Below are 72089 nucleotides of genomic sequence, written 5' to 3'. Positions count from 1 at the left end.
TTTTTTTTTTTTGGACATACGGTTTTAGGTTATGAGTTATCGTTAGCAAATCAAATCACTTTCCCCTTTAGATGAACTTCACAATTTTACTTCCGAACTCAAGTGATTTGATGACAAGAATACGTGTTATTATTATCATTTTTCATTCCATGACATAAGACGATACTAGATGAAGAGTTCAACATGTTCAGGTCATTGGTAGAATATTGTGAGGATATGCAGTCGAGTGCAGAGTGGTTGCAACGCAATCATTCAAAACTTTAAAATTCCTAATGTTTCTATTCCAGGCTAGAGTTTCTCTTATACTATTCTGTTCATCCGATTTTGCTTCATATCTGAAATTACATAAACTGTGAATTTGACAGGAGACATTTAAAATATCAGATTTTTAATTTTTTAAAATTTTGCAACTTTACTCTTTTCGACTGCAGATTTAGAAGATTTATAGGAATTACATTGTGTCTTGATGACTGAATCTGTTTTTCCAATAACGACATTGTGGTGCTGATGTAGGATCTTAATGAAAATCTTCCGTCTTTGTAATTAAAAAATTAACGGGAATATACTTATATGCGATATATGAATCCTTTTCTAAAATGATACAAAATAATTACGAGCATGTGTCTTCTACGCACTAAATGAAAATAAGAGTTCACCTACATGCTTTTCAAAACAAATATCAAACAAATCTAAGAGTAATAGAAATGCAGGAGACCATTATCGGAAGCACATAAGTGATGAGGATAATAGCCTCACACGTAATATAATACAGTGGACTCCCGTTATAACGAATTCCTCGGTACCGGCAGTTTTCTTAATCATTTGTTTCAAAATTTCGTTATAACCGAACAAATAAGCAATAAAGAACAAAGAATGGAAATTTCCCATCCTGCATTTTTACTTCGTTTTCACCGAAATTACAACCCTGTTCGTTTTAACGGGAGTACACTGCACAATCAAAGATAATCCAGTCACCACTCATTAAGGAGATTCCGAGCTAGGAAACAAAATGATTATGGTAATGATTATGAATAACACTTATATAGCGCTTGATGTTTCTAAGCGCATTAATCCGGGAAAAGAAATATTGAGGTAACAGCATTATGTTCATATAATATAACAACAACAACAACAACAACATTAACAAAATTATGATATAGTAAACAGATTTGTTTATAACAATCATGACAAAGGTTTAAACTTATCAACACTTTCAACATTACGAATATAGAGAGGGATTTTATTCCAAAGAGATGGGTGAAATAACAGAAAAAAGCCCTATCACCATAATGGGTACAGTTGCGGGGACTATATGATAACATTGGAGAGTGGAGGAAGAACGGAGAGAACGGGTTGAAGTGGAGATGCGGAAGGAAATCAAATCTGTAAGATAAGATGGGGCAAGATTATTGCATATCTTGTAAACAATAATAAGGAGTTTAAAGGTGAAACGTTGATGTAAAGCGGAACCAGTGGAGGGATTGGAAAACTAGAGTAATGTTGTCGGAACTTTTGGTAAGGGTCACAAGCCTAGCAGCTGCATTTTGAATTCTTTGAAGTGGTGCAATACTCGAAGCAGAGAGACCAACGAGAAGGGAATTGCAGTAATCAAGATGAGAAGAAACAAATGCGTGAATTAGACGTTCAGTGGAAGACTGATCCAATAACTTGCGGATTTTACCAATTTTACAAATCATACCCCAAGTAGCGAAACGACATGAATTCTTAATGTGTTATTGACAGTTCAACTGCTTATCTACAATATCTCGGGGATCTCTGACGGACGGAGAGATTGGGATAGTACTATCTTTTAGAGAAAATTCTGTGAGAGAACTACCTCGCCTGAACCGATAATATGTATTAACATTTTGATTTGACACAATTCAAGTTTGAATAACTGTTGCGAGACCATTGCCTATTAAATATCATCAACACAACTACTGAGTTTGCAGAGTGGTTCGACTTGGGGCATTTGGTTGTAGGATTATGTCAATTTGAGTATCGTCAGCATACATAAAATGCAGAATGGTGCAGCATGGTGCAAAAGTCTGAAAGTGTACAGAGTTTGAGTAACTGGATAAGTGTTATGTGCATGTGTGTGTGTACACACACACAAACATATGCATATATATATATATATATGTATATATATTATGTATATATATATTATATATGTATATTGCATATATATATTATATGTATGTATATATATATATATATATATATATATATATATATATATATATAGTTGAGACAATGTAGATAACAGAAGATGTCGCATGAAACCGGCAGAGTTGTGAAGCTTTCGACCGTGGTCTTCCTCAGCTTTAATGTCTGTTTGTGAAACGAAATATATGTTTTTGAGCATAACAAATCTGAAGTCATAAACACAATATATTAAATATAAGTTGAGCATGAGTTAATAGTTACATGACATACTTGGCAATATTTTTTGGCACTTTGCAACACATTCAACAATGTATAACTGTAAATGAGTGTATAGTGAGTATATATAGCATACAAACATATCATACAATAAAAATTATCAAACATATATCATAAATAAACTAAATAATATAATTACCTGCTAAGCAGACGTTTGCGTTGCCTGGATGTCTTGTGGCTGTCTTGTGGCGGGATGTGAGTGATCATGTGATATTGGGGGAAGGTTTGTGTGCGGTGGTGCATGTCAGGCAGGAGTGGGGTAGTGTAAAGAATTAGGTTCAGTGTTACAAGTGTGTCAGTCGTGTTAGTGCAGATAAAGAATTGTTAACAATTACGATACAATGAACATTCTCGTGGTCATTAACCCCTACAGCTGATTTACCAACAATCAAAATAGCAGGCATAAAACCCGGGTACAGATGGAGTGTGGATAGAGGGTGGATAGTGTGTTGCCACTTGTCCCTAGGTACATAACACAGAAATATACAATATACACATTATTTTATGTACCAAAATTATTGCTGAAACAATCTTCATACTCTTGCCACATAATATAACAAAATTGTGTCGCACAGTATAATTTTTCTGTGTACAACCTCTATCAATCTATCTATTAATCTATTCATAATTCATATTTATATATATTCATATTGAGATCGTATATATATATTTTGGAGTGATCCTTGACGTCACTCCAAAATGAGTGAAAATGAGCATTTTCACTCAAAATTCACTCCAATTTCACTCGAAATTCACTCTTTTTTGTATTCACTCTTTTTAGAGTGAAAATTTTCACTCGATTTTTTTTAGAGAGTATAACAATACCTATCAGTTAACCAATACAACATCAAAAAATCGCAATCCTTTACAAACATTCTATCTTTTCCGTAAATACAGTCTCATTTTACATAAAACCCGGGTACAGATAAGGAGGGGATGATGTTTTGCCACTTATCCCTAGGTACACAACATAGAAATAAAATATATGCCAAAATTATTGCTGACAAAATCTTCATGCTATTCCCACGTGATATAACAAAGCTGTATCGCACAATATTATATATACTGTTTCTCTGGTGCACAACTCTACCTCTCTCTATCTATAATCATCATTTCTTATACGTATTATATAATATTCATGCACCCATGTTATGATTATATACACATGCATACACTATATATATACATATATATATATAGAAGAGCCTGCTTGCAAAAACCGACAAGTCCATATTTGCCAAATGGAGACACATGCGGCTAAAGGTCAAGAAAAATAAAGAGAACAACAAGGAAATTTCTGCCTCTCCTGACCATAACCTCAAACACATATCTTTACATGTAGTGACCAATATATCATTCAAAAGGTATCACCTTGTACTTCATGACAGACATCGTACTTCAGAATGGACTTGTCGGTTTTTGCAAGCAGGCTCTTCTATGTATATATATGTATATATATAGTGTATGCATGTGTATATTCAATTCAATTCAATTCAATTCAATTCAATTCAATCATAGTTTATTTCCAATCATCGAAAATCAAAAAACATAGTACAAAGTATACATGTGATGAAATATTGTTCAAACGTTTGCATAAGATTCATGTAATATATATACGAGACATATTATAGAACAACATAATTATAACATGTACAATATTTAGGAAAACACTGTATAAATACTTCGTGGGCGAGCGGAAAATAAATTCGATTATGGAAAATAGTGATCCACTAAAAAGCATAGCTTGTCGGACGTGGATCGCTAGACAAATAATGAGTAAATTATATACTATTCTATAACAATATACATGTAATTATTTTGAGATACACCGGTTGGGAAAAAATATAGAATACCAATGCTAGTGCCCGGACACTGCTCACTGAACCACGTGTACCGGGAAAATATGACAAGGACAACACGTTCGTACACACATTCAATTACCCACACGTATACACTGTAAGACGCGAGACAGTACCGAGAGGAGAGAAGACGGTAACAATACAAGTCTACGAAGAACAAGAGACAGGAAAGGAAGAGGAGAGAAGAAAGAAGAGAAGTCTGCACACAGAACACGCCAAGTGCTGCGACATCAGGACAAGTGAAGGCTCAAGCATAAATCAAAACAGTTTAAATTATCTAAGATTATAAGTAGAAAGTAAATATTTTCTGAGTTTGTATTTAAATGTAACAAATTTGGGGGAATCTTTTAAACTATTATCTAAATTATTCCAAAGTCTGGGTCCGGTATAAAGAAATGTATTTTGGGCATGTGCGGTTCTCATTAATGGAAGATGAAATTCGTCGGATCGTCGCGTGGGATAGTTATGAACATGACTATTTCGATGAAATGAATCATGGAATATTTTAGGTAAAAAGTTACTGTTGTAATTAAACATAAACTGGCCAAGTTGAAACACATACAAATCATTTACTTTTAATATTTTATGGTCAGAAAACAAAGCATCTGTATGTTCTCGGGTATGTAAATTAAAAACAATTCTAAGCGCTTTCTTTTGCAGTAAAAGAAGTTTATCAAGTAACATCTGACATGTATTACCCCAAGCAAGAATCCCGTAGTTTAAATAAGGTAGTATCAAACTAGAATAAAGAGTTAATAATGCAGATGAAGGAAGATAATATTTTAATCTATTCATTACACCAATGTTACGTGATATAATTTTACATATGTTATCAATATGATTCCTCCATGAAAGCTTGTTATCGACACAAACACCAAGAAATTTAAAGGAAGACACTTCTTCTAAAGGAGTAGTATCAAATGTTATATTGCCTGGGAGGCTATTTAAAGAATTACTAAAAAGCATAACTTTTGTTTTTTTAATATTTAATGACAATTTATTTGCGTATATCCATTGTATAACCTTTTTCAGTTCTTCATTGACTGTTCTTATTAAAATGTTTGGGTCAGGGTGAGAAAAGAAAAGGTTAGAGTCATCCGCGAATAATATGAATGATAGTTTCTCCGAGGATCTATGAAAATCATTAATATAAATAATGAATAACAATGGGCCTAATAAACTCCCTTGTGGAACACCAGATGCAATTGTTTTACTTTGAGAGTCAAAGCCGTTGACATGTACAAATTGGGATCTTTCTGATAGGTAACTCGTGAACCACTCCAAGGCCTTTCCACGTATTCCATAATGAGACAGTTTGGCGAGAAGTATTCCGTGGTTAATCGTGTCAAAGGCCTTGGAGAAGTCCAAGAAGATACCTATTGTGTGTGAAAGTGTGTCGAGTGCGTGTGTGACTTTGTCGATGAGGGCAAGTAGTGCGTGTGTTGTGCTGTGATTTTCCCTGAATCCAAATTGAAAGTTTGAGAATATGTCGCAGGTTTTAAGAAAACGTACTGTCCTGATATAAACTATTCTTTCAAGAATCTTAGAAATAGAAGATAATAGAGATATGGGTCTATAGTTATTGACATCATCCTTCTCCCCTTTCTTGTAAATAGGAATTACTTTCGCAATTTTCATGCTATTTGGCACATGGCCAGTTGTAAGCGATGAATTGATAATGTGTACTAAGGGATCCACTATTTGAGGAATTATGTTTTTTATCAAATAGTTGTCAGTTCCGTCATGGCCAGGACTTTTTCCTTCTTTCAAATTAGCAACAATCTTTATTATTTCTTCTTTATATGTTGGGTCAAAAAATATAGTTTTGGAGTTAGGTGTATCTAAAAAATCATTAAAAGATTTACTAGAAAGAGGAATATTTTGAGAAAAATTTTTCCCAATTGAAGAGAAAAAGTCATTGAAAATTTCCGCCATGCCAGCGGGAGTGTTGCTGGAGGCATTGCCCCACCGAATTTCAGAAATATTAGATGAATTGTTAGATGTATTCATAGCATTCTTTAATGTTTTCCATGTGTTTTTAATATCATTTTTGTATTTGCTTATCTGATTCACATAAAACATTTTCTTCTGCGTACGTAATAATTTGGTGAGTGTGTTTTTATATGAAACATATTTTTTCTTATTTTTTTCAGTGGGATTACATCTATATTTATAAAACAAATTGTTTTTCCTGTTTATAGATCGTAATATAGACTGGGTTATCCACGGGAGTCTTGGAATTTGCTTATATCTATTTTTTATGTTACGCAGGGGAATATGGTTATCGATTTCGGAGGTAAGAGTAGATATGAAATAGTCATAAGACAAGTTGACATCGGTAGTGTTGTATACAGAAGACCAGTCGATTTCTTTTAAACTGTTTTGAAGACTTATAAGATTATCTGCAGTAATCTTACGACGCTTATAATAATTATTTTGTTTAATCAGTTTAATTGTTACCTGAGTAAATATAGGAAAATGGTCAGTGATGTCTGAGAGGACGATACCAGACTCAGGAAGTGGAAAAACATTACAAAAAATGTTGTCTATGAGGGTAGCCGATTGGCTGGCGACACGGGTAGGCTTGGAGATTAATGGTAAAAACGAAGCAGACATTAATGTTTCTATAAATTCTTTTGAAGTGTTTTGGGAGTTACATTTCATGAGATCGATATTAAAATCGCCCATCAAAAATGTATCTTTATTAAGTATCATGGGATTTTGTACTAAATCCTGCAAAACAGTCAAAAAATCATTTAAATTCGAACGAGGGGGCCTGTAAATTACGCCAATCATAATGTTTTTTCCATGTGGATTTATCAATTCAACAAAAAGGGATTCAAGTACATCGCTCATAACACTAATCTCCTCATGTATAATATATTTAAATTTTTTTGAGATGTATAAACCAACTCCACCACCAACTCTCTCGCTTCTATTTCTAAATACAAATTCGAATCCGGGTAAAGAAAATAAATGACTGATATTAGAGTTCAGCCATGTTTCTGTTAACCCTATGATGGAGCAAGATTTATGATCTGGGTTTTCTAAGAGTAAGCGCAACTTATCAAAATTTTTGTTAATACTGCGTATGTTAAAGTGAGCTAACAAAAATTTTTCACCAACTGTATTCATGATCCGATTTTTATACTGATTTTCGGTCAAATAAACACACGATGGACTCTGGACTGGATCATCCATTGAGTCAAAGTTATATTCAAATTCTTGTGTTGAGGTATTGTATTTATCGGATATGTAATCTTCATATGCACTGGAAGTAATATTTACATGACCAGATTCAGAGTGCCTTACTGTGTTATAGAATTCATCACTATTCAAAGAATTAAAAGCAAAATCTGTTGCGTTAGCCATGGGTTAAAATATAAAACATTCGGGAATTAATAGCTGGCTTCCCGTCTGGTCCTAGCTCAGCAGCTACGTGGGGGTATGCAGACCTAAAAGAAGAAAGGAAACCGAAATTCGTACAGAGAAACATGAAACACACACAGAACAGGGAAACGAACATGAACACGAACACAGATGACACAGAATCAACATCGTTGCGGATGGTACACAAGGCCATGGCCTCGTGTACAATGCCTAACATGAACTTATTTAACAAGCAAGGACGTGTGCTACACGTACTAGGCAGTGGAGAGTGGAAGTGGACAGAGCTCCCACTGACAAGAAAAAAATGTAAACAATCAGCTATTTACCGATATACATTTGCTTGGCAGGAAAAGAAATCATCCATATCACTGAATTATTCTTCAAACATATCAAACATTTACATGTATATGCATATATAATTATCTCGGAATCAATAATCACTAGACACCTCCGGTCTCCTACGTCACAGAAATCCCAAAGGGGGGGGGGGGGGGGGGGGCGGCAGTAGCCCAATAGTCATTTCATACGTTTCGGAAAGTACAACAATCTCTGCTTTGTAATTTCCCTCATGGAAAACAAGAGCAAAGAGACAAACTAAGATACAGCTAACTGAGACGCGACTTGGTATATTAAAATTAACCTAGGGATAAATACCAGTCGAACACCTCATAAGAGGTGAGCACCCTCTGAAAGGGTGAAACTTTGCAGCCCCATGTGCAAAAGATTGAACTGAGCAGCTTTGAATAGTAAGGCAACGACCAGCCAACCATAAATGAATAACAATGATGTGTTTTACGTAAGACTTCGTTGCCAAAATATATACCGTATGAAATATGTTGGGCACGTTGACTCTCACTTTTCGAATAGATTTGTAAATGGCGAGAGTCATTGATTTGAGCTTTTCTATGGAATCCAGGATGTTACGTACATAAAGCCCCAAACGAAAACTGACCTGTTACACGTGATATGACAAAGATGAAAAATGTTTCGTGTCGACGACCGTGTGTTCGGAGTAGCAAAAGAATAATAAAACAGCTAAAACCAGGGAGCTGGCCAAACAACTTGTTAGCTATCAAACAACAATGCTTTGTTACGTAATATTACGATGACACGTGTCCCCATTTGAGCACACAATAGTAATGTTACAATAAACGAAATTCACGTTTGAATCGCAAACGTTTCGCTCTTGGATCCGGGGTAGCAAAGCTCAAAAGATTATTACGTAAAAGACTCTTCGTGGTGTTCAAGCCAGTTTTTACACATTTTAGAACGAATAAACAGCATTGAAATTGACTAGGGAAGTGGAGCAATAACCCGTCAACTCTAAGTCATTGAGTCTATTTTTACGTAAATTACAGTGAGCGTCTTTATAATGTTTGTGGAAGAATAGCCAACAGCTTTTACAGCGTAGAGGCTATTATTTATGAGTGGCGGGAAATGAAAATAAAGGGATCAGATGAAAACAAAACAAAACAAAACAACGACTTCAAGGAACGTGACCGTCGGAAGAAGCAATAGTCTATGGAGGACGGTTGGGGCGAAGACCATTAACTTCTATAATAGCTATGCTATATATCGTGATTCATTAGCAAGTTTTAGAATAACCCACATAGAATTACTTAATAAAATGACTGAAATAAAATGATTTTGAGTGGCTAATAAAAAATAATTGTTTCTTTTATAAAACAAACATTCAATTGTTTAACAGGAGTAACATTGGAAAAAAAATGTTCTACTGTAAAATTTCCTTATCATAGTTCATTTCGCTATATATATATATATGAAAAAAATAGAATTCATTCACAAAATCAAAGACTTTATACTATAAGTAATAGTAGCTATATGGCAACGATCAACCTGACTGTGAGCAACGATGGTGTCTTACGTAAGACTTTATTGCCAAAAGATACTATGAGGTATTGTTGTACACATTGACTCTCACTTTCCAAATAGATAGATAAATAGATAAATAACGAGAGTCCTTGGTTTAAGCTTTTCTATCGAGGCCAAGATATTGTGCGTACATAATGCCCCAAAAGAAAACAGACCTGTAGCACGTGACATGACAAAGATGATAAAATGGTTCGTATCAACGACCATGTGTTATGCAGAGTAACAAAAGAACAAAATAGTGTAACAGCAGAAGCCAGGGAGCAGGCAAAAGAACCTGTTAGCTATCATACAACAATAATGCGTTACATAATATTACGATGACACGTGTCCCCATTTCAACACACAATAGTAATGTTCCAAAGAATAAAATTCACCTTTGAATTACAAATTTTTCACTCTTGGAGCCGGGGTGGCAAAACTCAAAAGATTGTGACGTAAGGGATTCTTCAGTGCTCACGCCAGTTGTTACTTCAGGTTTCGGAACAAATAAACAGCATTGAAATTAACGAGGGGAGTAGAGCAATGACCCGCGAGCTCTGAATCATTGAGTCTATTTTTACGCAAATTACAATGAGCGTCTTTATAATGTCTGTGGATGTAGCCAACAGTTTAAACGGCTTGGAGGCTATCATCCGTGGGTGGCGGGAAGAGAAAAGAAAAGAAAATAAAGCAATTGGATGTACAAACAATAACGAAAAAAAAAAAGAATTTAATATAATCATAACATGGGTGCATAACATAACATGGGTGTATTTACGGAAAAGATAGAATGTTTGTAAAGGATTGCGATTTTTTGATGTTGTATTGGTTAACTGATAGGTATTGTTATATACTCAGTTATTATATAATGTGGATAGAAGAAATTATGTAATCATATATGTATGTATGTGTGTATATGATAATTTATGTGTATGTATGCATGCATATGTATATGGATATATATGCACTGCAAAAAGTCCGGTGTTAAATAGTGAACACCGAGCTGGTGTTAAATTTTCGGTGCTTATTTATGGTGTTAAATTAACACCTACGGGTGTCATTTCCAAATTTTAAACTGTTTTTTGAAGAGTTTCTTAGTAACTGCACTTCTTGTTGATTTTCAATTGAAACAAGACGATCAAGAATTTTACATTAAAATACTAGATTTTTGAAAAAATGTGAAAATAAATTTACACCAAAGTAACACCAGCTGGTGTGGTCCCTTATTGAAGCTGGACGGGTGTTAAACCATTGATATTAACACCAGCAAATATCAAATCAACACCATGTGGTGTCATTTTTTAATTAACACCAGTACAGTGTCAAAATAACACCAGGTACAGTGTCAAATCAACACCACGAAGTGTCAGGTGAACACTTTTCAACACCATCACAGTGCATTTTTAACACCTGTGGGTGTGGTCCTTTATTGAAGTTTGATCGGTGTTAGATTTAACACCCGTGGTGTTAAATCTAACACCGATGTTTTTACAGTGTGTGTATATATATATATACATATATATATATATATATATATACGATCTCAATATGAATATATATAAATATGAATTATGAATAGATTAATAGATAGATTGATAGAGGTGTACACAGAAAAATTATACTGTGCGACACAATTTTGTTATATTATGTGGCAAGAGTATGAAGATTGTTTCAGCAATAATTTTGGTACATAAAATAATGTGTATATTGTATATTTCTGTGTTATGTACCTAGGGACAAGTGGCAACACACTATCCACTCTCTATCCACACTATATCTGTACCCGGGTTTTATGCCTGCTATTTTGATTGTTGGTAAATCAGCTGTAGGGGTTAATGACCACGAGAATGTTCATTGTATCGTAATTGTTAACAATTCTTTATCTGCACTAACACGACTGACACACTTGTAACACTGAACCTAATTCTTTACACTACCCCACTCCTGCCTGACATGCACCACCGCACACAAACCTTCCCCCAATATCACATGATCACTCACATCCCGCCACAAGACAGCCACAAGACATCCAGGCAACGCAAACGTCTGCTTAGCAGGTAATTATATTATTTAGTTTATTTATGATATATGTTTGATAATTTTTATTGTATGATATGTTTGTATGCTATATATACTCACTATACACTCATTTACAGTTATACATTGTTGAATGTGTTGCAAAGTGCCAAAAAATATTGCCAAGTATGTCATGTAACTATTAACTCATGCTCAACTTATATTTAATATATTGTGTTTATGACTTCAGATTTGTTATGCTCAAAAACATATATTTCGTTTCACAAACAGACATTAAAGCTGAGGAAGACCACGGTCGAAAGCTTCACAACTCTGCCGGTTTCATGCGACATCTTCTGTTATCTACATTGTCTCAACTATAATTTCACTTAAGATGACAGAGGCGTGCGGTAGGAATATCAGCATCATCACACTATATATATATATATATCTATATATATATATATATCTATATATATATATATATATATATATATATATATATACATACATATCCAAACACGTTGAGAATACACGTATGGGCTCCACGAAGAAATGAAGAAATAAACCGGTAATGCACTTTTTTTTCCAATAAAGAATTAGTTAATTCGACTCAAATCTTCAGCAGGCTGAAGAAGGCGGAGGCCGCTGAAAATTTGAGTCGAATAAACTCATTCTTTATTGGCAAAAAAGAAAATGCATTACCAGTTTATATCTTCATTTATATATATATATATATATATATATATATATATATATATGTTTGTAAAGAGAATGTAAGTTTTATGATTGTTCTTAATACGCAAAACTCGAAACCCTTTCTTGATTTATGAGAAAGAATTAAAAAGGCAATCAAATAGATAACAACATACTCTAATCATTAAAGCATAATATTGATTTAACATTATATCCCTAAACTGCTTTTTAAACATGCGTGTATGAATAGATTTGCATCGTTTAATGTCATCAGTTAAGGAGCACCACACGTCAGGTCAACGATATCTTAAATCGTCGGATTTGCTAAATGACAGTCGATGTCGCGCGTCCGGTTGTTGAATCTTCGAGGCGTTCAATTTCTTCTTCCACTGCGGCGTGAATCCAGCTTCCAGAGCGAGCGTGAGTCCTAGCAGTGCGGCGTGAACCCTTCTTTCAGAGCGGGCCTGAGTCCGTCTTCTCATGTGACGTGAATTCTTCTTCCAGCGCAGTGCGCGAACTTCCTTCCCAGCATTCAGCTCCAACGAGAGACCCCCTCCAAGTGGCAATGCTCACCTTTTCGTCGTCCCGTGGTCGAGCAATCCAGACGTGCACGCAGCTCGCCGAGATCCGCGATGACGACCGCGAAAGATAGCTAGGTGGCCACCCCTACTAACTTCATCTCCCTCCTAACTTATTTTTCCCTCCCTTCCTCGTTATTAAGATACTGGAGTGCGTTAAGCATGATGTGGTCTCTCTCTAACGTCGTTTTAGTAATGTTTATACGAGAAAATGACATGTACTACTTAGGCAGGAATACTGAGTTTAAAGCAGAGCTGAGAGAAGAATAAATATGTAATAGACTGAGTAACGATATATGAAAAAAAATCGTAATCTCTTAACAGTGTTCTGTCGAGTCAAAGGAAAGATGATTGTACGAGGAAACTGGCTGCGGGAAGGCAAACCGATGCATAATCGTGCCCTATCATAGCTGCACTGTATAATACCGCCGCTGGTGTTATAAAAACATTTCCCACTTTTGATCCTGAATAGTTAAAAAACTATACATCAGAAAACACTGTCGACTGACTGTGTAACTAAATAGTGTACAATTCAGCTGGAGGTGATTTCGTTATGAGAGTGCGAATGAGTACCGTTAAATCAATGATTGAAATAAAGTCAAGTTCCAGACTTTGGTCAAATTTGAGCCCTCTGCACAAAATTGAACTTTGCACAAATGCCAATGATGTGTGTGCTTACAATAACCCTGAACAATATACACGAATACCACCTTTTCAGAGATCTGCTGACTAGGCTTCTGGACTCTTGCTCCAAGGCACACGAATGCCTTATTAATAATTCATGATGGATTCCCCAGGGCACTACTAGCCTGAATTCAAAGTAAAGGGTAAAACGCATGCACATGGAAAAAAGAAGCACACGTTCACATGTTCTTGCAAACATTACATTTTAGGATGAATAAAGACTAGATAGTGGAATTTATCATGAATACGTAATAGAGCATTCAAACCCTGGCCATTGTAAAGATCATTGCCTGGGTGTTAACCACACACTCCCATACACACCAATTACCCCCTGTGCAAAATGAAGATTTTGTACTGAGGGTTAAATCCTGAATTTAATGAAACTGATTTATGATTTCATTTCTAAATTACCTGCAACAATATTGTACACTTTTAAGCTTTTGCTCATATCAATGTTACTGTCATCGCATATGTATAGTTTTTGAATTATTAAAGATTTAAAGTGGGATTTTTTTTTGTAACACCTAGTAGCTCTAGTGCTCGAATTTCAAGATCCAATGTTTCCAAATTAGTTTGGTATTGTCTTATTTGTCCTGCTGAAGCTGTAAGCTTGATGGGCTGGTGTATGTAAAGTGTTAACTAACCCTCGACCAGGGCATGGAGTATAGCTTACAGACCAGTTAATTTCCATCCGTCCCTGTTTCTGGTCGCCCCGCCCATATTTGAGGGGTTGAAGGAGTTAGATTGGCGTCACGCCAATCTAACGCCAATTTGACTGTGTCAAGTAGCCATCAAGTAGAAGCGACAATGCAGGATCGCTAATAGAAGTGGTCTCCGCTGTACATTAACGGGTACAAACATCCTGTTTACCCGAACCATGTCTATCCTTAGTCAATCCATCACTATATATATATTTTTTTTTTGATTATATACACATATAATTACTTATATTTATGTGATTATTTTGAATGATGATGATTACAATGAATAATGTAATGATAATAGTTATCATAACAATAATAACAAAAGTCACAATACAGGCTTGCATAGTCAATCATATCCTCTTCGTTGAGAAATACTGTCTGGTTAATGCTGATCCTCCAACGAATCCTTCCAGTTTTTGTAAGTTCAGGAAGCTGTTCTTTAATCATTTTACACAAACTTGAACATGCGACCGCACGGTTCAAAATTTGCAAAAAGAAAGCCAAAGCAACTTTCTACGTTTCTACATAGTTTAAAAGAGTAAGCTCTAAGCATTAAAATGATGTACTTTTTAGAATTGGACATCCTTGCCTATTCAAAGGTGATTGAGGGAAGAGAGATTTAGAAGGTGCAGGTTCATATACTCCGAAAGGGAGAAAAGATGATTTAAACACTAGGGTCACTAAGGCGTGCTGTACAGAATACAAATAGTATCAAGTTATCAAAATTGTGATCAATTTGATTGACCTTCATCATCATTCGTCAAGCATGAAATACAGCATGCTATAGTCAATGTCGCCGTATCTATAGAGTTAGTAATAGTCATTTTTTTTCTGGGGAGGGGGATGTAGTCGACGATCGGGCTACATGCACCAGCATTATTTTTAGGTTTAATGTCTCTCTTTTTTTTACTCTTTTTGCTCGTATAAAACTCGTAGACAAAGTACTTCGACGCGTCAGTTGATCATGTTTCTTTATAATGCACATTAATCTCAGAATAACAAACTGCCTGCATAGAATTGAAAAGGGCTACTTGAAAATGAGGTGAAGATCGGTGGTGAAAATGATGATGGAAACTTGATGCTCTTAAAAAGTATCGAAATTGAAAAGAAATAAAAGAAAAACATTCGTCGTATAGGGTTTGATAGATCATAGATCATGCTAATAAAATCAGACCGTTGTCTACACATCTATATACCCATAGTGCTCCTCAGTAGTGCTTTGGAAAGGCCTCGACTGTCAGACTGTTGATCCAGCCCTCGATCACCATACTTTCTTTACCGCGAGATAGGTTGGTAAGTTCAGGAAGCTGTTCTTTAATCATTTTACACAAACTTGAATATGCGACCGCACTGTTCAAAACTTACAAAAGGTAGTCCAAGATAAATTTCTGCTTTTCTATATAGATATAATATTAAAAGAGTAGACTCTAAACATAAGAATGATAGATAAACTTTAACAATTGGACCACCCTTGCCTATTCAAAGGTTATTGAGGGAAGACAAATTTAGAAGGTGAACGTTCATAAACTCCGAAAGGGAAAATGATGATATAAGCACTAGGGTCATTCAGGCGTGCTGTGCAGAATACAAATAGTACATGTATAAACCTATTTTGTAGGTTTTAAGCCGGGCGGTCACATAATGTAGATACATTGTATTTTCAACTATTTTACCATAGCTTTCGAACTAGTCAGACAGATCTGCATTTCGTCCAGTCTCTTTTTCTTCCTTCTTTCTTTCTCTGTCGCTGAAGAGTTTGGTTTAAAATGGAAGGGAGCTCAACCACGAGCACTGACGTTTCACTCCCCTTTTACCTTTTTTTAAAACCGTGCTCATCCACATAATATTGCCCCTGTTATCCTCATTCATTTGTACTCCATCATGATACTTCATTCTTCTTATGAGTACATCTCATTTTCTCATTATTTTGTCTTTTGATCGTGATCATGATTTAACTTTGAACATGAATGTAAGATACTGAGTGGCAAGCGATCCTCGCTTTCTGTGCATTTCGTGTGCTGTGTGCATTTCAATCAATTACAACTCACATCAAGTCATTTAAGATTGACATTTACCGAAAGAATTAAAAAATATAAAAAATGATTCAGTTTCATAAGAATCAAACACAAAAAATATGACCCTAATCCTAACTCCCTCATTAGCCTAAACCTGAAACCCTATCACAACCTTAACTCAAGCAGTTAAGTCCTTGGAGAGAATAAGCCCGGAGGATTTGTCGCAGGAGTAAAATATGTCCTGCCACCAAATTACTAAATTGGTCTCTTACAACAAAATAAAATGCATGAATTTAGTCAATCATTTTTTATCTGCACTCTCTCTCCCCTGAAAGTCATTGTTGCTATTTAGGTTTGTAAGGCTGCAGTCATATTGATGGGAAGGACATCCTTCTTTATTCTTTTCGTGTCAAATGATGAACATGTGTAATTAGTGAGGACATCTACATGTATAGTCTACACGACAGTTCAATGCGAGACTTGATTGTGAGTGGTTACATCATCCCCTTTGCCATCTTGAGTATTATAAGACTCATTTGTGAAACATGGGACATAATGTCCTATTCCATAACTTCCTTATAAAATCACATCCATTCTCTTCGTCCAATTTTACTCTTTGCATTAAATGCAACTTGGAATGGAATTAGTTTCTAATGTATTGTATGACAAACATTAACGAAACAATGATTTTAAAGCACAGATTTTACGCCAGGCATCGCATTAACTGCTTGGATATCATGTTTGCACATGAGCGTAAAATAACACTTCATGATTATGTCCTGGGGACCGTTTCATGAAACTTCTTGTCAGTGATTTACACTGACAACTGTTAAAAGCTACTGAAATCCTTGCGTCTGATTGGCTGATAGTAAATTTGTCGGTGAAAACCTCCGACGAACTCGTAGATGAAACGCCCCCCTGGTTGTCAGGCAGAAAGATCACGTGTAGGCCTATCATGATTCTGAGCAAACAAAAAAGCAGATGCACAAAGTTCACAACGATCGTAGCATTTATGACATAAATGTATATGTTTTTGTCTGTGTGTGACCATGGGCGTCACCAGGGGGGGTGCGTTGGGTGCGAACGCACCCCCTTCAGATCCTTAAAAAAAAAAAAAAATCAGTCTGCGAGCGACCTCAACGCCGGACGCTAAATAATTATTCTTTTCTATTTTAAAAAAAAAAATATTTTGCACCAGGGACACACACACACACACACACACACACACACACACACACACACACACACAAAATCGTCGGCAAAAACAATTCGCACCCCTGGTTCTGGCAGCACTGATTTTATACAATATATATTAGTATTCTACAGTGTTTACTATTTATCGACCGTACTGTACATCCGTACGATACGGAGCACTTATACACGTTTGCATGTACGTATGCTACTTACAAGTATGTAGGGTCTATGTACGTTACTTCTGACCAATCCATATTGCCAGCCCAAGAGCAAGCCTTAGCCTCATTAAAAAAAAAGAAAAAAACATGGAGGGGCAAGCATATTTTAGTTCCCCCCCCCCATAATTGATAATTACCGAAATGAGAAGATTTTCTTGCTTTTGAAAGAAAACAAATGTTGCCCCCATAAAAATATTGGAAGGCAAGCGCACCATTTGCCCCACCCCACATAATCATAATTGCCGCGATGAAAAGACTTTCTTGCTTTTTGTTAGAATTCAAGAAATCTGTCCAATTATTTCACCCAAAAGCAGTGGCGTAACTACGGAGGGGGGGGGGGGGGGGGGGTGCGCCCCCTCCCAATCCGCTGGTAAAAAAAAAAAAAGATTTACCGAAATAGTAGTTCAAGTGTTAGTAAACTGCTTTTGAATGAAAGGGTGATCCAGAAATAAGATATTTTTCTATGATTTCTTTTAACCATAATTAAATAGGTATATAGTGTGAAACATTGTTCAAAAAGCCCGGACCCGACAAAAGATTGTGATTCCTGGTTGGCATTCTGCATAATATAAGCAGGATGTGCGCAGTGTACTCAGTACATCCGAACGAAGAGTCGCTACAATGTTGCGCAATGTGATGTAGAATGTACACCTTTGTACCTTACGCTTCGTTATATCAAAGCTAGATCATTGATTTTGCAGTGTTGCTTTACATACTAGTCTATATGAAAATGTCTTGCATTGCCAATAAAAAGACTTGACATGGGCTAATTCCTAACTTTTCCATGTACACAATACACACACACAAACAAACACGCACAATTAGTTTAGGAGATGCTCTAAAGTGCAGATTTTGGACATCCTTTCCCCGCTTGGTCACTTCGACGCCACCTCGCTGGTCATACCTCCCCCAGTCATGAACATAAACCCACACCCTTGACTACCAGTGGCGGATCCAGGGGGAGGGGCGCACCGGGCGTTCCCCCCCCCCCCTCTAATTTCCAAAGCGAAAAAAAAATAATATAGCTGCAAACGGCAGTTTTTGGAAGGTAAAATGTCAAAATTTTCAAGCTCGCTCGCTCCTCTCGCTTGCATTTAGTCATAATGCCATTCTCCCTGAAGTTGCCGCCAGTAATTGCCGGCAGTTGCGCCTGCTGCGCCCCCCCCCCCTTAATTTCCAAAGCGAAAAAATATAGCTACAAACGGCAGTTTGGGGACTGTAAAATGTCAAAATTTTCAAGCTCGCTCGCTCCGTTCGCTCGCATTTAATCTTTATGCCATTCTTCTGATGTTGCTGCCAGTAATTGCCTGCAGTTGCGCCCGGTGCGCCCTCCCCCTCCCCCCCCCCCCTTAATTTCCAAAGCGGAAAAATATGGCTAAGAACGGCAGTTTTTGGACTGTAAAATGTAAAATTTTCAAGCTCGCTCTCTTCGCTCGCTCGCATTTAATTGTTATGCAATTCACCTGATGTTGCTGCCAGTAATTGCCAGCAGTTCCGCCCGGTGCCCCTCCCCCCTTAATTTCCAAAGCGAAAAAATATGGCTAAGAACGGCAGTTTTTGGACTGTAAAATGTAAAATTTTCAAGCTCGCTCGTTCCGCTCGCTCGAATGTAATCATTATGCTCTCCTGATATTGCTGCCAGTATTTGCCAGCAGTTGCGCCCGATGCGCCCCCTTAACTTCTAAAGCGAAGAAATATAGCTACAAACGGCAGTTTGTTTGTTTTTTACTGTAAAATGTCAAAATTTTCAAGCTCGCTCGTTCGCTCGCTCGCATTTAATTGTTACGCAATTCTCCTGATGTTGCTGCCAGTAATTGCCGGCAGTTGCGCCCGGTGCGCCCCCCCCCCCCTCCTTTATTTCCAAAGCGAAAAAATATGGCTCCAAATGGCAGTTTCTGGACTGTAAAATGTCAAAATTTTCAAGCTCGCTCTCTTCGCTCGCTCGCATTTAATTGCTATGCCATTCACCTGATGTCGCTGCCAGTAATTGCCAGCAGTTGCGCCCGGTGCGCCCCCCCCCCTTAATTTCCAAAGCAAATAAATATGGCTAAGAACGGCAGTTTTTGGACTGTAAAATGTAAAATTTTCAAGCTCGCTCGCTCGCTCGCTCGCATTTAATTGTTATGCAATTCTCCTGATGTTGCTGCCAGTAATTACCGGCAGTTGCGCCCGTTGCGCCCCCCACCCCTCCTTTATTTCCAAAGCGAAAAAATATGGCTCCAAATGGCAGTTTTTGGACTGTAAAATGTCAAAATTTTCAAGCTGCCAGTAATTTGTCGTTTCACACCGTCATTCCATAATCCATTTATAGGGGGTACAACCCCCTCCGGCACTTCCACACCCTCCCCCCACCCTTGCTCGCTCCCTCGCATACTAACCCACCCCCCCCCCCCCCAAGATGAAATCCTAGCTACGCCGGTGCCCTTTCCCCGGTTGGTTTCCCTCAAAAAACAGTAAAAGTCTAGGGATTGAGAGCTTCCTATATTCCAAATTTCTGTCCAAAAAATCTCGTAAACATTTAGTGTCAAAACGCACCCCCCTTGAAAAAAAGCTGGTGACGCCCCTGGTGTGTGTGTGTATGTGTGTGTGTTTGTGTGCGTCACGTGAATACTGTATGGCAAATATCGAAACAATAATATTTATCGAAAGAATATATCTTAAACTAATATTGTATCTATATGATCGAAATATATCAATAATATAACATGGTACTCAACCGCTTAACGTAATCATGCCAAAAGGGCCTTAACACCATAGACTTTGTACACTATTAGTGCCCTTTTGGCATGAGGCCGACGGTATCATCAAGCAAAATATATAAGTACAAGGTATACAGCTGAATTAATTCTGGAATCGAAAGCGTAATGATTAAGAAGCCCTTAGTAATTAAGATTTTGTGAAAAAAAGAAAACATAAGGTATTTTCTTTGGGATAAAACTCCTAAGATGGTTATATCTAAACGGTGATGAAGCCCTCACAATGCCTGAAACAGGCTGATTCACAGTGATATTCACTCAATAATAATAGTTCAGTTTTCCTGAATTCTGGACATTATCAATTGTAAGATGTTAAGAAATCGTTGGACATAGAGATGATTCTATATTAAAGTTGACGAAATTTGCAGATGCCAAGTATGATACTGTTTGAATATGCATTTTAAAGAATATGCTGTCAGTATATCCACGGTGTTCTACAATGTTCTATGAACAGTTATAGACCGTTTAGCAAGGGGGTTATTCTATAATTACTGTCTAACGGAGAATAATAAAGATCACTCACGGTGGTTAAATTTTTGGAGCAGTAAATTCTATAGCTTCGTATTACAATGTGCCGAAGCTAACTGTAGCACAGTACCTTACAACACCTAAGCATAGTGTTCACATATTTTCAAAATGTTATATCTCGTTCCAGAGTGAAAGCAGCATCTCAACATGACCGGTTTGACAGGGATTTCTCTGTTCTGCTTTGTGGCAGCCACCGTCGCCGTGTGTGCCGACGCAGAACTGCAATGTAAGTGAAAGTTTCTTTTATTGCCAAAAGAGACAATACAAGCCATCTTCATTTCTGTTTTGGCCTTCCAAATGATGACATTCGAAGATTTTAGTAGCCCGAACCTGCTGCCAATAAGAGAGAGAGAGAGAGAGAGAGAGAGAGAGAGAGAGAGAGAGAGGTCGAGAGAGAGAGAGGTCGTGTCGAGACCCGATACTAGGGAGCTTTAGATCTTAGACGCGCGGACGTTCAATGGGAAAAAAAAATACAAAAACAAAAACATGATCTGAGCGTGCGCAGTAGCGCGGGTCAAGTTGACGCACGCTTCTGCGCACGCTCAGATCATTCCCCCCCCCCCCCCCAGGCCTTTGAACGTCCGCGCGTCTAAAATCTAAAGCTCCCTATTGTAATATGTAGACCCTACGTTTACAGTCTTTAAAAAAACAAACAAATTTCCATCATTCCTGAGTGCCCCTTTCTTAAAATCAAATGTATGATTGGCTAATGTGTGATGTGGGCCCCTATGCTCTTTTAACCACACTATAAGGAAAATGTCGATGTCTTTATTCAGATTATGCTTTTTTTTCTGGATGTGATCATTGTCTGTCTATAAATATGTTGACCCAAACGTATGAGACACGTGATCATTTGGTAGAATATTATGGAGTTGGAAAATTCTTCAACTATAACAATGTGTGGCGTGTGGTGAGCTGTAACTATCTGTCGCGGATTTCAAATTTTCTTCTTCCAAGAGGAATATCCTGAAAAGATACTAGTACACACATGTACCAGGAAAAAAAAAAAAAAAAAAAAAAAAAAAAAAAAAAAAAAAAAAAAAAAAACCTCTCACTTTTTATATCTCTCTTTCTCTCTTTTGGTACCGAATGATATCACTCTAATAATAAATATTTGCTTAACCTCCTTTGTGGAGTTATTTTGTATGAGCTCCACTGCGGAGAGTTCCATTATGAGCTCCTTCGTGGAGACTTTATAAGCTCGCTTGCGGAAACTTTCAATATGAGCTCCCTCGTGGAGACTTTATGAGCTCCTTCGTGGAAACTTTGTTATGGTATATTCTTGTTTGATACTCTTTTAAGATTTATTATATTTCATTTATGTCAGTATTGTCTGGGGCAAATTATTTGTTGTATAGGGTCCCATTTCCCCCTCTCTCTTCTTTCTTTAAAACACAACTTTCTCTCACAATTTCTTCCCACAGGGGGAGACAAAAGCTCATACCTCTTTAGTTGTTGTTGTTGTTTAAGTCCAATAGTATACAAAAGTATGAATGATAGACTGAAACTCCAACACAGTGACAAAAAAAGACAATTGTTTCATTACACCCGCAATATTATGTCTGAGTAATTTCTTTTTGGTTTGGGTCAAATTGTAAGATATCATATTCTATGTTCAACAGACGAAATATGGGTAGGGCTTGCAGTTGCGAAAATATACTTATACCCGTTCCGACTACAGTTTCTTCACATGGTTTGCTATGCAATTGAAAAACCTGTTTGTTTTGTTGGGAATTTGGACAGTCATTTAATATCCATAAATCATAATCAAAGTACCTTAATTGGTGTCGATACAAAAAAACTTTTCAAAAGCCCCGCCCCATACCGATGGAATAACCCTTACAAGGCCTTGTCTAACTGATGGACATAATTTATTGTCTGTGACGAATTATTTTTTTAATCCTATCCCTTTATCATGCATAACAAACATTAACAAACAAACACACAAATAAAAAATTGACAGTAGTAACGTTTGTAAAATGCATAACAAATAAAGTAAGCCATATATATGATAACAGACGAGAAGAAAACAAAAACCCCTCCTTGATTATTGGTACAGACGTGATTATCTAAGATTGTATTATGAAAACACCATCAGCATTAGAAAGTCAACACTAGTCATTAACAGTGCTCGTTTGCTTTGGCCCCTCCCACTGACTGGTGAAGACGTGTTTTTCCCCTTGTCTCCTGTAATAACAATAGACCTATGTTTTTTCTTACTCACCCTCCAAGACAGACCAACTTGGGTAACTTTTTCGATGAATATATAACAAAACGGAGTACACGAATATTGACCGAACAGGTATACTCTTGACCACTTTCAATATGACCTTGGGTCTCTAAACGACTCTGTAGATGAATGAGCGAGATGAATAGCTGACATCCATACCCGCAAAGTGAGTGACCAATTAAAGATAGTGCTTGTCTTCTGAATATAGTTAATCGAGACCGATTGACCATTACGCTCTCTAATCATATGTCATTTCAGATGAAATGGTGTGCGAGCATCGCACTATGTCTCTCGGCTGTCCCTCCGGAGAACAGGTTTACACCATGAGTGCAAGCTACGGTCGTCGTAGCAACCGCTTGTGTACGACTGGACCGATACATACCACCAACTGCCACAGCGGGAGTTCCCTGTCTCGGGTCTCGAGTGCCTGCGATCGGCAGTCATCGTGCAGCGTTGCTGCATCCAACTCTGTCTTTGGCGACCCCTGCGTTGGTACCTTCAAGTATTTGGAGGTCGTGTACGTCTGCGCCTCATGGACGCAGAGGCGTGTTTGCGAGCGCTCCACTCTCAACCTGTCCTGCCCAACTGGGCAGACGATCATCATCGGGGACGCCCTCTACGGCAGGACTACAGGAGCAAGCGTCTGTCCTGCCTCGAGCAGGTACGTGCAAGAGCAAAACTGCAGAGCATCCTCATCATTGTCTACAGTGAGGAGCAGGTGCGAAGGGCGAAACTCCTGCTCAGTGCCTGCAACAAACGACGTGTTTGGCGACCCGTGCGTAGGTACTTACAAGTACCTGGAAGTGCAGTTCGACTGCGTGTAATAGCATTCGGTAAGTTAACTCCATTGATACACTGTAAAATTTACCTGGGCATCTATACTGTTCATCCTATTTGAACTTGTAACACGTCAGCATCAATTTCGGTAGTAAAGTGTGTGTATTTGCCTGCTGAGAAAAGGGAGAGCGTCAGTTGAAGTCGATTACAAATCTTGTTATTTTGATTCTTGAAAGCACTGCAGAGGGTTATTCACTCTCTCCCTGCGCTTTAAGAAAGAAGAAGATCCGACACTGATTTCGAGCAACGCATCTGCAGCATGTACGCTTGTTAACAAACATAATGGATCAAGTTCAAAAGACTCGCAGCCCCCCCCCCCCCCCAAAAAAAAAAAGAATGCATGAATCATCATTGAGAAAATCTTATCAAGGAATTAGACCGGTGTTGTTGGTCGGGACTACTAAAACCCCTTTATAACGAGGTATATAGGGAGTGTCGATATTTTCTTGCAGTGCCTGGTAATGTACACTCGGCCAAAAAAGGAAGTAAACACTTTTTCCAGTTAATATTTTTCATAGAAGATTTGGATGAAAATCATTGTGTCATATATCATATCAAATATTATCATTTCATTGCCTATTAACCTGGTAGTTTTATACAAAGGGAAAGTTTGCGCATGAGTGAACACATTCATTTTTTGTCCTCCAAGGCAGAAAAGTAAAAATTGCAAAAATTGACATATTGAAAGTCATTCGCAAATGCCCTCCAAGATAGAAATGATAACAAAATACCAACTCAACCCAATGAGAGACATGCATGAAATAGGAGAAATAAGTTTTCGTCCCCTTGTTTTTCTTCATATTCTAAAACAAGGTCACAGTTGGAATACTAAAGGTGGAACATGAAAATTTCTGTCAATTCTAACTTTAAATGGCTTGGGGAGTATTACAAAGCCGAAAAGGTGATAAAATCGACGGAATTTCTTCATTATTCTCCTTTTAATTAGGGAATTTAATCATGCATGAAACAAATTTAGGAACCAAATATTATTTCAAATTATCTTAATTTGGAATAACGCTTCATATCAAACCTTCTTTGTTACCATAACTTTTTTTCTTATGTCTTTTGACTATAGATTTGACATATGATTCTTCAATTTCTTCCATTATTTTTCGTCTTTCTTAATATTTTGAATGTTACAGAGACATAGAGATCATAGGTTGATTTTTGCAAATTTATTTGCATTTCTATTGTGTTGAATTTGTCTTTTGTTCTCATTATCATATGTAAGAGCATACACGCCTGAATAACAACTTGTCAATTTTTGCAATTTTTACTTTTGTGCCTTGGAAGAGTAAAACGAATGTGTTCACTCATGCATAAAGTTTTCCTTTTCATTGACCTACTGACTTTATATCCGCCTGAATTACCTTTAACATGGTATATAAAACACCACTATTAGCCAAATAGTCTATGAGAAAGATGAACGTGATGAAAGTATTTACTTTTTTTTTTTTTGCTGAGTGTCAATTGTCAAATTATGCAGTAGGGATGAAAACAGACATTCTAGAGTAGGCCTATAAACTTGGTATTGTGACATTGCGAGCACTGGTGAGTGTCATACAACTGCCTTACGTCTTGACATACTCAATTGTTGTATCTGCAAGTGTGTACAAAAAAAAATATGCTGCATGGACAATTATTAATTTTAGAAACGTATACAGGATCCATTTTTAATAGTATTTTCCCCTAGAGACAATATTTGAGCGGTTTGATTTTAAAACGAGTTACCTGGCATCATGTTCATCTGAGATATTTGCGATTAAAGGCCCCCCACCCCCCCCCCCAAAAAAAAAAAGAAAGAAAGGAAAACAAAACAAAACAAAAACAAAGAAAATGATGATATACATTTGTATATCATAAAATCAACGTCAAGGGTATTCCTCATTTATTGTTATGTAGCAAGTGATCTCCCAATAGAAAGGTTTGATTTTGTTCTAACTGATGACGGACGTACTTTAAAATGTTGAAAAATAACGCTTTACCCGTTTTGCGGGTAAATTCTTCTTTTAGTTGCGAGCGGGGCAAATAACTCTGATGGGGTGTCAATATAAACCAATATCTACAATACTCTTATATGTGCCAGACCATCGCGCGATGATTGCGACCATGAGCATCCAGAGGCCGGCTATTATGTGTCACTGTTTATTACTTCGATTGCACCGAGTGAGGTATGTCTAGCTGTGTGAAGTATGGCGCCAAAATCGGCAAGACATCGCACAAGTGTCGTCCCTTAGAGGAGTTGGTAGATATTCCATGAAGATAGTTGAGACCGTGTTCATGAGAGACGTATTTGCCAGATAGTAATCAATTTCTTTCCCTGGCGTGTGCCTTTCAATCAAAATCTTACCAAAAAGCCCAATGGGATGGTACAGTATTGGTAAAGGTGAGGATGTATAGTTTTTAACATTTTGCGAGATACCCATTAACTACTGTACGAAATGTTAAAGGGCATACAATTCTAGAGGAATTCAAAGTTTTTTTTGATGAAATTTGTTTTTGGAATGGCTGAGACATCCAAAATACAAAATAAAACAAAGCTATTAAAGGCGTGTCCCACCTTTTATCAGAATCGCTCATTTTTGGATATCTCAGCCATTTCAAAATCAACTTTCATCAAATAAACAATGAATTCCTTTTGGAATTGCTTGCTCTCTCATATCTCATAAGAAGTTTTTCATTATTTCACCGAATATGAAAAGAGAAAGTTATTTCTCGAACAAGACTGCACGATCCCTTGAAACCATGACCATACCAACACTATTCAAATTTTCTCCTTTGTCTTTCTGCAGGCTTCCAGTTGATGTCTATACCAAATGATAGAGGACTTGAACAACAAAATAATCTTGAACTTTATGGAGGAATGTTACTTCCCGCCATTTTTCTGGTTCTAGTCAGATATTGTGTAATGCCATTCTTTACTTCTACATCCTGGGAAATTGGTGAACTTTGTAGAGTTTGGGACCACAATTAATTTACAGTTATTCCCGGCTCTTGCTCTGACGTCATTTCATACTAGAACTCAACGGACATTTTGACAAAAGTATCCGTACTTCCGTCGACATAACAACTACATGTAGATCTGAAAATTCAAACGCAAGTGCTTGTAGTACAGATGCGTATCATTATTTTTTCATTATTTTTTTTACACGAAATCGTTTGAGCAACATAGACCAGAACACAGGATTATCAAGACTCTGACAAACGAGACCAGATGATTTTTATCCATGTTATTCAAACTTTGACTGATTACCGTATGAAATGGTATTGAATGATGAAAGCAGTTGTCCAGCATAGATTCCGATAAAAAAGCTAAAAATATCGAAGGGTTTGACATCCTGGTTTTACTTCAATTATTGTACTTCGTTTCTGAAAAAAAGAAGAAATCATCATGATTGTGTGCGCTGTCTGCGATTTCTCTTCCATATAACATGCATGAAAATAAAACTTTCAAGTCTGTCAACACATACTAAAAACGGCTCCGATTGTTTATGTATGAGTGAATTCGTTCTTTCAATGTTTTAGGTTATGTGAGTACAGTGGTTAGTACATCAAAACACCTTCCCGTGTGTTCCCCTGTAGATGATCTTTAGAATTTCACTTCGGACTTGAAGTGATATGATGTCAACGGTAGGTACTATTATTATATTGTACTATTTTTCATTTCATGTCATAAAACGAGATTATAGACGAAGAGTATAAACGACATTGTCAGATTGTGGTGTAGGATCTTGACGAAAATTTTCCATCTTTGTAATTTTTCATTTGGTTGATTTGATCTTATTTTTGCATTTTTTCACCTAAAATATAACAGAAAATCAATTAAACATAGTTATTGAGTAATATTTTAACAGTGAATTAATGGATACATGTTCATGGTAAGCATCAATAAACAACATTGCTTTTCTTTAATAATGCTAAATAATTACGAATAGGTGTGTTTTACGCACTAAATGAAAATAAGATTACACCTACCTGCTTTTCAGAAGACAAATTAAAGAGGAAACCATTATCGGAAGCACATGTTTGATATGGACAATAGCCTTACACGTAATGCAATACAGTGGACTTCCGTTCGAATGAAATCCTCGGTACAGGCAGTTTTCTTTCATTATGTTGAAATTTCGTTATAACCGAACAAATAAACAATAAAAAACAAAGAGCGGGAGATTTCCCGGCCTGAATTTTTACTTCGTTTTCACCGGAATTAGAACCGTGTTCTTTATAACGGGAGTGCACTGCAAAATCAAAGATAATCCAGTCACCACTCATCGAAGAGATTCCGAGCTAGGAAACAAAATGATCATGGTAATGATTATGAATAATACTTATATAGCGCTTGATGTTTCTAAACGCATTACTCCGGGAAAAGAAATATTGAGGTAACAGCATTATGTACATATAATATAACAACAACAACAACAACAACAACATTAACAAAATTATGATATAGTAAACAGATTTGTTTATAACAATCGTGACAAAGTTTCAACTTATCAACACTTTCAGCATTACGAATATAGAGAGGGAGTTTATTCCAAAGAGATGGGTAAAATGACAGAAAAAAGCCCTATCACCATAATGGGTACAGTTGCGGGGACTATATGCTAATATTGGAGAGTGGAGGAAGAACGGAGAGAACGGGTTGAAGTGGAGATGCGGAAGGAAATCAAATCTGTAAGATAAGATGGGGCAAGATTATTGCATATCTTGTAAACAATAATAAGGAGTTTAAAGGTGAAATGTTGATGTAAGCGGAACCAGTGGAGGGATTGGAAAACTAGAGTAATGTTGTCAGAACTTTTGGTAAGGGTCACAAGCCTAGCAGCTGCATTTTGAATTCTTTGAAGTGGTGCAATACTCGAAGCAGAGAGACCAACGAGAAGGGAATTGCAGTAATCAAGATGAGAAGAAACAAACGCGTGAATTAGACGTTCAGTGGACGTGAAAGACTGATCCAATAACTTTATTTTACCAATTTTACAAATTATACCCCAAGCAGCAAAACGATATGAATTCTTAATGTGTTGTTGACAGTTCAACTGCTTATCTACAATATCTCGGAGATCTCTGACGGACTGAGAGATTGGGATAGTACTATCTTTAAGAGAAGATTAATGAGATATGAATTAAAATGTGATTTCATATAATGACGTCATAGTGACGTCACGGTCGAAAAATCACAATGATACATTAGATCTGTCATCTTTGGACATGATACATATGTGACCCTGAATCACAAAACCAACAAAAAGTCGCCACACATGGATTTTTAGTTAAGGGTAGATTCTGAAAGAACAGCCTCTAAGCTTTAAAATGATATATAGCTCAATTGAAATGGACTCTCCTAACCTTTCTAAATATTGGAAAGAAAACACACACTCTGGAAAAGTGTGAACCAAGAAAAGAGGCTTTAAAGTGCAGAGTCTATCTATCTGTTCAAGCGTTTAATCTTAACCAAACCGTGCTCGCTGTGTCATGAATGGGACAAAAAGCAGGATGTAAACCACTGGAGTAACAACAATGAAGGGATTATCAGATTAAGTTTTTTTCATGGAACCTGCGTTTACAAGCTTTGCTTTTGCGGTTCCATCATATTTCACAAGTTATAGAGAATAGTCTTATGTACATTATGTATGCTGACACACTTTTTCTGTTCATGTCCCGACGTATGACATATTTTGTATCTTACTTGGTTTGTATTCTTTTTTTGGATGTATTTTGATGTCAAGTGAAATATGAAAATAAACGTGCTGGAACTGTTCACTGTGTCTCGAGTGCAAGACCAGTGCAGTTTCAGTTATTCAATTCAATTCAAAAAACAAATGTGTTCGCTATTGCGTAAAGTTTCCCTTTATATTGACTTACTATGTCGATACCCGATTAAATTACCTTTAATATGGTATATTATGATACATTGACTTTCATCCAAATCTTCTATGAAAATTTTGAACTCGAAAAAGTGTTTATTTATTTATTACTATTTTTTTTTTTTGGGGGGGGGGCTGAGTGTTTATATATATATATATATATATATATAAACACACATGTGCGTGTGTTGTGTGTGTATTATTATTATTCATGGTTTATTGAAATCGTGACTCGCAGCAATATGGATTGCTGAATTGCTCACAATTGTACATAAAAGACATGATGTATACATATGAATATAACAAACCTATTTGTACTACAGATATAAACATGGAATTGCAATTCTTTATATACATACACGGTAAAATGCATAAAATGTAATTCCGATAATTTGCTACGAGTAAAATGCCTCTTGGTGCATTTCGAACAGCTGCTGAGGTGCCTAAAGGATGTGTCTTTAAACATCACATAATACTAAAGTGTATACGGTTATGTGTGTGTGCATTTAACGTGTGTGCATTTAGCGTGCGTGTATTCAAGCGTACAGTGTATTATGATTTGTTTGTTCAGTACTGAATTGCTCCCATTTGTACTCGACGAACATGCATAGACCTACACAGAACCTAACAAAACCGTCTTTTACTATACAACAAATGCTATCACAAAAAACACAACCTTACATATATAAAATTCAGATTCTTATTACCACAAGGAAATAACCTCTTGCTGTATGTCAAAACATGCGCTTGAGGGGAGTGTCTGTAAACATGTGTGTGTATGATGTGTATTGATGCGGGTGTGTGTATAATGTGTATGTGTATAATGTACTCTATATAATTATGTGTAATGTGCATAAGTGTGTGTGTATTCAAATGTATGGTATTACATGTTTAACAGTGATAAAATCGCTGCAACTTTTCTAATTATACATGACGGACATGCAGTCATAAAAACATAACAAAATCGTCCATTATTCCACCACGAATATATCACCTGAAAACAGCAACAGTTCATTGCACATATAAAACGAAATTGTCAGAAAATATACAAAATTCAAATTCTTACGACGAAAAAGTTACATGTAGGTGTATTACGAGCGTTCTGTTAATGTGCTTGCAAAGGCGTAGAATACTTATACACGTATACAATGATCATGTGCTTGTGGGCGTGTGTATGTGTGTGTGTATGTGTGTGAGTATGTTTGTGTGTGCGTAAGTTGTGTGTGTGTGTTGTGTGTGTTGTGTTCTTATATGAATAAAATTGCTGCTATGAGAGCTGACACAGAAGGTTTGAATAACGAGACAAAAAATTGACCTCTATAATCATACTCCATGAAATTATATCAGTGAAAATGTACGAGTTCCCGGGATAGCAATCGATTCACTAATAATACATAATCACTCGTTGCTTTAAAAATACATAGTGTAAAAGATAAATTAGTAAATTCAACTTTCAATATATATGTATTATTGCCACAACAAATAATCACTGTGAAATATCTTAATATTGCACCTACAAATATTCATATAAAAAAAAACAACATGATCACTAGATTAAATCATGTGATGTGGGTGTGATTGGAAACAGTAAAAACGAAAATGTTCAACAACCACACCAACAACAACAACAATTCTTTGGAAGTATAAAATGGAATTGCCAGAAAATTAATCTATTTCTTACCACGAGGAAATTACCTCTCGGTGTTGTTACAAACGCTCTGTTGAAGTGCGTGCAAAAGCATGGGATACTTGTACACGTATGATTGTGTGTCTGTGTGTCTGTGTGTGCGTGAGTGTGTGTGTGTGTATGTGTGTGCATGCATGCGTTGTGTGTGTATGTGTGTGTGTGTGTGTGTTGTGTTTATGTATGAATGAAATTGCTGCCTAAGAGCTGAGACAGTATAGGCTCAATAACGAGACAAACGATTGACATCTGCACCATAAAATTATACCAGTGAAAAGTATATGAGTTCCCCGGGATAACAATCGATTTGCAAATAATACTACGTGTATTGAAACTGCCTTGAGTATACTGTATGACAAAAAGTTTTGACTTGTATGGAGTAAAAATGAATTCAACTTAAAATGTAATTATTATCACACCAATGAATTACTGTGAAATTTCTTAATATTGCACCATTACAAACATTCATATAAAAAGCAACACCATCAATAAATTAGATCATATAATTATGGGTACTCTTAGAAACAGTGAAAAACAAAAGGATGTAATTCAACCTTCTATATCTTGCCTGATAGCTTCACACACCGTTAGTATTGAGTAGCCTTATGATGTATGGAAGAGCACTTTTCCTGTATCGTTCCGTTTTACAGCGGACTTCTGAGTAAGCTTGACCTTTACGTAAAGATCTAGAAGTTATGGCGGCTCGTGTAGGAGGGAGCCAATGGTGGAAGGGTGACTGTGTTTTGGTCAAGCCTTTACCCAATTTGAGAGCCAGCTTATCACGTCTGCTATCTAGAGTTGGGAGACACAGAGTGTCCAGAGCATGTCTGTAGTGACCATAGAGCGGCCCAAGCATGAGGCGGCAAGCCCTTCGTTGGATTCGCTCAATTTGAGCCTTCTGACTTTCGGTTATACCCGAGTGCCAAACTGGTGCACAATACTCTACTACGGGCCGTATATACGAGCAATAGACTGTCAACAGGTCACGCAGGGGAAGATTGAATCCCTTGAGAATTCGAAGCATGTGTAGCCTCATGCTTGCCCGCTTGACAATATCATTAACAAGACAATTCCATTTGAGGTCATTCTGGATCAAAACTCCCAGTAGTTTTACAACTGTTACTTCCTTTACCTCTTGATTTCCAATGGTTATTTTTGGCGAAATCAATTCTGTACGTACAAAACTGACATTCATTGCAACACATTTCTTGGGGTTCAATTTCATATTGTTACTTGCTGACCAAATATCTAGTTCATGTACAGTGTTCTGAAGAGTTGACGTCTCGTTCACTTTCCTGCATTCCAGTAATGACAGATCGTCGACATATTTCCAACTGGGGTGGGCGCTATCACGACACGCGTCGTTGATCATACACAAAAATATGACCGGACCAAGCAAAGTCCCTTGAGGCGCGCCCGCGGAAACTTCCAGCCAATCAGAGTACGTGGACATGTATCTAACACACTGCTCGCGGCTGGAGAGGAAGCTACATATCCACGCGACTACTGCGGGCGGGGCATTCATCTCGAGCATCTTGGATATCGCGATGTTGTGGTTAATGCGATCAAACGCTTTGCTGAAATCCACGGCTACCAGTGTTGACACGGTTTTGGGTTTGTCAGCATTGCGAAAGATGGTGTTCAGGATGTCGATGAGATAATGCGCCGTTGCATGACCTTTCCTATTTCCAAACTGAGAAGGGTCAATAGAGGAGCTAATGCTGCTCGTAAGCCAGCGGGTTATGAACTTTTCAGCTATTTTTGAGAAGTGGTCCGTTAGCGAGACTGGTCTCAGATCTTCAATGGACGGCTTAGGTTTTTTCGGGATTGGCACAATGATCGCGCGCTTCCATTGTTTGGGCACGGTAGTTTCATTGAAAGATGCATTGATGAGGTGGGTAAGCGGGTTGCTCAGTTCATATGCGAACTCGGTGATGATTTTGGCAGGAATGCCGTCTGGGCCAGAGGCTTTCCGCGGGTTGATAGAACGAAGCTCCCTGTGTACCTCCCATGGTTGAACGAGTGGGATAGGCTGGGCAGTCGGTAGGAACGAGGGGAGGGAAGTGAGGTCGAGTTTGTCGATGTCCTTGGCGACATCGATGAAAGACTCGTTGATCTGCCCAGCTTTCCCTGCAAAGTCACCCTGACGTAATCCCTCAATCACTGCAGGAGTCTGATTAGTCGTTGTTCCAGTCATAGATTTTATATTTCAATGCCACTGGGAGGGGTTTATCTTCTTCATTTTTTGTACACGTTCCACATAAAATGAAGACTTTGCAGAGGCTATACATCTGATTAACTTGTTTTTTATCTGCTTCCAGCGTGCTGTTTTACCAGCGGCAAATGCCCTCTGACGTTGCTTGATTAGAGATTTGATTTTAGGCGTGATCCAAGGTTTGTCATTGTCATGCGTTCTTGTGGTACGTGTGGGGAAGTATGTGTCGATCAGCGGCAGAAGGGTTGAATAAAATGTCTCACATTTAGCGTCAACATCAGTAGCATCATGTACATGAAACCAGTCACAATCACTCAGCTTCTGACCGAATTCACGCATGGCACTGACCGGCATAGGTCGAGTTGTTCGTATGTGAACTCGATTCGGCTTAGGTGTGAATTCCCGTGGAGACCACATGACCGTGGCATGGTCGCTGGCTCCAAGTGGGGGTAGTATGGATGGTGTCACATAAAATTGGTTTATATTACTCACAATTTTGTCCAGTGTTTGATGACCCCTGGTCGGTTTGTCAACAACTTGAGCAAATCCATTACTGGCAGTCAGTGGAGTGATGTCGAGTTCATTGAAGTCCCCCAAAAGGATAAAGCCAGCATTGGGGTGCTTAGACGAAATGAGGTCCATCGATTCAAGAAGATGATCGATCAGGCTGTCGGCTGTAGGCGCATTGGGTGGGTGATAAATGGCCGCTACAACAATGATGGAAACGGATCGTGGGAGTCGTTCTGGGCAAACTTTCAACCATACGACTTCTAATTCATCAGGAACGATGATGTCCGAGACCGGTTGAGAGTTCAGTGATTGCTTTGCATACAAAGCTACTCCCCCTCCCCGGCGGTGCGATCTCGATTTCACAAACACATCGTAATTCTCCAACGTGATGTAATCGTCGGGTAGATCGGAACGAAACCAGGTTTCGGTGACTGCTGTGACGTCAATATCATAAGTTCTAACATAGGCGGAGAACTCATCAAATTTGTTGTTGAGCGACCGCGAGTTCGCCAAAAGAAATGTAGGAAACTCGGGTAGTGTTCTTACCGATTGAGCTGACACGAGCGGGACACATATCAGATTGGTTCTATTTCTTTGTGGCAGTTCGCTTCCTGAGTCGGTCGATGTCATCCGATGTCCGATTACCGTTGGTATCTTCCGTCGAAGTCGTCTGCCCCCTCTTTTACCTCTTTGGTTGCGTTTTTGCCTCTGAGATTGACGGTCGATTCCAAGTTGTCGAATGGTGTCCAACGTTGAGTGTGATAAAGACACAGGGGCGTGATTACGTAACCTGAACAAAGAGTCTACTGGGTATGACAGTCGACGTCTTTGATGTGACCTGTGCACGGGAAGTTCAAGTTTGGCATCCATTTTATCGAGCGGGCTACCTCGCCTGGTGGTATGCACGGTGGGACGCCAGAGTAGGCTGCCAGGACTAGCGGTCTGGCTATCGTTGATGGTCCGCAATAGATATACTGAGACAACAGTGAGAGTCCAGTGAAGAATCAACATGATTGCTCTGTAATTCACAAATGTCCTACCTCACAATACTGCATCCAGATTGATCTTGGTGGGTCCCTATAGACACGAGACAGGTTATAAGAGCAGTCACTCCAACACAAACATGCAAATTGAAACAAATATTAAGGCAAACGAGGTGTGTAGGCGTCTATGTGATAGCGCCATCACGTACGTATGTACGCATGAAAGCGACCTGTACCATATTGTCTTTACTTTTGACCTAATGTGATCATTTTCAATGATGACGATGATAATGTAACAATGCAATGATAATAGTAATTATATCAATACTATAACAACAAAAATAATGCAGGCTTGCATAGCCAATTACCCCGTCGTTAACTATAGGTGAAACACTTTCGGGTTAATGCGGATCCTCCAACGAACCCATCCAGTTTTATTGCCCCAATATTACCCTCAGGCAAAATATGAATCATTAAACAATGTGTCAATGTGTTATGTTAAGGCACCTCAGTAAATACATTCTTTTTTCTCAGTATTCCATATAAACCCCTCACAATGCCTGATAATAACATACTTTTCATAAATGTCATTTGAAAAATATGATCAAAATAAACGTGAGAAACTGTTTTAATTGCGCAGTAGAATCGTTCCTCTATCTTTTATTATCTTGAATTGTCAAGATCTTCTTGAATGCAAGGGATTTGTAATAGGGTATGGTACCCTAATTGTGGGTGGGGGGGGGGGGGGTTGAATCAACAAAAATCCTTGAAAGAAATCGCGTTCACTTGATTGTGATAGTGCTTGATTCTAGTCGACGTTATTTACTGTGCAGCTCCCTGTGACTCTTTTTTGTGCAGAAACAGTTTAACATGATGTGTGTAGATCTGGATGGGATCAAGAACATTAGGCTGTCAAATATTGTCGATGAGAAAGAGTGAGAGGGAGGCAGCAGATATTTTTCATGCGAATTAAAATTTCTTCAAATGTTCAGTCTTTGGATAGAAGTTCCAAGTAACATGTTAAGACAAATCAAAACGGATGCCCTGAGACCCTCACAGAATAGTCACACTTCTACTCATTTTTTTGTCTAGTCAGAAAGCTCTTCACTTTCAAGTTCAAATTAAGTGTGTACGTGTACATGTGTGCGTAATTGCGTGCTGTGCGTCTTGGCTTTGGTAAGAGCGAGTTTAGGTCTAAAGCTTTAGGCTAAAAATGGTGTTCTGCTTCTGTTCTGTTCCAGACAGCTGTTTTCATTGCTCAACCCGGAAAGCTGCGTCGTCTTAGCGTTCGCGTCACAGATCTAAAGCTCGTGAGTATTGTCGAGAAGGCGTTTGGAAAAATGTCTGTCAAACTTAATCATACATGTTCTATTTCCTTTTGTTTAAGTTATTAAAATTGTGATCAATTTGATTGACCTTCGCCATCATTCATCAAGCATGAAATACAGCATGCTATAGTCAATGTCGCCGTATCTATACAGGTAATATTAGTCAGGTGTTTTTTTTTTTTTTGGGGGGGGGGGTATTTTTTTCTGTAGGGGAGGAGTCGACGTTAGGGCAACATGCACCAGCATTATTCTCAAGGTCAATGTTCAATGTCTCTCTTCCTTTTACTCTTTTTTTTTGCTCCCTCATGTACATCAATACCATGTTTTTCCCCCAATGGAAACTTTCCATGAAAGTACTTCGACGCGCCAGCTAATCATGTTTCTTTATAATGCATATTATTCCCAGAATAACAAACTGCCTGCATAGAAGTGACAGGGGCTACTTGAAAATGAGACGAAGATGGCCGGTGAAAATGATGATGGAAACTTGTTGCTCTGAGAAAGTATCGAAATTGAAAAGAAAGAAAAAAAAAAAGATCCGTCATACAAGGGTTTGATAGATCATAGATCATGCTAATAAAATCAGACCGTTGTCTACACATCTACCCATTCTGCTGCTCAGTAGTACTTTGGAACGGTCCCGACTGTTAGACTGTTGATCCAGCCCTCGATCACCATACTTTCCTTACCGCGAGATAGGTTGGTAAGTTCAGGAAGCTGTTCTTTAATCATTTTACACAAACTTGAACATGCGACCGCACGGTTCAAAATTTGCAAAAAGAAAGCCAAAGCAAATTTCTACGTTTCTACATAGTTTAAAAGAGTAAGCTCTAAGCATTAAAATGATGTACTTTTTAGAATTGGACATCCTTGCCTATTCAAAGGTGATTGAGGGAAGAGAGATTTAGAAGGTGCAGGTTCATATACTCCGAAAGGGAGAAAAGATGATTTAAACACTAGGGTCACTAAGGCGTGCTGTACAGAATACAAATAGTATCAAGTTATCAAAATTGTGATCAATTTGATTGACCTTCATCATTATTCGTCAAGCATGAAATACAGCATGCTATAGTCAATGTCGCCGTATCTATAGAGTTAGTAATAGTCATTTTTTTTTCTGGGGAGGGGGATGTAGTCGACGATCGGGCTACATGCACCAGCATTATTTTTAGGTTTAATGTCTCTCTTCTTTTTACTCTTTTTACTCGTATAAAACTCGTAGACAAAGTACTTCGACGCGTCAGTGGTGATCATGTTTCTTTATAATGCACATTAATCTCAGAATAACAAACTGCCTGCATAGAATTGAAAAGGGCTACTTGAAAATGAGGTGAAGATCGGTGGTGAAAATGATGATGGAAACTTGATGCTCTTAAAAAGTATCGAAATTGAAAAGAAATAAAAGAAAAACATTCGTCGTACAAGGGTTTGATAGATCATAGATCATGCTAATAAAATCAGACCGTTGTCTACACATCTACCCATTCTGCTGCTCAGTAGTACTTTGGAACGGTCCCGACTGTTAGACTGTTGATCCAGCCCTCGATCACCATACTTTCCTTACCGCGAGATAGGTTGGTAAGTTCAGGAAGCTGTTCTTTAATCATTTTACACAAACTTGAACATGCGACCGCACGGTTCAAAATTTGCAAAAAGAAAGCCAAAGCAAATTTCTACGTTTCTACATAGTTTAAAAGAGTAAGCTCTAAGCATTAAAATGATGTACTTTTTAGAATTGGACATCCTTGCCTATTCAAAGGTGATTGAGGGAAGAGAGATTTAGAAGGTGCAGGTTCATATACTCCGAAAGGGAGAAAAGATGATTTAAACACTAGGGTCACTAAGGCGTGCTGTACAGAATACAAATAGTATCAAGTTATCAAAATTGTGATCAATTTGATTGACCTTCATCATCATTCGTCAAGCATGAAACACAGCATGCTATAGTCAATGTCGCCGTATCTATAGAGTTAGTAATAGTCATTTTTTTTTTCTGGGGAGGGGGATGTAGTCGACGATCGGGCTACATGCACCAGCATTATTTTTAGGTTTAATGTCTCTCTTCTTTTTACTCTTTTTACTCGTATAAAACTCGTAGACAAAGTACTTCGACGCGTCAGTGGTGATCATGTTTCTTTATAAGGCACATTAATCTCAGAATAACAAACTGCCTGCATAGAATTGAAAAGGGCTACTTGAAAATGAGGTGAAGATCGGTGGTGAAAATGATGATGGAAACTTGATGCTCTTAAAAAGTATCGAAATTGAAAAGAAATAAAAGAAAAACATTCGTCGTACAAGGGTTTGATAGATCATAGATCATGCTAATAAAATCAGACCGTTGTCTACACATCTATATACCCATAGTGCTCCTCAGTAGTGCTTTGGAAAGGCCTCGACTGTCAGACTGTTGATCCAGCCCTCGATCACCATACTCTCTTTACCGCGAGGTAGGTTGGTAAGTTCAGGAAGCTGTTCTTTAATCATTTTACACAAACTTGAATATGCGACCGCACTGTTCAAAACTTACAAAAGGTAGTCCAAGATAAATTTCTGCTTTTCTATATAGATATAATATTAAAAGAGTAGACTCTAAACATAAGAATGATAGATAAACTTTAACAATTGGACCACCCTTGCCTATTCAAAGGTTATTGAGGGAAGACAAATTTAGAAGGTGAACGTTCATAAACTCCGAAAGGGAAAATGATGATATAAGCACTAGGGTCATTCAGGCGTGCTGTGCAGAATACAAATAGTACATGTATAAACCTATTTTGTAGGTTTTAAGCCGGGCGGTCACATAATGTAGATACATTGTATTTTCAACTATTTTACCATAGCTTTCGAACTAGTCAGACAGATCTGCATTTCGTCCAGTCTCTTTTTCTTCCTTCTTTCTTTCTCTGTCGCTGAAGAGTTTGGTTTAAAATGGAAGGGAGCTCAACCACGAGCACTGACGTTTCACTCCCCTTTTACCTTTTTTTAAAACCGTGCTCATCCACATAATATTGCCCCTGTTATCCTCATTCATTTGTACTCCATCATGATACTTCATTCTTCTTATGAGTACATCTCATTTTCTCATTATTTTGTCTTTTGATTGTGATCATGATTTAACTTTGAACATGAATGTAAGATACTGAGTGGCAAGCGATCCTCGCTTTCTGTGCATTTCGTGTGCTGTGTGCATTTCAATCAATTACAACTCACATCAAGTCATTTAAGATTGACATTTACCGAAAGAATTAAAAAATATAAAAAATGATTCAGTTTCATAAGAATCAAACACAAAAAATATGACCCTAATCCTAACTCCCTCATTAGCCTAAACCTGAAACCCTATCACAACCTTAACTCAAGCAGTTAAGTCCTTGGAGAGAATAAGCCCGGAGGATTTGTCGCAGGAGTAAAATATGTCCTGCCACCAAATCACTAAATTGGTCTCTTACAACAAAATAAAATGCATGAATTTAGTCAATCATTTTTTATCTGCACTCTCTCTCCCCTGAAAGTCATTGTTGCTATTTAGGTTTGTAAGGCTGCAGTCATATTGATGGGAAGGACATCCTTCTTTATTCTTTTCGTGTCAAATGATGAACATGTGTAATTAGTGAGGACATCTACATGTATAGTCTACACGACAGTTCAATGCGAGACTTGATTGTGAGTGGTTACATCATCCCCTTTGCCATCTTGAGTATTATAAGACTCATTTGTGAAACATGGGACATAATGTCCTATTCCATAACTTCCTTATAAAATCACATCCATTCTCTTCGTCCAATTTTACTCTTTGCATTAAATGCAACTTGGAATGGAATTAGTTTCTAATGTATTGTATGACAAACATTAACGAAACAATGATTTTAAAGCACAGATTTTACGCCAGGCATCGCATTAACTGCTTGGATATCATGTTTGCACATGAGCGTAAAATAACACTTCATGATTATGTCCTGGGGACCGTTTCATGAAACTTCTTGTCAGTGATTTACACTGACAACTGTTAAAAGCTACTGAAATCCTTGCGTCTGATTGGCTGATAGTAAATTTGTCGGTGAAAACCTCCGACGAACTCGTAGATGAAACGCCCCCCTGGTTGTCAGGCAGAAAGATCACGTGTAGGCCTATCATGATTCTGAGCAAACAAAAAAGCAGATGCACAAAGTTCACAACGATCGTAGCATTTATGACATAAATGTATATGTTTTTGTCTGTGTGTGCATGGGCGTCACCAGGGGGGGTGCGTTGGGTGCGAACGCACCCCCCTTCAGATCCTTAAAAAAAAAAAAAAAAAAAATCAGTCTGCGAGCGACCTCAACGCCGGACGCTAAATAATTATTCTTTTCTATTTAAAAAAAATATATATTTTGCACCAGGGACACACACACACACACACACACACACACACACACACACACACACACAAAATCGTCGGCAAAAACAATTCGCACCCCTGGTTCTGGCAGCACTGATTTTATACAATATCTATTAGTATTCTACAGTGTTTACTATTTATCGACCGTACTGTACATCCGTACGATACGGAGCACTTATACACGTTTGCATGTACGTATGCTACTTACAAGTATGTAGGGTCTATGTACGTTACTTCTGACCAATCCATATTGCCAGCCCAAGAGCAAGCCTTAGCCTCATTAAAAAAAAGAAAAAACATGGAGGGGCAAGCATATTTTAGTTCCCCCCCCCCCATAATTGATAATTACCGAAATGAGAAGATTTTCTTGCTTTTGAAAGAAAACAAATGTTGCCCCCATAAAAATATTGGAAGGCAAGCGCACCATTTGCCCCACCCCACATAATCATAATTGCCGCGATGAAAAGATTTTCTTGCTTTTTGTTAGAATTCAAGAAATCTGTCCAATTATTTCACCCAAAAGCAGTGGCGTAACTACGGAGGGGGGGGGGGGGGGAGGGTGCGCCCCCTCCCAATCCGCTGGTAAAAAAAAAAGATTTACCGAAATAGTAGTTCAAGTGTTAGTAAACTGCTTTTGAATGAAAGGGTGATCCAGAAATAAGATATTTTTCTATGATTTCTTTTAACCATAATTAAATAGGTATATAGTGTGAAACATTGTTCAAAAAGCCCGGACCCGACAAAAGATTGTGATTCCTGGTTGGCATTCTGCATAATATAAGCAGGATGTGCGCAGTGTACTCAGTACATCCGAACGAAGAGTCGCTACAATGTTGCGCAATGTGATGTAGAATGTACACCTTTGTACCTTACGCTTCGTTATATCAAAGCTAGATCATTGATTTTGCAGTGTTGCTTTACATACTAGTCTATATGAAAATGTCTTGCATTGCCAATAAAAAGACTTGACATGGGCTAATTCCTAACTTTTCCATGTATACAATACACACACACAAACAAACACGCACAATTAGTTTAGGGGATGCTCTAAAGTGCAGATTTTGGACATCCTTTCCCCGCTTGGTCACTTCGACGCCACCTCGCTGGTCATACCTCCCCCAGTCATGAACATAAACCCACACCCTTGACTACCAGTGGCGGATCCAGGGGGAGGGGCGCACCGGGCGTTCCCCCCCCCCCCTCTAATTTCCAAAGCGAAAAAAAAAAATAATATAGCTGCAAACGGCAGTTTTTGGAAGGTAAAATGTCAAAATTTTCAAGCTCGCTCGCTCCTCTCGCTTGCATTTAGTCATAATGCCATTCTCCCTGAAGTTGCCGCCAGTAATTGCCGGCAGTTGCGCCTGCTGCGTCCCCCCTTAATTTCCAAAGCGAAAAAATATAGCTACAAACGGCAGTTTGGGGACTGTAAAATGTCAAAATTTTCAAGCTCGCTCGCTCCGTTCGCTCGCATTTCATTTCATTTCATTTTCATTTCAATTTATTTTCATATTTCTCACATATATCACAATAAAGTATATAAATAAGAAAATTATACAAAACATAATTCAGATGAGACTTCATCAGAATGTACAGAAGTTTGATTTGGTATAAACATGAGGTCTGTATGCATGCGAATTACACTGTGGTCATAATGCGAAAAGAAATATGATGGGGCCTGCGTAAAAGCATTAGCTTGTACAGCCGCAGGTCCCGTGAGTAATCAGATTAGGGGAAGTTTAAAGTACGGATGTTTTTTAAGACCAACTATATCTGGGGAAACCGATTAAAACAAACAAAACAAAAAATCCAATTAAATATATATCACTAAATAAAAATACAGAAAAACAGAAAGCTGAAAGGTCACATGTTGCAGCAGTGAGCAACAACTGCAGAGATTCAAGGGGTGTGTTGCAGAGTATAGAAAATGGCGTAACTGTATGTCATAAATACATAAGTAGAAGGCAGGTGGGATAATGAGATTTGTCGTGAATGTAAACAATACCGAAAGCTCAGGAGTAACATTCCAGCATGGGTCCTAAAACCAAGCATTCCGTGTGACCATAGTAACCGACAGCTGTCACGCGCGAGAGTTTCGATAACCGAGTGGAACAATAGGTGCATGAACTGCGCAATAGGCAGACTGTTCAAAAATAGTGTTCATGGTTAGGATCCCGCCGGACTAAGGTGGGATAGACAAGGGGTAACATGTAAAGAGTAACAAGAACTATACACTATGCATGCCGTACAATGTAGCTGCTAAGAAGATATTGAGTTCGTTCCAATATTTGGGCCCAGCGAACATAATGGTTTTTTTCGCGAAAATTGTTCGGGTACGTGGAAGGTGATATGCGTAACGTTGACGAGTTGGATAATCATGAACTGTATAATTTCTTGTAAACATTTGGGAAAATACGTCTGGTAATTGGCCAGTTGAAAATTGAAACATAAACAGGCCGACGTTGTAATAAAATAACTCGGGAATTTTCAAAATTTTATTACTTACAAAAAGTTCGTTCGTGTGAGATAAATATCCAGTGTGGTTAACAATTCTAACAGCTCGTTTTTGTACAAGAAATAACGAATCGATAAGGTTTTTAGAAGCATTTCCCCACGCCAGAATCCCATAGTTGAGATAGGGAGATATCAAAGTTGAATATATGCTCTGTAGAATATTACTTGGAAAATAATAGCTAAGTTTGTTAAGAACCCCGGTATTTCTAGCAATAATTCTGCTTACATAATTAACATGGGTTCTCCAAGACAAATCACTATCGATATGAAGACCCAAAAATTTTGTATTGTTGACCTGTGACAGATCAATGTTGTTTATCTTGACAGAGAGAGGTAACACAGGTAGCGAATTACTGAATAACATATACTGAGTTTTATCAATGTTTAAGGATAATTTTTTTCGCAAAAATCCAAGATTGGACAGAAACAAGTTCTTTATTTATTATGTTTATAAGCGCATCAGGATTTTGATGAGAGAAGAACAAATTTGTATCATCTGCAAAGCAAACGAAGGAGAGAATCTTAGAGGAGTTCTGGATATCATTAATATATAAAATAAAAAGAAGTGGGCCTAACAAGGAACCCTGTGGAACACCACAAGAAATCAGTTTTGGTTGGGAATCGTGACCGTGAATACTTACAAATTGTTTTCTATTCGTTAAATAATCAGTGAACCATTCTAGCGCCCTTCCCCGAATTCCGTAATGATTTAACTTATAAAGTAAAATGTCATGGTCTATTGTATCAAATGCCTTGGAGAAGTCAAGGAAAACACCGACAGTGTGAGAAACATCATCTATAGCATGAGCTATCTTATCAATAAACTTGAGTAATGCGTGAGTTGTACTATGTTTTTTCCGAAATCCAAATTGAGATTCAGTAAATATTTTTGCCTGAAGAAAAAAATTAAGGGTGCGTTTATACACAAGTCTTTCGAGTATCTTTGAAAAAGAAGTTAAAAGAGAAATGGGGCGATAATTATTGACACGGTCTTTTCGCCCTTTTTTAAAAATGGGAACAACTCTGGCTACTTTCATTTTTTGAGGAACTTTACCAGTAGACAAAGATTGATTGAAAATATAAGTAAGAGGCGAGATTATTTCATGAATCACATTTTTTACCAAGAAGTTTGTGATTCCATCATATCCCGAACTTTTTTTATTATTTAACTTATCTACAATCTTTATTATTTCATCTTCGACAATTGGGACAAAAAATAAAGATTCCATATTCCTACTACCCAGGAAAGAGTGAAATTCTCGCTGTGCTTCAGGAATTCTATCAGCCAGATTTGGCCCAATGTTTACAAAAAAATCATTAAAAACTTCAGCTATATCTATGGGGTCATCAATACGAACATCATCCTCTTGAATATAACTAGGCACGTTATTATCAGTATTACGTTTCAACGCTCGGTTTATCACCCTCCACGTACCCTTCACATCAAATTTACATTTGTCGAATTGATTCATAAAATACATCCGTTTGGCTGACCGTAATGCAGAAGTGAGGATATTACGATACTGAGTATATCTGGACTTGTTTGTAACTGTGGGTACTTTGCGATATTTATGATAAAGTTTATATTTCTTATTGATTGATTTTAAAAGTGATTTTGTAACCCATGGCTGCCGGGGTACTTTTTTATGATTTGAGTTAGAGAATTTACGACAAGGGATAGCAATATTAAGCTGAGTTATCAAAATATCTATAAAAATATCAAAAGATAGATTTACGTCATTTTGATTATATACAATCGACCAATCAACGAGTTTCAACCTTTCTCTAAAACTATTCAGGTTCGAGTCTGACATAACACGAAAACCGGATTTTTTTTGCACACTGTCAGCAAGAGGGTGGATACTACCAATAAGTGCATACACAGGAAAATGATCAGAGATATCCGTAACAACAATACCAGATGAAATATCAGAAAATGACTTGTTAACAAATATATTATCTATTAAAGTAGAAGAGAGGTCGGTGATTCTTGTAGGTCTTCTTATGAGAGGAATAAAAGACTTAGACAACAGTTGATTAAGAAACTCTTGGCAATTATGATTATCATAATTTAAAAGATTTAAATTAAAATCACCCATAAGAAAACATAATTTATTCTTGAAATAGTTATTCGACAAAATACCGTGGATTAATTCACCGAATTCAGTAAAATTAGAGTTTGGTGGCCTATAAATTTCTCCAACAATTACATTTCCTTTATTTGGTACTTTTATCTCAATGAAAATACTTTCAAAAAATTCTGTCATAAAACTGAACTCTTCTAATAACCGATGGTTTAAATTTTCTGTTACATAAAAACCAACTCCACCTCCTTTCTTGCACGGTCTATTATTTGTAATCAGTTTGAATCTATCAATATGAAACAATGAAGAAGGAGACACCTCCTGTAACCATGTTTCACTGAGGCCGATGACACCAAATGTGAATCGTAATTCATCAATGAATAAGCGAAGTTGATCAAAATGTTGGTTTAAACTCCTAATATTAAAATGAGAAAAAAAGATTTGATTTGGGTCCGAATTGGATAATGTAATGACATCTTTTTCTAAGCAGTAACTTGTAGAAAACATGTGAGGTGGAATATCATTAGGATCAAAATCAAGTTTTAATTCATCGGTTTCTGTGGTTGAAAAAAATTTTAAGTCAGAATTATCACCGTTCTCATTATTTGTAATGGTTACAGAACTTTCACCTTCCAATGACCGAACATCTACAAAAGCATTACTCATATTCATTGTGATAAAACTCAAAGCAATTCATCCTATTTTCGTTGGGAAATGTAACAGAATGTACAGCAATGTTGGGCAAGCCATATTGCCGTTGACCTGGACACAAAATGGTAGAAGACACGTAAACATGTTTGTCTTTGAGACATACATGCACCTGGACAGTTGATGCCGACATTGGAAAAACATGTTTATGCAAGAAGGAGGAAAAATACACCAGCGTAAATGCATGGAATTCGGAAATGCGAATAACAAGTGAACAATTAAGAAGTACTGGGGCACTGCAAATGCGAATGGAATGTGACACTAGGTGGGATAATGTATGAAACAATTTTCCATAGGTAAATATGAGAACATAGGGATGCATAGGTTCAACCTGTGCGGGTGACACTTCGGTACGTTCAATTAAAAATTGTAAACATGTGACCTTCCTTAAGGGCAAATGTGCACATTTGGCGTTGCCAATGAATACAAGGATGAAACATTTAAACATCAATGCAGAGACAAACGAAAAAATAAGCATGTACATCACTAGCTCTACCTTAGAGCACTTCACTAATGATAGTAGAGTGACAAAAAATATCAAACTACACATTTCTTTCGAAGATATCGACAGCCAACCCACCCTCCTCTCTTAATCCATTATATAAAATAAATTTTTAAAATCTAATTATCCAGGTTTATGGTAAGATTCATTATGTAGTACATAGCGGTATCAAAAGAAATATCACAACCCCCTCCAAAAGAGGGACTCATGTGAATACATTATACCTTGTGCATGTCACACGAGTTTAAAACATGGAGGGAATATACTCCGGTAGCCGTGGAAGAAAAATGTACTATACCAATGCATGCCTTGAACATGCAAGTTATGGGAGACTTTCCTTTCCAAAAGGAGCAAAAACAGACAACGAATACATAATGCTAATAACACGCAGTTATTATACCTTCAGTTAATCGTTGCTTAAATCACCCGAAAGGCTCCTGACCTACACACACAATACATGGAGTCGCAGCTAGGCCGCCAAACTCGCAACCCCCGCAAGCAAAGCCTGGTTCTAAAACAACATGGCGGTCGGTCTACTTCTCCGACCCGTAACCGATGCACATATCGGTAAAATATCAAAATACAATTTATCAATACAAAGTTGTGAGTCATTTCTTTTCACTATTGTAACAGTAATAATGTGGGTATCATCATCACCTTTGTATACAATTATAGCCAGAAAGCATAAAACACTAATACGGTGTATTGTTAAGAACTCAGAAATGGCAGAGGTTAAGTGCAAAATGCGTGAATGAATAAGACGAAATAAATGAAAGGATATTACTCATGATATAAATTCCAGTCCGACGCAGCTTTTTCTTTCCATTTTAACACAACCTTGATTCATTATGTAGTACATAGCGGTATCAAAAAGAAATATCACAACCCCCTCCAAAAAAGGGACTCATTACATTATACCTTGTGCATATCACATGAGTTTAAAACATGGAGGGAATAAACTCCGGTAGGCGTGGAAGAAAAATGTACTATACAAATGCATGCCTTGAACATGTAAGTTATGGGAGTCTTTCCTTTCTAAGAGGAGCAAAAACAGACAACCAATACATAATGCAAATAACTTGAAGTTATTAAACCTTCAGTTAATCGTTGCTTAAATCACCCGAAGGCTCCAGCTAGAGTTAATGTAGGTTTAAAACATGGAGGGAATATACTCCGGTAGGCGTGAAAGAAAAATGTACTATACAAATGCATGCCTTGAACATGCAAGTTATGGGAGTCTTTCCTTTCTAAGAGGAGCAAAAACAGACAACGAATAGATAATGCTAATAACTTGCAGTTATTAAACCTTCAGTTAATCGTTGCTTAAATCACCCGAAAGGCTCCAGACCTACACACACAATACATGGAGTCGCAGCTAGGCCGCCAAACTCGCAACCCCCGCAAGCAAAGCCTGGTTCTAAAACAACATGGCGGTCGGTCTACTTCTCCGACCCGTAACCGATGCACATATCGGTAAAATATCAAAATACAATTTATCAATACAAAGTTGTGAGTCATTTCTTTTTACTATTGTAACAGTAATAATGTGGGTATCATCATCACCTTTGTATACAATTATAGCCAGAGAGTATAAAACACTAACACGGTGTATTGTTATAAGAACTCAGAACTGGCAGAGTTTAAGTGCAGAATGCATGAATGAAAAAGAATGGCATCTTTATGCCATTCTTCTGATGTTGCTGCCAGTAATTGCCTGCAGTTGCGCCCGGTGCGCCCTCCCCCTCCCCCCCCCCCCTTAATTTCCAAAGCGGAAAAATATGGCTAAGAACGGCAGTTTTTGGACTGTAAAATGTAAAATTTTCAAGCTCGCTCTCTTCGCTCGCTCGCATTTAATTGTTACGCAATTCTCCTGATGTTGCTGCCAGTAATTGCCGGTAGTTGCGCCCGGTGCGCCCCCCCCCCCCTCCTTTATTTCCAAAGCGAAAAAATATGGCTCCAAATGGCAGTTTCTGGACTGTAAAATGTCAAAATTTTCAAGCTTGCTCTCTTCGCTTGCTCGCATTTAATTGCTATGCCATTCACCTGATGTCGCTGCCAGTAATTGCCAGCAGTTGCGCCCGGTGCGCCCCCCTTAATTTCCAAAGCAAATAAATATGGCTAAGAACGGCAGTTTTTGGACTGTAAAATGTAAAATTTTCAAGCTCGCTCGTTCCGCTCGCTCGAATGTAATCATTATGCTCTCCTGATATTGCTGCCAGTATTTGCCAGCAGTTGCGCCCGATGCGCCCCCTTAAATTCTAAAGCGAAGAAATATAGCTACAAACGGCAGTTTGTTTGTTTTTTACTGTAAAATGTCAAAATTTTCAAGCTCGCTCGCTCGCTCGCTCGCATTTAATTGTTACGCAATTCTCCTGATGTTGCTGCCAGTAATTGCCGGCAGTTGCGCCCGGTGCGCCCCCCCCCCCTCCTTTTTTTCCAAAGCGAAAAAATATGGCTCCAAATGGCAGTTTCTGGACTGCAAAATGTCAAAATTTTCAAGCTCGCTCTCTTCGCTCGCTCGCATTTAATTGCTATGCCATTCACCTGATGTTGCTGCCAGTAATTGCCAGCAGTTGCGCCCGGTGCGCCCCCCCCCCCTTAATTTCCAAAGCAAATAAATATGGCTTCAAACGGCAAGTTTTGGACTGTAAAATGTCAAAATTTTCATGCTCGCTCGCTCGCTCGCTCGCATTTAATTGTTATGCAATTCTCCTGATGTTGCTGCCAGTAATTACCGGCAGTTGCGCCCGTTGCGCCCCCCACCCCTCCTTTATTTCCAAAGCGAAAAAATATGGCTCCAAATGGCAGTTTTTGGACTTTAAAATGTCAAAATTTTCAAGCTGCCAGTAATTTGTCGTTTCACACCGTCATTCCATAATCCATTTATAGGGGGTACAACCCCCTCCGGCACTTCCACACCCTCCCCCCACCCTTGCTCGCTCCCTCGCATACTAACCCCCCCCCCCCCCCCCCCCAAGATGAAATCCTAGCTACGCCGGTGCCCTTTCCCCGGTTGGTTTCCCTCAAAAAACAGTAAAAGTCTAGGGATTGAGAGCTTCCTATATTCCAAATGTCTGTCCAAAAAATCTCGTAAACATTTAGTGTCAAAACGCACCCCCCTTGAAAAAAAGCTGGTGACGCCCCTGGTGTGTGTGTGTATGTGTGTGTGTTTGTGTGCGTCACGTGAATACTGTATGGCAAATATCGAAACAATAATATTTATCGAAAGAATATATCTTAAACTGATATTGTATCTATATGATCGAAATATATCAATAATATAACATGGTACTCAACCGCTTAACGTAATCATGCCAAAAGGGCCTTAACACCATAGACTTTGTACACTATTAGTGCCCTTTTGGCATGAGGCCGACGGTATCATCAAGCAAAATATATAAGTACAAGGTATACACCTGAATTAATTCTGGAATCGAAAGCGTAATGATTAAGAAGCCCTTAGTAATTAAGATTTTGTGAAAAAAAGAAAACATAAGGTATTTTCTTTGGGATAAAACTCCTAAGATGGTTATATCTAAACGGTGATGAAGCCCTCACAATGCCTGAAACAGGCTGATTCACAGTGATGTTCACTCAATAATAATAGTTCAGTTTTCCTGAATTCTGGACATTATCAATTGTAAGATGTTAAGAAATCGTTGGACATAGAGATGATTCTATATTAAAGTTGACGAAATTTGCAGATGCCAAGTATGATACTGTTTGAATATGCATTTTAAAGAATATGCTGTCAGTATATCCACGGTGTTCTACAATGTTCTATGAACAGTTATAGACCGTTTAGCAAGGGGGTTATTCTATAATTACTGTCTAACGGAGAATAATAAAGATCACTCACGGTGGTTAAATTTTTGGAGCAGTAAATTCTATAGCTTCGTATTACAATGTACCGAAGCTAACTGTAGCACAGTGCCTTACAACACCTAACCATAGTGTTCACATATTTTCAAAATGTTATATCTCGTTCCAGAGTGAAAGCAGCATCTCAACATGACCGGTTTGACAGTGATTTCTCTGTTCTGCTTTGTGGCAGCCACCGTCGCCGTGTGTGCCGACGCAGAACTGCAATGTAAGTGAAAGTTTCTTTTATTGCCAAAAAAGACAATACAAGCCATCTTCATTTCTGTTTTGGCCTTCCAAATGATGACATTCGAAGATTTTAGTAGCCCGAACCTGCTGCCAATAAGAGAGAGAGAGAGAGAGAGAGAGAGAGGTCGTGTCGAGACCCGATACTAGGGAGCTTTAGATCTTAGACGCGCGGACCATGACGCAAATCTCTCGTTTGAAGAGGCTACACCCCAGTAAATAATGCCAGTGCATATCTTGGCAATCAATGACTTAAAGTCAAAGATATAAAACACCTGTTTCTTGACCCTGCTTGACCCTGGCCTAATCTAAGCATCAGTCATCGCCACAGCGCCACAGGAGGGGGGGGGGGGGGGGCACCGCGAGAGGAGGAGATTGTTTTGGTTTTGGCATGGGCCACGTAGCTCCATGGTGCGTGTGTGTGTGTACGTGTGTGTGTGTGAGTGTAGACATTCAGCGTATGCAGACAGAGCATGCCTGTACTGTAGTGACTGGAACTATTGTCATTCCATTTTGCTCTCCCCTTCTCCCTCCCCCATCTCTCCCCCATCTCCCTCCCTCTCTCCCCCTCGCTCTCCCCCCCCCCTCTCTCTCTCTCTCTCTCTCTCTCTCCCTCTCTCTCTCTTTCTCAATGATCCAGTCAGCAGGCTGATTGTAACCAGGGAGGTAGTCTCACCTCCCCGTTGTAACTCACTGCCAAATAGCACATTGTCAGCACCGGCAAACTGGCAATGCTCTACTTCTTATTCCTGTATTTTCGTTATTTACGGGTCGATTTTTTTCGTTCGAAATGTAAAATGGATGACCATAGAATTTCTCAATAGAATATAAAATTGAAAACTTTAGAAAGGATAGAGAAAATTGAGTTCACTTTGAATGGTCTGCCACAGGCAGATATCCTTATCATGCTCTTACGTAATACGACAGCTGCTGGAGTCATCAAACCCTGGCTTGGCCTCCAGGTTTGTCACGCCTGAGCAGAAAGTTTATTTGCAATGGACACGTCCTTCGACTCCCAACTCCCAAACGACAAATATACGCACCCCACTTTGGTTATGCCCCAGTTGGGGACTCGCCTCAAACGAGGGATTGACGGCATGCGTTCAATGGGAAAAAAAAATACAAAAACAAAAACATGATCTGAGCGTGCGCAGTAGCGCGGGTCAAGTTGACGCACGCTTCTGCGCACGCTCAGATCATTTTCCCCCCCAGGCCTTTGAACGTCCGCGCGTCTAAAATCTAAAGCTCCCTATTGTAATATGTAGACCCTACGTTTACAGTCTTTAAAAAACAAACAAATTTCCATCATTCCTGAGTGCCCCTTTCTTAAAATCAAATGTATGATTGGCTAATGTGTGATGTGGGCCCCTATGCTCTTTTAACCACACTATAAGGAAAATGTCGATGTCTTTATTCAGATTATGCTTTTTTTTCTGGATGTGACCGTTGTCTGTCTATAAATATGTTGACCCAAACGTATGAGACACGTGATCATTTGGTAGAATATTATGGAGTTGGAAAATTCTTCAACTATAACAATGTGTGGCGTGTGGTGAGCTGTAACTATCTGTCGTGGATTTCAAATTTTCTTCTTCCAAGAGGAATATCCTGAAAAGATACTAGTACACACATGTACCAGGAAAAAAAAAAAAAAAAAAAAAAAAAAAAAAAAACCTCTCACTTTTTATATCTCTCTTTCTCTCTTTTGGTACCGAATGATATCACTCTAATAATAAATATTTGCTTAACCTCCTTTGTGGAGTTATTTTGTATGAGCTCCACTGCGGAGAGTTCCATTATGAGCTCCCTCGTGGAGACTTTATGAGCTCCTTCGTGGAAACTTTATTATGGTATATTCTTGTTTGATACTCTTTTAAGATTTATTATATTTCATTTATGTCAGTATTGTCTGGGGCAAATTATTTGTTGTATAGGGTCCCATTTCCCCCTCTCTCTTCTTTCTTTAAAACACAACTTTCTCTCACAATTTCTTCCCACAGGGGGAGACAAAAGCTCATACCTCTTTAGTTGTTGTTGTTGTTAAAGTCCAATAGTATACAAAAGTATGAATGATAGACTGAAACTCCAACACAGTGACAAAAAAGACAATTGTTTCATTACACCCGCAATATTATGTCTGAGTAATTTCTTTTTGGTTTGGGTCAAATTGTAAGATATCATATTCTATGTTCAACAGACGAAATATGGGTAGGGCTTGCAGTTGCGAAAATATACTTATACCCGTTCCGACTACAGTTTCTTCGCACGGTTTGCTATGCAATTGAAAAACCTGTTTGTTTTGTTGGGAATTTGGACAGTCATTTAATATCCATAAATCATAATCAAAGTACCTTAATTGGTGTCGATACAAAAAAACTTTTCAAAAGCCCCGCCCCCATACCGATGGAATAACCCTTGCAAGGCCTTGTCTAACTGATGGACATAATTTATTGTCTGTGACGAATTATTTTTTTAATCCTATCCCTTTATCATGCAAAACAAACATTAACAAACAAACACACAAATAAAGAATTGACAGTAGTAACATTTGTAAAATGCATAACAAATAAAGTAAGCCATATATATGATAACAGACGAGAAGAAAACAAAAACCCCTCTTTGATTATTGGTACAGACGTGATTATCTAAGATTGTATTATGAAAACACCATCAGCATTAGAAAGTCAACACTAGTCATTAACAGTGCTCGTTTGCTTTGGCCCCTCCCACTGACTGGTGGAGACGTGTTTTTCCCCTTGTCTCCTGTAATAACAATAGACCTATATTTTTTCTTACTCACCATCCAAGACAGACAAACTTGGGTAACTTTTTCGATGAATATATAACAAAACGGAGTACACGAATATTGACCGAACAGGTATACTCTTGACCACTTTCAATATGACCGTGGGTCTCTAAACGACTCTGTAGATGAATGAGCGAGATGAATAGCTGACATCCATACCCGCAAAGTGAGTGACCAATTAAAGATAGTGCTTGTGTTCTGAATATAGTTAATTGAGACCGATTGACCATTACGCTCTCTCATCATATATGTCATTTCAGATGAAATGGTGTGCGAGCATCGCACTATGTCTCTCGGCTGTCCCTCCGGAGAACAGGTTTACACCATGAGTGCAAGCTACGGTCGTCGTAGCAACCGCTTGTGTACGACTGGACCGATACATACCACCAACTGCCACAGCGGGAGTTCCCTGTCTCGGGTCTCGAGTGCCTGCGATCGGCAGTCATCGTGCAGCGTTGCTGCATCCAACTCTGTCTTTGGCGACCCCTGCGTTGGTACCTTCAAGTATTTGGAGGTCGTGTACGTCTGCGCCTCATGGACGCAGAGGCGTGTGTGCGAGCATTCCACTCTCAGCCTGTCCTGCCCCTCTGGACAGACGATCATCATCGGGGACGCCCTGTACGGTAGGACTACAGGAGCAAGCGTCTGTCCTCACTCAAGCATCCGAACGCAAAACTGCAGAGCAGCCTCATCATTGTCTACAGTGAAGAGCAGCTGCGAAGGGCGAAACTCCTGCTCAGTGGCTGCCACAAACGGCGTGTTTGGCGACCCGTGCGTGGGTACTTACAAGTACCTGGAAGTGCAGTACGACTGTGTGTGATCAAAGCATTCGGTAAGTTAACTCCATTGATACACTGTATTGTTCGTCCTATTTGAATCTGTAACACATTAGCGTCAATTTGTAGGTCTATATAATTTGCCCAACTGAGAAAAGAAGAGCATAATTGTGACCCTGCATCACAGAACAAACAAAAAGTCGCCAGACATAAGTTTTTAGTTAAGGGCAGATTCTAAAAGAGCAGACTCTAAGCTTTAAAATGATCTATAGCTCAATTGAAATGGACTCTCCTAACCTATCTAAATATTGGAAAGAAAGCACACACTCTGGAAAAGTGTGAACCGAGAAAAGAGACTCTAAAGTGAGGGTCTATCTGTCTATTTAAGCGTTTCATCTTTACCAAACCGTGCTAGCTGTGCGATGAATGGGACCAAAAAAAAAAAAAAAACAGGATGTAAACCACTGGAGCAACATCAATGAAGGGATTATCATACTAAATTGAAATTGAGCATGTTCTATTAACACATTCTGTCTATGAATACTGCCAACTTAAAGCAGTAGCTCTATCCATTCAAAAGTTATCAGACTTGAAAGTGAAGAGTGTGCAAGTGGTTATCAAGAAATGAAAAGGGGCCTCTAAGACTTATTTGATCTCACTACTCTACAAAAAAGGGTTTTAGAAAAATTGCTGAAAATGCCCTTTCACATTCATTTTATGATCCCAAAGTTGAAAATTATGTAGAAGAAGGGTAGCTCTTTCAGAAAATATGAAAAACTTAATATTGACTTAGTTGACCCGTCTCACCTCTTTTCAGTCCTCACGTAAAATCAAGGGGTGCGACTTTTTGTTCGTTTTGTGATGCACGGTCACAATTACTAAATCTTCTTATGTTGATTCTTGTAAGCATTCAGAGGTTTATTCATCCTCTCCCTATACGCTTTAAGAAAAAAGAAAATCTGATACTGATTACAAGCAACGCGTCAGGTTTACCGAAAAATATTGCCAGAACCATCATCTAGAAAATCTGCCCAAGGAATTAAACAAGTTGGTGGGGATGACTAAAACCCCTTTATAACGAGTTATATTGGAGTGTGGATATTTTCTTGCTGTGACTGGTAGTGAAATTATCAAATTAATATAGCATGCAGGAGGGATGAAAGCGGACATTTGACCCTGCATCACAAAACAAAAAGTCGCTAGAGATGGATTTTTCGTGGAGGACAGATTCTTAAAGAGCACAGTCTAAGCTTTAAAATGATGTGTAACTCATATCAGCTGGACTCCCCTAACCTATCTAAATAATGGAAAGAAAGTGCACACTCTGGGAAAGTGCGAACTGAGAAAAGAGGCTCTGAAGTACAGGATCTATTCAAGCGCTTAATTTTTACCGAGCCGTGCTAGCTGCGCAATGAAGGGGACAAAACACAGGATGTCAACCACCGGAGCAACAACAATGAAGGGATTATCAGATTAAGCTGAAATTAAATATGTCTTATTGACTTGAAAATGAAGAGTGTGTAAAGGATTTCAAGAAATGAAAGGGGACGATTAGACATACCTGATCATTCTTTTCTCCTCCAAAAATTGGTTGTAGAAAAATTGCTGAAAACACACTTTCCCATTCATGTTATGATCCCCCCCCCAAAAAAAAAGAATAATGTAAAAGGAGGATAGCTCTTTCAGAAAATATGAAAAACTCAAGATTGACTCGGTTGACCCATTTCACCTTTTTTTTTTTTTTTTTGAGTCCTCACGTGAAATCAAGGGTGCGACTTTTTGTTCGTTTTGTGATGCACGGTAACAATGTACTTGTCATTTTGACATTGTGAGCACTGATGAGTGTTATACAAATGCCTTGCGTTATAAATGACATAGGCCCTACTCAGTTGTTTTGTCTGAAAGTGTATGCAAGAATTGTACTGCATATGCACCACCATAGATTTTTACAAAGCATGGATGGATCCGTTTGGAATAATTCTTTCTTCCCTCGAGACAATATTCGAAGGGTCTGGTCCCAAAGCGAGTTAACTCCTGTCACTTTCATTTGAGGTATTTGAGATTTAAGCTTCTAATAAACAAAGCAAATGGTATGTATTCAGATCACAACGTCACGAATATTCCTTGTTATGTATCAGGCGAGCTCCCACTGGAAAGATTTTATTTTGCTCTATCTGATGATGGATTTACATTAAAATGCTGAAAAATGACGCTTAACCTGTTTTGCAAGAAACTCTTCATTTACTTGCGAGCGGGGCAAATATAACTCGGAGGGGATGTCAAAATAAGGCAATATCTTTATATTCTCGCGCATGCGCGACGGTCGTGTGGTAGTTTCGACTGGGTGCATCCAGGAGCCACCTATATATATCGCTTAATTACTTAAATTGCATCGATTGATCTATATATATATATATATATAAATATATATATTACAAATATATATATATATATATATATATATATATATATTGTTAATGATGATAACGCCATGTAGGTAAGACAATGCTGTCCTTTTCCGGAGTCGGTAGAAGTTCCATGAAAATGGCTGATAATGTTTTTAATGAGAGAGGTATTTTGCCAGATAGCAAATAATATGTCCTTTTCCCCTGCGGTTCATTTTAATCATGACCTTACAAACAATAATTCACATTTCTCCTTTGTGCTTCTGCAGGCTTGCAGTTGATGTCTTTACCACATGGAGACAATGGACTTGAACAACAAAATAATGTTGGACTCTTTGGAGGGTTGTTACTTGACGCTGTTTTTCTGGTTCTACTGGGATATCTTCTAATACTATTTAATTCTATCCAGATGAATGGGTGAACTTTCTTAAGTTGGTGACACATAAAATTGAGTTATCCAGGCTCTTTCTCTGACGTCATTTGCTACAAGAACTCAACAAAAAAGAAATTGACGAAAGGGTACATGCTTTCATCAACATAACAACAAATACATTCAGATCTGAAAAATCCAACGCAAGTGCTTGTAGTACAGATGTATTTTTTTCTTTTTATAGCGAAATCGTCTGAGCAACATTGAACAGAACACAGGCTTATCAAAATTCTGACAAACGAGATCAGATGATTTTCATCCATGTTATTCAGACTTTGACTTATTACTGTATGAACTAATATTGGATGATGGAAGCGGTTGCCAAGTATAGGATCCAATAAAAAAGCTAGAAATATCGAAGGGTTTGACATCCTGGTTTTACTTCAATTATTGTACTTCTTTTCTGAACATGATTCATGATTGTATGCATTGTCTGCGATTTCTCTTCCATATAACATGCATGAAATAATAAAACTTTCAGATCTGTCAGCATATACTGAAAACGGCTCTGATTGTTATGTATGAGTGAATTCGTTCTTTTAATGTTTTAGGTTATATGAGTACAGTAGTTAGTACATCAAATCACCTTCGCGTGTGTTCCCCTGTAGATGATCTTTACAATTTCACTTCGAAAATGAGGTGATTTGATGCCAAGGGTAGGTATTATTATTACACTGTATTATTTTTCATTTCATGTCATAAAGACGAGATTATAGATGACGAGTTCCACATGTTCATGTCAGTGGTAGAATGTTGTGAAGATATGCAGTCAAGTGCTATTTCCAGAGTGGTTACAACGAATAACGTTGATTCGCAAAATCATTTAGAACTTTAAAATTCCTAATGTTTCTATTCCAAGCGAGAGTTCCTCTACCATTCTTTTCATCCGATTTTACTTCATAATTATTTTAAATTAGATAAACTGTGAATTTGACAGGAGACAGTTTAAAATATCAAATATTCAATGTTTTAAGATTTTGCAACCTTACTCTTTTCGACTACAGATTTAGAGGATTTTTAGGTATTACAATGTGCATCGATGACTGAATCTGTTTTTGCATAAACGACATTGTGGTGTCGGATCTTAACGAAATTCTACCGTCTTTGTAATTCAAACTTTCACAGGATAATATTTATATGCGACGTATAAATGCAATTACTGAAGTTGTGCTTGTGTATTATAAGTATACGTGTACAGAGTCAAACATTAAATTTCTTTATTTTTTTTTCGATTGACACTTTGAGTCACCTTACCATATCTAAAGTAAAATTAATAATAATATACATATATGATATCATAAATTGGTGAAATATTGTATTATGATATACCAGGGGGAATGGGTTTCTGTCCTCTTATTGGAGCATAACAGATACATGTGACTAAATCTAGATTGCAAGGGATGTCACACGAGGTTAGATGTTTTGAAGCTTTTGACATCCGCTTTATTTGTCCAGACAAACAGAATTAAAAAAAAAACAACTATATATTAACGGTGGTGTGTTGGATACAATGTATATGGAATTAATTATATTCCACATACTAAGAATCTTGCTATAGGATTGGTCAAGAGCTGATCACGTGATAAAGCGTAGTTTTGCCCATCACATCACCTGAGAATAAAAGTCTGTTACACTCTATGATGATAGTCATTTTGTTTCGCTGATCTCTTAGCCCACACAGTCCTAACGCGTGATATAACTTACAATTTTGAGTGCGCGCAAAATAAAAGTGCGTTGCACTGTGGTCTATCATTTGACCTGGGTCAAGTGATAGACCACAGTGCAACGCTCTTTTATTTCGGTGCCACGCGCGGGGCGCGGAGCAAATTCGTTCTTTTGTCATCTATGATCTACGCGCGCATACGTCTAAAGTAAACTACGTTGCCTAAGCCGTGAGGATACCCTATAAAGACAGTTAAACAGTTTCAGATGTGGAATAAAATGGGAATATCTAGGACCCGATGTGGAATATAAAGCAAATAATCAACTTTTAGTTTCAGGCAATGAGACAAACTATCATTTCCTCGGCGATCTGAATGTGTACGCTATCTTTCATCAGCTGCGCTTCGGAAAGATAGCTACATCCAGATCGCCTCAGAAGTAATAGTTTGTCCCATCACCTTCACCAACGTTGATTATTTGCTTACTAACAAACTACAGGAATCACACAGAAAATTGTAATGGCATACTCGTAACACGTGTATCCCGGAGAAGTCAATCAGAGAGAAACTACTTTATCACAGCAAATCAAAGAGAGGATTGCGGTATCAGGATTTGTCGTGTATGGCTTAACGCACATAGCGCAATGCACAATCGTGCGCTTTTATCTTCAGAGAATAAAGCCCTGCTTTAAAAGGCCTTACCCCGACCACGTCGCGACAACGTCCGGAGAAAGCGAGGGGTCCCTTTTTAATGGACACACACTGAAAACCTTCTCCGAATAGGTTCCCATAACAACCTTCCGTTCATATGGGTGTGGTTACACGTAGAATCTATGCATGTGATCGTGATCGGCAAGCGGTGTGTCACAGGGCGGGATTTCACGGAGCACGCGAACGATTTGCGAAGGACGCGAATGACAAAATCCAACATTCGGAAAAGTTTTTCTCCGAATGTGTTCCGACAATGAAGCCGAAAACTATTCTTGCGCAATTTGTGCGAAGTTTCCACGACGTATGTGCGAATGTCGTGTGTATCATTGCTAAAGTACAGCATGTTACGTACACGAAGAACACGCGACGGAAATGCGAACAACGAAACATTTCCAATAATCATGGGAGAAAATGTACCCAAGGAGAGTAGTGGGGTAGCTTAGTGAAATTATCGTGACACGGCGGACAAAAGCATGATTTTTTCACCAAAGGTACTTCATGATGTACCTTCTCAAAAAATAGGGTGCTCCAAAAAAATTGATGCCGGGAAGGAGGTCAGAGGTCAAAGGTCAATGACCTTTATTTGTGAAATAGGTTTTTTGGCTATTTCTCACGTCAGGAATATCCAATCTGGATAAAACTTGGCAGGTAGAATATTGAGAACAAGTAAAATGTTTTGACTGAATTTGGAGTGAATTTTCCTAAGGTCAAAGGTCAAAGGTCAATGAACTTTTTCTAAAAATAATGTTTTTGTTTAGTTCTCCAGGTAGGAAGATTCACTTTTCACAAAATTTGATATGAACGTTATATAGAAGGTACCAAGAGTATAAAGCAGGGGTCAAATATAATTGTTGATTTGTACGTTGCCATGGCAACCAAAAACTAGGGTTTTTAGTTGAAGTTAGTTACAGGAGGCTATTTTTCAGTTTGGAAGAGATTCCATTTGAATAGGTACAACTGATCGACGGGATGTATAGAGGTTTGAAATACTTTTGATTAGTGTTAAGTGGTATGTTGCCATGGCAACTACATATATAGATTTTGGTTAAACTTAAAGAAAACTTTAGAACGTCCGTGAATTTGAAGAGATTTCCATCACGGCTGGTATAATTGATAAACAAAAAGTCGCCAGACAAAGATTTTTCACCTTCATAGCATGTGGGTTGAGTGAATGCAGCAACAATAAAAGAACACATCAGTGAGAGTTTGAGGAAAATTGGACAATCCGTTCTAAAGTTATGAATTTTTGAAGTTTCTGCTCAGTCGAGGCTGGATGAGAAGACTACTGTACCTTGTAATGTCACATGTGTACAACGATATAAAGAATGAATAAAGAAAATTCAACATATTTTCACTTTAAAAAGGATACTCGACTTCTTTTTCAGAAGGCAGGGGGATTAATATTACCCTTAATATATGTCAGTAGCAAGTCAAAGAAATGTGAACTTTATAAAAAAAAAGTATGGTTTTGTGAAATTCTCTTTTTATTTTCCTTACAATGTGCACATGTGACATCATACACTGCAGTAGTCTTTTCATCCAGCCGCGACTGTGCAGACATTTTAAAAAATCTTAACTTTTGAACGGATTGTACGATTTTTTCCAAGCTTTCTGTGATGTGTCCTACTTATATTGTTGTATTCACTCAATCCACGTGCGCATGAAGGTGGACTTGTCCTTGAAGGACAGATTCTGAAAGAGCAGACTCTAAGCTTTAAAATGATGTATCACTCAATTCAATGGATTCCCCTAACCTATCTGAATGATAATACCGGTTCTGAAAAGAAAGCACACACTCTGGATAAGTATGAACTGAGAAAAGAGGCTGCATTGTCTATTTTAGCGTTTAATCTTTACCAAGCTGTCTCATGTCATTATGTTCGTCTTTTCTTCCCCCCTCAAATTTTCATTCGAGTTTGTCATTATTAATTTTGATGATAAGAATGATGCCACAAGGCATTGTTTCGTAAAAATGCTTCAACTGCGCCTTCAGGTCCAAAATCTACATCAATATATATAATTTTCCTGATCTCCTCAACATTTTTCCAAAAATAAAGCATACACCTTTTATGCATTGAGTGCTCCTTTTTGTGGACAATTAAAGGCAAAAACCCAGAATTAGTGCTTGAAAATTATTCTTAAGTGTGAGTTACGGATAGAAAGAACCTCTGTAAAAAAAAAAAAATGAATCTGTATAATCAATGTTAAGTATTGTTAATAACACAAAATGTGAACAATATTTTTTATAATAACATGTTTCCAGACTAAACTATCCGCATTTATGCTTTAATGAGAAAAATACTGATATCTCCTTATATGTTTGCTTTGATTGCAAAAACTGTATATGGTAGGATGTCTTGTGATACAACAGGGGGGGGGGGGTATTTCATGAAGCAGTTTGGTCGGATATTTTTCTGACAAACTGTTACAAACTACAGAAATCCTTGCATCTGATTGGCAGAGAGCAAATTTGTCCGACAACTTGTCGGACAAAATGCTTCATGAAATGCCCCCAGACCTACACATATTATTCATGAAATGTGATATCCTGAAATTTTTTTTCAAGTCACTCTCCCAAAAGTATACATAGGACCTTTAAGTTTTTCTTGTGTTTGTTCCTGGCAGATTACTAGTACACTAACGCTCCAATCCATGGTGACCTAACGGGAATTAAGGAAATTAAAATAAATATACTGAAAACCAAAACTACAGATACCGATAACTTTCTTCTCTCCCCACCCCACCCCTTCTTTTTGGTTTCTTGATATACTAGTAGATCTAGCTGACTTTGATAATTGTCATTATGTAACATCATCTTCAATTGACAAGGCGATAAAACTTAACAATCATAATTATGCTGCTGGATTAATGGGGTTAGTTAAACTATTGTTGTTTTTAATGTACCATACTTTTTCCTCCTATCAATCACAATATGTATTTTGGGTGGAATGTATTTTGACATAAAGCATCATTGAACCAACCGCCTTTGGGGTCGGGAATTTTGTCATTATATTGTGATTTAGATTCTGCTCTATGCCGATTTTGTTTTATTTTTATCAACTTTGTAAACTTCCCCATAGACTTCGTTCACCAGCCAACTACATCCCACCCCCTTTGGATAATGTGCACCAATCAAACATTGCTTTTACTTTTGAATAACATGTCTATACATAGCTATCAGACCAAAAATATTCAAACGCTTTGATTCTTTATGAGTGAAATTACAAATATTAACATATATTCAAAAATATTCAAATTGTCTAAATTCAACTTCATCTGTAAAAACAAACTTTTACCCTTTTTGAACATTTGAATAACCCCCATAAGAAATAAGAAACATATAGAGAGGGGAAGTGCGGACTATAAAAAATTCTTACGGGATCCGGGTAATCCCTGCGCTAATATGGAATTCACACAATCTTGGAGGAAATGGGTTAAATTTGTTTGGAAATATGTAGGGCAATACCCAAAAAACCTAAGTTCTCAATGGAATGTGCAGCTCTTCTACTGGTAAACTAGTGGTACTGGGAGAAAAAATGAGCTGTGACATACGTCCTACACCTGGTTCAGTCATTGCCTAAGATTTAAAGTATGTGAGCCAGAGTCACATTTCACTCTTTGCCATTTCTCTACAGGAGGTAGACAGTACTAAAAAAAATCCTTTACCAGAAATAATATCAAATCATTTAATGAAAAGATGCTTAAGAAAACTGGACTGTTCCAACACACCTCCCTCAGGTCTGCAACACAGACTAAACCACCTGTTACCATAGGAAAACCAGTAAAAACGGTGTATTATTGTAAACATGCACATAATATGTCGTATTGAGGGTCTGAATTTTAAGACTAGCAACCATGTACATTGCATTGCATTGTACAGAAACCTGGCGAATGCCCTGTGTATAGTCTTTGAATTCAGACATTATTGTTATGTACAAATTAAGGGTATTTTCTCATTTTTTCTGTTAGCAGATTTCTTGGAGCACCCCCTAATTTTGATCCTCATATATATACAAATGTCTGAGGAAAAAATCACACTTTTGTCCGGCGTGTCACGATTATCAGTATATTTGTCACTAAGCCACCCCACTAGAGGTGCAATCTGTCTTGAGTTGATTTTTTTTTCTTTCCTCTATTACTCCTTTCTTTTTTTCTCATTTCTCTATCGTGTACTTGCCTACATTTTTCCCCCTAGGACCTATCTCCACTAGTAAAGCATTTGATTTTTTTTTCGCAGTTCCTCCAACACATAATCTCTATAGTTCAAATGAAATTTTACATACTTTAGACTAATTTTAAGTGTATTCTGCGATTTTTTTTTGTATATCAAACGTTTTTTTTCTCTTTGCTCGTGTTTAATTTCTTTTGTTACTATAGTTGTTAATAATTGTTTGATGTTAAGATGTATGCTACGATTTTTATTTGTAAAAAAACGTATAGGTCATACATCCCCCAAACGTGCGCTAATCGTTCGCGAGAATGTCTCAAAAGGTACGCGAACAGTTTGCGATTACGTCGTAAAATGATCGGAAAAACGTCGCAGATTTCGCGTAACATGCGCGAGACATTCTCCAAAGTTTCGGAGTCTGTTTGGGGTTTCACGAACATTTTGCGAACATCGCGCGTGTCTTGCGAAAATCTTGCGCATATGACGAGGCTTTAAAGACACTTTCGAGAACAATTCACGAGCAAATCACGACCAAGTGTTCGCTAAAAATTTCAAACTTTTTTGAAATTCTCGCCGAAGTAAAAACGACATTCGTGAACAATTGACGACGCTTCCGAACCCTCACGTTCGTTTGGTGATCTTTTGCAGACTAAAATACGAATGCTGGATTTTGCCATTCGCGTCCTTCGCAAATCGTTCGCGTACTCCGTGAAATCCCACCCTACTGTTTGGACTATTGCGCATGCGATTTGAGTATACATGTATTAAAGGAATGTTACCGCAGGAGCGTTGTCGGGGTACTGTCGGGGTAATTACCCTAGTCGGCTGAGAATTTGGCGAAAGTTAGCGCGACAACATCGGAGCAACATTTCTCGATGACCGTTTTAACAGGGAGGGTAAAACAGGTATGTACAAATTATCAACCAAAATGAATGTAATTTTCCCATGATAGTATAAAAAATTATGACAGACACATGCTACTTTACGCATATTCAAATATAAGAATTGTATGAATCTGCATTTCAAAAGAGGAATCAAAGAGACCATCATCATATAAGCAAACGCTTGACGGAGATGATGGCCTCAGAAATACTTGTCGTATTACAGAATGTCACAAATTAAAGGGAAACTCGAATCCCCACTCACTGAGTGAAAGAAAAGCGAACTGTGAAGGAGGCATTGTCTCATTTTTATATCATTTGACCATACTTGCTTCTCATAACCAGAAGATACACACTCATTTTCACTGATGAAATTTAAAGTGTTCTCAATATCTGAAACTCGGGTATTTGGGTATATTATCTGTCAAAACTGTACCGCTCACAACGACATGTGCGTATAATGACGTTCATTACATACCATGTAAACCAAAAAAAAAAGTGTTGTAAAGGCCACTAGAATGTGTGTGGAATCATGTAATTCATTACAAGGAAAGTCCAGTTGATTTATATTTGATTTATTTGATTTTACTCTTAGATTTTTTTTCTTCACCCAAAAGTAAAACAGAAAGTCAATTAAACAAAGTTATTGAGTAATATTCATACAGTGAATTACATGGATACAGGTTGATGGTTAGCATGAATAAACAACACTGCTTTTCTTTAATGATACAAAATAATTACGAGCAGGTGTGTTTTACGCACTAAATGAAAATAAGTTTTCACCCACCTGCTTTTCAAAAGATAAATTAAATAGGAAACCATTATCGGAAGCACATGTTTGACGAGGATAATGGCCTGACATGTAATACAATACAATGGACTCCCGTTCTAACGAAGTCCTCGGTACCGGCAGTTTTCTTTCGTTATGTCGAAATTTCGTTATAACCGAACAAATAAACAATAAAGAACAAAGGGTGGATGATTTTCAGGCCTGAATTTTTACTTCGTTTTCACCGGAATTACAACAGTGTTCGTCATAACGGGAGTGCACTGCACAATCAAAGATAATCCAGTCACCACTCATCGAGCAGATTCTGAGTGGGGAAACAAAATGATCATGGTAAGGACAATGAATATAGCACTTATATAGCGCTTGATGTTTCTAAGCGCATTAATGCGGGAAAAATATCGAGGTAACAGCATTATTTACATATGATATAACAACAACAATAACATTAACAAAATTAGGATATAGTAAACAGATACGTTTACAACAATCATGACAAAGATTTGAACTTATCAACACTTTCAGCATTACGAATATAGAGAGGGAGTTTATTCCAAAGAGATGGGTGAAATAACAGAAAAAAGCGCTATCACCTTAAAGGGTACAGTTGCGGGAACCATGTGATAAGTGGAGAGTGGAGGAAGAACGGAGAGTTGCAGAGTGGTTCGACTTGGGTATTTGGGTATTGTTATAAAATGCGGAATGGTGCAGCATGGTGCAAAAGTCTGAAAGTGTACAGAGTTTACGTAACTGGCTAAGTGTTATGTGCATGTGTGTGTGTGTGTGTTTGTATAATTATGTATATATACATGTATATAGGCCTGTATATACATATATATGTATATATATATATATATATATATATATATATATATGTCCAAACACGTTGAGAATTCACGTGTTGGCTCCACGAAGAAATGAAGAAATAAACTGATAATGCATTTCTTTTTTTTTGCCAATAAAGAATGAGTTTATTCGACTCAAATCTTCAGTTGCCTGAAGAAAAATTGATTCGAATAAACTCATTCTTTCCCGGGCCAAAAGAAAAATGCATTACCAGTTTATTTCTTCATTTCTATATATTATATATATGCATGTGTGTGTGTGTGTGTGTGTGTAAAGAGAATGTAAGTTTTACGATTGTTCTAAATACGCAAAACTCGAAGCCCTTTCTTGAATTATGAGAAAGTATTAAAAAGGCAATCAAATAAAGAACAACATACTCTAATCATTAGCCATATTGATTTAAAGGGATTGTACAGTACTGGTTGAGGTAAAGGATTCATGTTTTAAACATTTCTAAGTGAGATAATGAGAAACCTCTTATGAAATTTGAAAGAGCATGTAAATTTAAGAAGGATACAATGTTAATTTGATGAAAATTGGTTTTGAAATGGCTGAGATATCCAAAAAAAGTAATAATAGTAATAGGCGACAGGCCACAACTTTATTAGGATCTTTTTGTTTCACCTTGTTTTTGGTTATCTCAGCCATTTCAAAACCGATTTTCATCAAATAAACTTTTGATACACTTAAGAATTGCATGCTCTTTGACATCTCAGAGAGTGGTTTCTGAACAGTCAGGGAGACTACCTATTTTGAGGGAAGATTGAAATCCCCCTAAAGAGGGAACATTGAACCGCGAGTAGATGTTACGTAACGGAGCGACGCGATATGGTCAGAGCGAACCGTTACAGATGTTCTTTTTCCAGTCGCTATGAGAATAATTCACCGAGAGGGAGAGAGAGAAACACGTACACACACGCGAGCGTACACACACGGAGGGTCATCCGCATCGAGTTGGAGGACGGATCGTTGTGTGTAGCTATTTTTAGCTCTCCTCTCTCTCCCCCTCTCTCCTCCATCGTTCTGTTGCTGCGTACCCGTGATCAGTGATGATGCTGATAAGCAAAATCCCCAAACACTTACCTTTCGCGACCCCCATGGCAGAAAAAACAAAACAGCAAGTGAATTGACCATGCACATCGGCATCGGCCGGTATCACCACACATCGGCTGGCATCACCTCGAATTTTCGTCGCTCAGTAGAAACACGCTCATTGTGTTGTTGGAAGGCGGAGCATGGTCGTGCAGACCTATGTTTTGATCGAAGTTAGAGCACGAGGAAGAGACATGCAAGTTTGAAGAACAACAAAAACCTTCACAAGACAAGACTAATAGTGAGAGGTAATTATCATCTATTAACTCTATTTCAATTTCAACTATTTTAGTTAAAAGCATTTAAAAGCATATGCGATTGTGACGTGTTGATCAAACATTTCTAGAGACAAAGTGAGGGTGGATGTCGCAATATAGTTCCCTGGTTCATTACCGTGATAGTGTACGTGTGATGTTGCGATGATGTAGATGAGGTAACCTTGTGGTTGCATGAGGCTTGTAAGCATGATCGCAAGAGAGCAAGAAAGTAGGAGGACACCGATGATCATGTAGCAAAAGAAAGAACCCCGGAGCTCCGGCGCTCCGCAGTTGACGTTCGACGGCTGTGCGAGAGCTCCAGCGTCATGCAACCTATTAGAACACCTACGGTGGCGGTCCTCTCTTGCTCTTTTCATTCGGACATTCCACAGAAATACGGGCAAACCAGGAGTTTAGGGGACCGGACTATCTAAGTGCAATACCAGTTCTCACCAATTCTTGATCATTTGACGGAAAAAATAACTGAATTGTTGATAGAAATATCGGCAAAAGCATGACAGGCTACCACAATTCCCATAGACGTTGAAGCTCAGCGGTAACAGCGCTCACGTACGCACGGTACGTGCGTGCACTGTGTTAACGCGATTAATGCATAGCGCATTGCAGACACACACACAGTCCGTCCCTGTGTTTCGTTGAATAAGAACGCCTTGAAAGAAACTATGACACGGAGATTCAAAAAATACACTTTGGATTCGCGTTTTCATCCTTCAATTACAAATTTTCCTCACTATATCTGAATATTGATTTTTGGAGGAGATAATCTTTATTTATTCATCTTTCATTGGGTGAAATTTCAATATCAACATTAAATGAGGATTTTTTAAGGTGAATTTTTAAAGACATGCATGTCAAAACGATGCAGTGATAGCCATTGACTTTGTACGCGTCGAGCTTCGGCCAGAGACTGCGGAAAGGTCATGAATAATTCATTAAGTCCAACTTTCCCGATTTTTCGCGAATATCTCCATTCCCTAAAAATCGGCTGTCTCCCTGACTGGTTAAAAGCTAAATTCTCACCTCGACCAGAACTGTACACACCCTTTAACATTATATCCCTTAACTGTTTTTTAAACATACATGTATGAATAGATTTGCATCGTTGAAGGTCATCAGGTATTAAGGAGCACATCAGGTCAACGATATCTTAAATCACTGGTTTTGCTAAATGACAGTCGCGATGTCGCGCGTCCGGTCGTTGAATCTTCGAGGCGTTCAACTTCTTCTTCCAGTGCGGCGTGAATCCTGCTTCCAGAGCTGGCGTGAGTCCTTCTTCCAGTGCGGCGTGAGCCCTTCTTTCAGAGCGGGCGTGAGTCCGTCATTCTTCCAATGCGGCGTGAGCCCTTCTTTCAGAGCGGGCGTGAGTCCGTCTTCTCGTGTGACGTGAATCCTTCTTCCAGCGCAATGCGCGGACTTCCTTCCCAGCATGCATCTCCAACGAGAGCCCTTTTCCAAGTGGCAGTGCTCACCTTTTCGTCGTCCCGTGGTCGAGCAATCCAGACGTGCACGCAACTCGCCGAGATCCGCGATGACTAGGTGGCCACCCCTACTAACTTCATCTCCCTCCTAACTTATTTTTTCCCTCCCTTCCTCGTTATTAAGATACTGGAGTGCGTTAAGCATGATGTGGTCTCTCTCTAACGTCGTTTTAGTAATGTTAGCACTGTATAATACCGCCGCAGGTGTTATAAAAACATTTCCCACTTTTGATCCTGAATTGTTCAAAAACTATACATAAGATAACACTGTGTATCTGAATAGTGTACAATTCAGCTGGAGGTGATTTCAATATGAGAGTGCGAATGAGTTTCGTTAAATCAATGATTGAAATAAAGCCAAGTTCCAGACTTTGGTCAAATTTGAAGCCTTTGTACAAAATTGAACTTTGCACAAATGCCAACGATGTGTGCGCTTTTAATACAATAACCTTGAACAATATACACGAATACCACCTTCTCAGAGCACTGCTGACTAGGCTTCTGGACTCTTGCTCCAAGGCACACGAATGCCTTAATAATAATTCATGATGGATTTCCCAGGGCACTGCTAGCCTGAATTCATGGTAAAGGGTAAAACGCATGCACATTGAAAAAAAGCACACGTTCTCATGTGCTTGCATACATGACATTTTAGGATGAATAAAGCCTATAGATGTGATAGTGGAATTTATCATGAATCTGTAATAGAGCATTCAAACTCCGACTATTGTTAGGACTATTGCCTGGGTGTTATCCACACACGCCCATACACACCAATTACCCCCTGTGCAAAATTAAAAATTTTGTACTGAGGGTTAAATCCTTAATTTAATGAAACTGATCTATGATTTTATTTCTTAGTTACCTGCAACAATATTGTCCACTTTTAAGCTATTGCTCATATCAATGTCGCTATCAGTCTTTTAATTATTAAGGATCAAAAGTGAGATTCTTTTTTTTTGGGAAAACCTTTTAGCTCTAGTGCTCGAATTTAAAGATCCAATGTTTCCAAATTAGTTTGCTATTATCTTATTTGTCCTGCTCAAGCTGTAAGCTTGATTGGCTGGTGTATGTAAAGTGTTAACTAACCCTCGACCAGGGTAGGGAGTAGCTTACAGACCAGTTAATTTCCATCCGCCCCTGTTTCTTGTCGCCCCGCCCATATGTAAGGGGTTGAACGAGTTAGACTGGCGTCACAATAGCTTTGACACGCCAATTTGACTGTGTCAAGTAGCCATCAAGTAGAGGAGGCAGTGCAGGATCGCTAATAGAAGTGGTCTACGGTGTACATCAACGGGTACAAACATCCTGTTTACCCGAACCATGTCTATTCTCAATCAATCCATCAATCAATATACACTCAACAACAAAAAAAAAGTAGAAAGCAAACAATTGTTCAAGTTTATATTTCTCATAGAATTTTTGGCTAAATTCAGGTTTCCCCGGCCAATTTCGCACTTTTATCAGTCCATTTGACAGAAAGTTCATTCAATTTAGCAACACCCCCTGGTTATCGGACGTTTTGTCTTTCAAAATTGCAACTTGGGCCTTCAATATTTAGCATTTCGATCAATGAAATTTGCACATGTTGCTTTCAAATTTGTAAAAACGGCTTTCAAATTGGCTGGTATCTACATTCATTCAAATTCGCCCGGTTATTTGCTTCATTCAATTTTGACGGGAGAGGTAAAGAGAACATAAACTTTTTTCTATGTCATTCAGTCCTTATTGTGTTAAAGTGGTCTTTTATCATCTTTGTTATCTTAAAGAGCATTTGCAAACGAAAGGCAATGTCATTTTTTGCAATTCATTTTGTACTTTTGTGCCTTGGAGGACAAAAATAAATGTGTTCGCTATTGCGTAAAGTTTCCCTTTATATTGACTCACTACGTTGATACCCGATTAAATTACCTTTAATATGGTATATTATGATACATTGACTTTCATCCAAATCTTCTATGAAAATTTTGAACTCGAAAAAGTGTTTATTTTTATTTATTTATTTTTTTTTTTGGGGGGGGGCTGAGTGTTTTTATATATATAAACACACAATGTGCGTGTGTTGTGTGTGTATGTATGCATGAAAGCAACCTGTACCATATTGTCTTTACTTTTGACCTAATGTGATTATTTTCAATGATGAAGATAATAATGTAACAATGTAATGATAATAGTAATTATATCAATACTATAACAACAAAAATAATGCAGGCTTGCATAGCCAATTACCCCGTCGTTAACTATGGGTGAAACACTTTCGGGTTAATGCTGATCCTCCAACGAACCCTTCCAGTTTTATTGCCCCAATATTACCCTCAGGCAAAATATGAATCATTAAACAATGTGTCAATGTGTTATGTTAAGGCACCTCAGTAAATACATTCTTTTTTCTCAGTATTCCATATAAACCCCTTACAATGCCTGATAATAACATACTTTTCATAAATGTCATTTGAAAAATATGATCAAAATAAACGTGAGAAACTGTTTTAATTGCGCAGTAGAATCGTTCCTCTATCTTTTATTATCTTGCATTGTCAAGATCTTCTTGAATGCAAGGGATTTGTAATAGGGTATGGTACCCTAATTGTGGGTGGGGGGGGGGGGTTGAATCAACAAAAATCCTTGAAAGAAATCGCGTTCACTTGATTGTGATAGTGCTTGATTCTAGTCGACGTTATTTACTGTGCAGAAACAGTTTAACATGATGTGTGTAGATCTGGATGGGATCAAGAACATTAGGCTGTCAAATATTGTCGATGAGAAAGAGTGAGAGGGAGGCAGCTGATATTTTTCATGCGAATTAAAAATCTTCAAATCATCAGTCTTTGGATAGAAGTTCCAAGTAACATGTTAAGAAAAATC

General features: G+C 38.0%; 3 protein-coding genes across 3 annotated transcripts; 2 read left to right on the top strand and 1 right to left on the bottom strand.

Moving 5' to 3' along the window:
• The first annotated feature begins 15445 nt into the window (after positions 1–15445).
• Positions 15446–24009, top strand: LOC139717517 (L-rhamnose-binding lectin CSL3-like). Its single transcript, XM_071629020.1, has 3 exons — positions 15446–15537; positions 21083–21181; positions 23444–24009. The coding sequence occupies exons 2-3, from the start codon at positions 21103–21105 to the stop codon at positions 24007–24009; spliced, it is 645 nt and encodes a 214-aa protein (XP_071485121.1). The 5' UTR covers positions 15446–15537; positions 21083–21102.
• Positions 24010–32323: 8314 nt separating this feature from the next.
• LOC139717516 (uncharacterized) lies at positions 32324–35312 on the bottom strand. Its single transcript, XM_071629019.1, has 3 exons — positions 33911–35312; positions 32838–33739; positions 32324–32368 (listed from the first exon to the last, which is right to left on the bottom strand). The coding sequence occupies exons 1-3, from the start codon at positions 35310–35312 to the stop codon at positions 32324–32326; spliced, it is 2349 nt and encodes a 782-aa protein (XP_071485120.1).
• A 15497-nt stretch (positions 35313–50809) lies between these two features.
• LOC139717514 (L-rhamnose-binding lectin CSL3-like) lies at positions 50810–57270 on the top strand. Its single transcript, XM_071629018.1, has 3 exons — positions 50810–50888; positions 53972–54543; positions 57162–57270. The coding sequence occupies exons 1-2, from the start codon at positions 50810–50812 to the stop codon at positions 54529–54531; spliced, it is 639 nt and encodes a 212-aa protein (XP_071485119.1). The 3' UTR covers positions 54532–54543; positions 57162–57270.
• Positions 57271–72089: the final 14819 nt, after the last annotated feature.

The sequence above is a fragment of the Diadema antillarum genome, unplaced genomic scaffold (assembly GCF_040938485.1).
Source record: "Diadema antillarum isolate AM-2024a unplaced genomic scaffold, OU_Dant_1.0 scf00000076, whole genome shotgun sequence".
In the NCBI taxonomy this organism is placed as follows: domain Eukaryota; kingdom Metazoa; phylum Echinodermata; class Echinoidea; order Diadematoida; family Diadematidae; genus Diadema; species Diadema antillarum.
The sequence above is the reverse complement of the archived record's forward strand: the minus strand, read 5'-3'. Positions and strand labels throughout refer to the sequence as shown.

Excerpts from the sequence above, each read along its gene's own strand:
- LOC139717517 (XM_071629020.1), top strand. The coding sequence starts at position 21,103 with ATGACCGGTTTGACAGGGATTTCTCTGTTCTGCTTTGTGGCAGCCACC. Across the intron at positions 21,182-23,443 it reads TGCCGACGCAGAACTGCAAT|ATGAAATGGTGTGCGAGCAT; the intron begins GTAAGTGAAAGT and ends ATGTCATTTCAG.
- LOC139717516 (XM_071629019.1), bottom strand. The coding sequence starts at position 35,312 with ATGTTGATTCTTCACTGGACTCTCACTGTTGTCTCAGTATATCTATTG. Across the intron at positions 33,740-33,910 it reads TCAGAGGGCATTTGCCGCTG|TGATTGAGGGATTACGTCAG; the intron begins GTAAAACAGCAC and ends AGACTCCTGCAG. Across the intron at positions 32,369-32,837 it reads CGTCAACTCTTCAGAACACT|ATAGCAGACGTGATAAGCTG; the intron begins GTACATGAACTA and ends TCCCAACTCTAG.
- LOC139717514 (XM_071629018.1), top strand. The coding sequence starts at position 50,810 with ATGACCGGTTTGACAGTGATTTCTCTGTTCTGCTTTGTGGCAGCCACC. Across the intron at positions 50,889-53,971 it reads TGCCGACGCAGAACTGCAAT|ATGAAATGGTGTGCGAGCAT; the intron begins GTAAGTGAAAGT and ends ATGTCATTTCAG.